Genomic DNA, 72,089 nt, shown 5'->3' on the forward strand with positions numbered 1-72,089 from the left:
CAGGGTGTCTTTAAGTCATGGGCCCTTTTTAACCAAAAAAGGTGCCCGAAAGCCAACTCTCTGCACTGGTTGTTGAGAGAACCACTGGCCAATGGAGCCAGGCTGGACGTCAGCAACCACACCACGCACGGCCTGATGGCGCCGCTGATCCAGTCTGGAACCTTGACCCTGCAGCAGCTGGTGGATGCAGCGGGGCCGGCACTAACCGACACCCAGGCCCTGGGTTCTCTGCTGGGGCTGCAGTCTCTCCGGGTGGCAAGGAGGATCCTGGAGCTCTGGTCCAAGAGGCTGACAAAAAAAGAAAAAGACCTCCTGATGGGTGACCAGACCAGGACCAGACCAGGACCAGCCCGGACGCTGCAGACCCCTACCCGGACATCATCCTGAGCCCAGGGCTGGGAGAAAAGGCCGGCCCCCTTCTGAGGGTCATCCACGCAGAAAAACTAACAATAACGAAAGCGGACAAAGAGACTCTGTACCGCAACTGCGTGAAGTGCATCCACCAGGCCGGACTGAGTGGCAGACCTCCCACTGTGTGGACCAAGAGATGGGGACAGGACGGACCCAGCCCACAGTGGAGGATTTTATACAAAGCCCCCCTCAAAAAATGGACAGGCGACCTCCAGTGGAGAATCTTGTACGGTGCCGTCGCTTCCAATGCTTTTATTTCTGTTATTAATCCAACTGTTCTTAGCGGGTGTCCATTTTGCGGAGTACGTGAGACAATTTACCATGTTTTTACTGAGTGCAAGAGACTCACCAGTCTCTTCTCTCTTTTAACATCGGTTTTTACACGTTTTAACGTTGTTTTTACTGAGAGGATTTTTATCTTGGGAGCTGGCTACAACAAAAATTTTAAAATCAAGTGGCAGCTCCTCAACTTCCTCTCAGCCCAAGCCAAACTGGCCATTTACACCAGCAGAAAGAGGAAGGTGGAGCAGGGGGTGGGGCAGGAAGCGGCGGCAGTGTGGAAGACGAACCTCCGGTCAAGACTCCGGCTTGAGTTCGGATTTTATCGACAGGTCTCCGATCTCGAGTCTTTTAAAGAGCGTTGGTGTTTTAAAAACACACTGTGTGAGGTTCTTAACGACCAGCTGTCCTTTTCACACTTTTTACTTGACTGATGTATTTTAAAAACAAAAGAAAACAGTTTTTTAATTTATTTTTTGTATTTATTTACATTTGAGACGTCTTGTGACTATTTACATATTGTTTAAATTTTTACAAAGTGTTTTTGTAAAAATCAAAAAAAAATCTCTCTCTCTCTCTCTCTCTCTCTCTCTCTCTCTCTCTCTCTCTCTCTCTCGTCGGCTGATACAACCGGCTCCCCGGGATTGAAACCCAGTATTTCAGCCAACTGTCTTTTAAATGTTAATGTTGTGCCTCTGGTGCTCGTAAGCCATATGCGATTCTCCGTATCAGCATAATGCATAGTAGGACCCTTGCCTGCTTTTGCATTAAACTCTGACACTACACTGTATATAGACTCATGATGCCCCGGGTTCAGTAAGATGACTGATGTCTGTTCAGTTCTAGATTCGTAGAGGCTCACACCAGCATCACATGCAGGGAAACTATGCCACATTTGCGGGTACTGTATCTCTATGAGCCAGGAGTTAAACTTCTCGGGCCAACCCAGCCATTTTACAAGGACCATTTTTTTACCCTTAGCCCCTTTTCTAGATAATATTTTTTTCTATTTTAAACACCTTGTTTTTACCGATAATCAGTTTTTGTAGCTCGTTCTCATAAAATGTCCCTTTCACAGTCTCTCCCGTGCAATCTGATAATTTAGAAACAGGCGGCTCTCTGGCTATGCGCTTCGCTATTGTAAAATGCTCATCAGTAAATGTTTGCTTATAGCCTTTCCTAAAGACTCCTCTGAGTTTTGATATTCTCACTGTGTCTCCCTGGTTAAATTTAAAGAGCACAGTCTTCTGAGGCTTACCCTTGTACAAGTGTTTGAAGACAAGTTTTTCATTGTCTTTATTTACAGCCGAGGGATGCATCTTTATCGATCTATGATATGTGTTGTTATAGGCATTAATCAGATCCTGAACCACATCCACATATCTGAGTGAATTAACAGAAGTCAAATATCTCCACATACGCGTCTTGAATGTTCTGTGAAAGCGCTCCACTACGCTGGCCTTAGTCTCATTCGATGTTGAAAAATGCGTAATTTTATACTGGGTCAATAGATGCTGAAACTGTTTATTATAAAACTCTGTGCCATCATCTGTTTGAAGTTTCACCGGGACACGCCCCTCACTCAGAATGTCTTTAATAGCCTTTGTAACAGAGGGACCAGACATCTAACCCATGCATATTTAGAAAATACATCGATGCACATTAATAAATATCGCACCTGGTCGTTTTCTGCTGCATATTCACCCATATCAACTAGATCGATCTGAAATTGCTTGTCCAAATACCACTGACCAAAACCCTATTCCTAGGAAAATGTACGGCCGCTCTGGCATGAAGTGTGTACACATCTTGCGCTAATAAAAATCTGTTAACCACTGCCAGTGAGGGAGTCACTCCAGTGCTTTCTCTGACGGCATTATGAAGTTTAGAGATGCTGCCTAGACCTCCTGGATGAGATGGATCATAATAAATCTGTTGTAGTGTACTCTCCATGTTAGCCTCCAATGTGTAAATGACAACACCTGTTACAACATATTTTATTCGGTAATCTTGTACAAAACATCCCCCCACACACAGTGGCCCCATTGTACAAAATACAAACTAAATGACACACCTCTAAAATAGTAAAAAAAAGGATCACTAGTTTTATTTTTTATTTTACACACCCCTTCCAGTATCTGCCCATCCTTTGTAGCTGTGCTAATCTGGTATCATCCTCACCGATCAGCTCCTCATACATTATTGTAATATCATCGTAGACACTATTAACTTTTTTCAGCTCGTGTACCACACTCTCTGCAACCCCATGGATGCGGTCAAGGCCTGCATGGACACCCACGGCATGCAGATAATGGTGTACGCCTGGTATAAACCGAGCGGTCCATAGTCGATCCTTCAGCCGCTCAAAGTGGTGTTCATAGTACCCCTCGGTGAGGGGCCACAAACATTCGTGGTGTTTCTGGCTGGGATGATCAACCTGACACCCAATGCATATCTCCTCCCTGAATTTGTTCAGAACTTTGTCCAACAAATATATAACACTAGTTTTAACCTCCTTTAGGAACACATCACATGCTGCAGCAGCTGGCCAATGTTCATCCACATCCTCATCATCCAGGTGCATGTCGATGAGGGGGCTTGATGCTGATGCATGGGTACTGCTCATCAGAGGTGGAGAAGGTGGGGGTGATGCCGAAGGGGTGGAGATCAATAGAGCTGGAGGAGGGGGTGATGCGTGTGAGCAGTATGGGGGTAGAGACGTGGTGTCAGCGAGGGGGTTTGACACCGAGCGGATCCTGATCCCTTGATATGGAGGAGGGGGAGTGCCACACCCGTATGTGGGGGGAGACATGGGGGCCATGTCTGCAGTTGAGGCAAGTGGGGTGTAGAGCAGCATGGGTGACTGAGGCGTAGAAGGATGAGTTGATGGTGGAGACATCGAGGGGGGTGACCAGTTGTCAGGTGATATGGGGTTATCAGTAACTGATTCAAAATCTGGAAAAAAACAATAAGGCTTTTAGTACAATGTAGAAAATAACACATTTTATAAAAATATGATGATGATAATGAATATAACCTACCTATCAATCACTGTTTGAGGTATCACAGGGTGCTGCCTTATTGGCTACACAAGGTAGCAGGTAAAACAAAAGGCGTAGTGCTCGATGTGCTGTCGAAAACAAGACGCTTTCTAACATCCTCATAAGCCGAGTGGACTCTGTCTCTTGTGATTGTTTCGTCAATGTTGCTAAACACCTTTTGCATAGCCTCCCAGTCACACCACTGGATAAAGAAAACAATTTTAAACCACAAATCAAAATCGTCTGTGCGCTGGTGCAGACGATGTCCTCCATATCCACGTGATGCAAACATACTCTCACGGTCTTCACAGGTACTCAGAAAAAATAAAATCATCTGCTTGTCTTAATTGCTTTGTTATCACGTGATGCATTTTAGGCCCTGTAACACTGGCCTACTGAGATGCATAAATCGGCTCTGAAGCAGCAGCATCTTGATCAAGGGCCACACCGACATCAGTACGAAACTGTTTCCAGTCTTTTACAGACATGTTCACATTCACACTCCAATCCGATACAACCACCACCTCAGAATCCACACATGCTCTTGCACTGATATGTGCGTCAAATGTCACTTTCCCATCCACATACCCCACTGTGTAAACATACCCATTGGACCCCCTCAGCCACTATCTCTAACAACCCTCTCTTCTCTGAAGTAAGGCCTCCCGTTCGTCGCTTCTTTTGCTGTGGAGCATCCACAGCAACAGCGTTAGGCATGCTATCTGTAGACATATCTATAGCACCGCTGACAGCAGGAGACTGATCCATATATTTGTGGAATGAACTGCTTGAGAGGTAGACAAGCTAGTTGGAGCACAGCCAAAAAAAGATCCGCAGCCAAAGTGGTTGAACTGAGAGAGTATGTGTTCCTCCAAAACTCCAGAGTCAAATTCAATGTGTATATATACATTCCCCTTCAAATAACACACACCCCTATATACGCCCCCTACACACAACCCTTGTCACGCCTCTACGGACACATGCACTCTCATGCATGCGTAAAAACGATCAGTTTTAAATTTACATTTTTTTTATTATCAGAGCTCTGTCTCTAAGTCCCTGTCTTTTATACACTGTGACGAACGAAATTTCCGAATGTAACTACGGTTCTATGAATCCTGGATGACCGCCAGAGGCAGTGTTTAACACTGGATATCTTCTGTCTCGCGCATGCGTAGGTCGAGTCTTTATATCAACAAAGTCACCTGTGACCTCGGATGACCCCCGTCGTCTATAAGTACCGGTGTCATCCTGAGATCAGTCCTACGAAATCTTCTCGCGAGCTCACGGGATTCCGAGTGGCCAAGAACTCTGGCGGTCATCCAGGATTCATAGAACCGTAGTTACTATCTTAACTTTCGTTCTATTTCATCCTTACTGACCGCCAGAGGCAGTGTTTAACACTGGATGACTTATATCAACAGAGTCACGAGGAAGCACAAGTACCTACCTCATATAGCTCAGGCAGTGGAACTTGGCCAAAAAACCCTCCCCAGTGGGTGAGGGGTGGCAACGTTGACTCTGTAGTGTTTGGTAAATGTGCTCAGAGATGGCCATGAGGCCGCAGCACATATATCCTCCACAGGCACACCTCTCAGGGCTGCCCATGATGTGGAGACACTCCTGGTAGAGTGGCCCTTCACTCCGGATGGGAGAGCACGGTTGCTCGCCTTGTATGCGTAGGCAATGGCCTCCACTATCCAGTGGGACAGGCGCTGTTTTGAAAGAGCACAGCCCTTCTTAGGCCCACCATAACAGACAAAGAGCTGCTCCGACCGCCGTATGCACACGGTGGCTTCCACATAAGCTCTGAGGGCCCGCACTAAGCACAGCAGCCTTGACCTCTCCTCTCCTGATGGGGGGTCAAACTGTGCAAGCTGGATAGGCTGGTTGATATGCAAGCGTGTCAGCACCTTTGGGAGAAACGCTGCATTAGGCCTCTTCTTAGGAAGAGGGACACCACTCTGTGGCTCCCCACTGTGTCATTGTTGATCAGATGGTGCTCTGGCATTCAGGATAGTTCTTCTGACTGGTTCTATGCAGCCAGTCAGCAGCCGGTCGGGCCCTCCAGCGGCCAGACCCATAGTTGGAGGCGGCTGGGATCGGGATGCCAAATCCGGCCTCCTAGTTGCGACAGGAGGTCCCTCCTGTCGGGGAGGCACCAGGGTGTCCTGCAGCAGAGTCTGTGCAGTAGGGAGAACCAAGTCCTGGCTGACCACAGGGGGGCCACTAGCAAGAGTCTGCGGCCCTGTTGAAGAACTCTGAGAAGCGTTGGCAAAATCAGAGGGAACGGTGGAAAGGCATAAAGAAGCCCTTCTTGCCACGTGTGAGCCAGGGCATCCTGACCCAGAGGACTGGTCCTCTCCGTCAGGGAGAACCAGTGGGGACAGTGGGTCGACGTCTCCAAGGCAAAGAGATCCACCTCTGCTCTGCCGAAGAGACCCCAGATGTTCTGTACCACATCTGGATGAAGCCGCCACTCCCCCGGTGGAGGCTTGTACGGGACATACGGGACAGGAAATCTGTATTGGTCATCAATAGTCAGCGGTCTCAGTCTGTCAGTCAGTTTTTGTTCAGGTTTTTTTCTTCTTCTTTTTCTACTGTCAGGCTTTGACAATGTGTAAACTTTATTTTTAATTGCTTGTACTCTTTTGTTAAAGAGATATCCTTATTATTGGGCTGCTTGTCACACAGTTATAAACGTCCTCTTTGTTTCAACCGACTGTTTTCCACACCAGAGGCTTATTAATCTTTACACAGGGTTTTTTATAGGGAATTTTGTCTCTTCCCTTTATCAGTCTCTCCTTTACGGTAACTTTGTCAGTAATGTCAGTATGATTGCAGTCATTCACGGCTGTGTACCAAATACAAGTTTCAAAACTGTATTATTATTTATTGTCTATTAGTTAGATATTGCTTTTCCTGCTCATTAGATTTCTGCACAAAAATTCTGAGTCTCTTGTCAGCGTAGTTTCCTGCCTTAGACAGAAACCACTCTTAACAAATTCCCTGTAATCTAGTTTAACATATGTAAATCTATGCCAGTCCTTGTTTACTTCTCTTGAGCTCAAGAGTTAGTTTATTAGGACCTACTTATCTCACTCCTACTAGAGTTCTTCACCCTTTTTTACAGAAATTGCTTTATCATTAGCACACAAAAAAATCTCTTGAGCTTGAGAGATTCACGGAGCGCTCCGAGTTTTAGCTTATCCACATAGCCAGGTGTCCGGCCAATACATTGCCGCACATGCCTTCGATACAGAGAGCTCTCTTTTTTCAGCTGGAGATCAAATTGAATCACTTTAACACATTTTTGTTTTGTTCTTTTTATCCGCTAACACCAATTGGCCTCTCTCCTCCTCAGCCAAAGAGTGTGGATTCCGTTGAGGGGACCCCAGACACCCACATTCTATCACACAAGCGAGAATCACGCTATACAAAAAATAAAGAATGAGATATAAAATCTCCTACCTGATATGTGGCCTCTAGCGTGATTGTCGGTTGGCTGAAGAAGTGGAGATGCCTCGGCCTCGACTCGAACACACGTTGGGCGCCATTATATAGAAGCGAAAATGAAGAGAAGAGACGGAGTTCTTGGAGTAGCAACCAGCGGGAAGTGTTTTAATGAGCACAAGGCAACATTCAACAAAGTCCAACGTATCAGTTATTACAGCTTACCCTTATAGTCTAATTCACCCCCCTTAAGTCACTTTCTACCAATCAGATCAGTTGGCCGAATCACATAAACAAAGCATTCTTGGCATCCCTTGCCTAATACCTAGCTTGGTCATGTTCTTTCGAGACCATTATATCAAAACATGTTGACAGGACGTTCTGTTCGTTAGCCGGGAAATATTTGGGAGTTCCCGGACGCCACGACCTATCACTCTCAGGCCGCTGGCACTCATACTTTCTAAGAAACATTTGTTTATTCAACTGGATTGAGAAATCAGAATCAGACCGTGGCTTTAGTTTAATTCTAAGTTATATGATGATTTTCTTCAACAGTACCCCCTTGATGGTTTATGTGGAACACAGCAGAGGTGTTGTCCGACCGGACAAGCACATGCTTTCCCCTCAAGTTTGGCAGAAAATGTTTGAGCGCTAGGTGCACAGCCCGTAGCTCTAGAACATTGACATGCTCCATGCGGTCTTGAGCAGACTACTGCCCTCGAGCAGTCCTGTTCTGCCACACTGCACCCCATCCTGAGAGGCAGGCATCTGTTGTGACCACCTCTCAGCGGAATGGGACCAAGCCCATGGGGACACCGTTTGCAAGATATGCTCTCTCCCTCCAAATGAAGGCTGTTCAGCCATCTCTGCAGGGGGCGCAGTGACAGCAAACCTAAGTCCTGAGGCAGCTGTCAGTTTACCCAATAGGCGGAGAAAAATAATGTAAGGCAACCGCCTGCCCCCCCGGAAGGAGGAGAGACTGTGGAGGATGTCGTCCACACGCTGGGTTGACGGACAGGCACTCATAGTGGCTGCATCCAGGGCCACACCACTGAAGGTTATGCTCTGGGAAGGGGTCAGGGAGCTCTTTTCCATGTTCACCTTGAGGCCCCACCGGGCCACGTGAGAGAGGAGGAGAGCAGTGTCCTGTGCTGCCTGAAGACGGGATGGTGCACAGATCAGCCAGCCGTACGGCAGTATTTTCATGCCCTGTGATTGCAGGGGGGAAAGGGCAGCAGCAATGCACCTTGTGAACACCCGTGGGGAGAGGGAGAGTCCGAATGGGAGCACCCTGAACTAGAAGTGACGGCCTTGAAAGGCGAAACGCAGAAACTGCCTGTGGTGAGGTACAATGGGAACGTGGAAATAGGCATCCTTCAGGTCGACAGACGTGAACCACTCTCCCTTGGAAACAGCCCAAAGGACGTCTGCTGTGCTCAGCATGTGCAATGGTAATACCTTCAGGAACTTGTTGAGTCCCCTCAGGTCGAGGACTGGGCGCAGTCCGCCGCCTATCTTTTTTACAAGAAAGTAAGTTGAGTAGAACCCCCCGGGTTGTGACAGGGGGTCCACCCTCTCAATTGCACCCTTGGCCAAGAGCGCGGCCAACTCCTGGTAAAGGGCTAGGGATTTTGCCAGGTCGGTGATGCTGGTCATTTTGACCCGGCTGGAGGCTGGGGGCTGGCTGAGAGAAAAAAACGACGGCCAGAGACGATGTCTCCGGGTTCGGAGGTTGTCCGAACCCGGAACTCCGGGTCCGTCGTTCGGAGGTTGTCTGGGGGGGACGTAAGTAGGGTTGTCTGGGTAGCGAGCCGGCCTCCCAGCGAGACGCTGGGGCCTGTGATGGCTACTGGTGTGAGCTGGGGGCTGAGCACAGCCTCGGGGGGCCGAAGTGGGACCCCTAGGTCTGCGGGGTGCGGGGTGTGGGCATGTCTCTGCGAAGGCCAGAGAACTGCTGCCTGGTCTGGCTAGCTTCAACAGTCCGCTAAAGCGCCTGTATAGCAGATGCCCCGAACAGCTCACCAGGTTCTACTGGGACAGTACGGAGGATCCTCCTACATGTCTCCGATAGGGGAGACTGCGCTAGCCAAACCTGGCGGCGAATCTGGACCAGGGTGGACATCAGACGTCCAAGTTCCCTTGACATGAGCGCAAACGCTCATGTCAAAATCACTGAGGCTGGTGGCGGAAGCTTTTCGACGCTTCCGCGTCCTAGGTTTGGCTACTCTCAGCTTCTGCAGAGAAGCTGAGAGGGCAAGCATGAGGTGGGAGAGGGAGTTGCCAATACGGCCCATGCACGCTGCTGTGTCATAAGCCCTGGATAGCAGGTCATCCGTGACCCGACATTGGGGTCGAGGGCACCTGGCATCGGACCTCAGGGTCTTCTCAGGGAGACTATGAGGGCCGCAATAGTCAGCTCACCGGCTGGCATACGGGCAAGGCCAAATTTTGCCGCGTCCTGCATGGCCGCCAGGGTTCGTCCATCCAATGTAAGACGGGACAGAGTCCCCGTGTCTCTCCAGCATGCATGCAGCTCCCTCAGATATTCTTCGGAGAGAGGAACAGAGAAGGTGGTGGGGGCAGGAACGCCCCTGAAGAAGGCACTCGCAGGCGGAGGTTCCGGCTGCTGTGTATCTAACTGCAGGCGTGCTAGTGCCATGCGAATGACAGACCCCATGGAGCTATCGACTGCCCCCTCTGAAAAACTCTGAGCTGAAGAACTGGAGCCAGGCCCCGAAGCATGGGAGGGCCGACCTTCACTGTACTAAGTAAAGAGATTGGCTGACGCTGCCAGTGAGATAACGTCCTCTTCTGGACCAAGCTCAGCCGTGGATGGATCTGGTGCTTCAGACCCCCCTGCACTAGGGTGGAGGGTCAGGAGAAGCGACTTCATTTGGGCAAGCTCAGCAGTCAGCAGATCCACTCTAGAAGACAGCCTGCTGGGCTTAGCCCTCTTGGAGGGAGCCCCTTCTGCCTCTGTGGCCCAGCGTTTGGAATGGGTAGGTTGGGCTGGATTCAGCTGTCCTTACAGGGGGAGGTCGCCCTCATCCATCAGGTGTTCCACCTCGGCGAGCCTAGCAGCCCTTACTACTCGAGGCATGATGCCACAGTTCATGCATGAGTTCTCCGAGAGGCCCTCTCTCAGATGCTCGAGGCCAAGGCAAGAGGGGCAGAGGTCATGGCCGTCCTCCGGCTGAAGAGGAGCCATACAGGTTCCTCCAATTCTCGAGGAACCCTTGTCCCACTAGTTGGTGTGGGCTGCTAAGTCAGTTTGAGCGGGAGCGCTCTGCTGACAAGAACAGGCAGGGGACAGTCAGTGAGAGGGGAGTAAGGACACTCTCCATTAGGACAGTCGTCGCAGATATTGGTGTCCCACCAGTTAGCCTGAGTGGGAGCACTCTGCTACTGGGAAAAACAGGCCCAAAAAATAGAAAAGAACAGTCCCAACAGTGAGAGGGGAGCGAGGACACTCTCTTCACTAGGATATTTGCTGCAGATATTGGTGTCCCACCAGTTAGCCTGAGCGAGAGCACTCTGCTAACTTTGATAGCCGTAATGTTTACAAAACCAATGGACACCATCCGAGTATTAGCTTAGTCTAGTTAGCACCAAGTTAGCCGGAGCCTGCCCCGTTTCTAGGCAGGGAAGTCGTTCGCACCTAACACAGTGGTCACTCCGTCGGCTGTCCCACCTGCAAGGATATACGTTCCTTTTTGAGGTGCTGGAACAAAACCTTCGATCTTTTATCTCACCCCGTAGCTAAATCATTAGGATTTCGGATTAATTGTCTTCTTGAAATTCTTTTACGGCTAAAGCCCTAGGCGTTCTCAATGGGATGCAACCCTAGCACCCTGTATGTAATAGTTATGTACTTCGTCTGTACTTTACTATTGCCTATTGTGAACATTCTCACCATTTTATGACTAACACTGCCAAGTCTTCACTCAGGGTACTTACCTTAAGCTCCTCTGCATGCTTCAGTCGTCACTTCTGGTCACACCACCAACGGACAGGGGAAGAGGGTTAAATTGTTTTAAAGGACCAGAATACGTTGTTTGGTTTCAGTCTCTTACTAAATGTAAGGCCGGATTTTTATTTAGGTTTTTCTCACAACAATCTCATACAACAATTTCAAGTCAATGAAACAGTTTCTGTGGTACAAGAAATAAACACTCCTTCTATACAGAGTTTTCCTCTTTATCAGTTCTCACTGATTTTGCTATGAGGAATAATCCAGTCACTTTCTAAGGGGGTAAGACCCCTAAGTCCAGTTGGGGGGAAAAAAGCCCAAACTCACAGATTCTCTGCTCCTTTTTATGCTGCTAAAAAGCTCCACCTCCTTCAGGCTAATGAGTAACTCACACACAAGTCCTCCCCTCTTTTAGAGCTAACACAGAATGTAACTGGTTTGATCCTGTTCACAAGAGGAAGCATACGTTTTAGAGTGACTATTCTAATAAAGACACATATACAGTTTATGTGGTTCATCACATCTATCAAAAAGTAAAGCAAGTTATAGGTTTAATCATTTCTATCAAAAAGTAAAAATGTTTATAGGTTCAATGGTCATATGTTGATTGAAAAGGTTTACAGGTTATAACAGTTATACTTTTATACTTTAATACTTTTCTACGATCTCTCAACAGCTTCTACTACCATGGTAGCTAGCCTGCGTAGCGAGAAGATGAAAAAGGACTGATCTCAGGATGACACCGGAATTTATAGACGACGGGGTCATCCGAGGTCACAGGTGACTTTGTTAATATAAAGACTCGACCTGTTCATGCGCGAGACAGAAGATATCCAGTGTTAAACACTGCTTCTGGTGGTCTGTAAGGATGAAATAGAACAGCTTTCTCACATGGTAGAGTGAAGGTTTGGACCAGTTTCAACCATCTTCTTGGTTGATTCATATGTGATTGTGTGGCTGTGTGGCTGTCTGCCCAGGTGTGCACCTCTTTGAAGTGAATGTGATATCTGTCTTCAAAAACCATCTGTGATTAGCAAGGTCATATGAAATTGAAGGCTAAATGCAAACAGGTGCACAGTCATGGAAAAGTACAAGCATTATGCAAATATCATTCTGTGTTTTTCCAACAACGCATCATAATGTAACTGAACGGAATCTTTGCTCTCCTGTCAATTTAAACACGGGTCTTTTTTTTACAATGTAGATGGGTGAACAGAAAGCATAAATGCTGTAAAAGTGTAATTAAAGTGCTGCTTTAGCCTTCAGACCTCCTCTCCTCTCTGCTCCCTTTGAAGAGAGAAGAAGAAAGAGCTCTGTACTGCTTCAGCCCCACCTCTTCTCTCTGTGTCTGGAGCGAGAGAGAGAAGAAGAAAAAGGACTCCTGCCGGCTTCACTTTCCTCCAACATTTATAACAAACTCACACATTTTGACAACTGCACACCTTTATCTGCTGTCACAGCCCGGCTCACAAACTGAGAGCAAACAGAGAGACAAGCGAGCTGGCTGCTAACAAAAGCATTTTATGAAGTTATTAACAAATGCTAAAGGTAAGTGTGAGTTGTCAGTTCTGAAGTGCATGTATGACGTGTGTGGCAGTTCTAAACCCAAAAAACAGTGTGATGCTGGTGGCTTAAAGTACTTTGTTAAAGCAGTACTAGTACTAAATGTATCTGTGCAATACAAGTATATGTGTTTAGTTTTACGTATGTGTTCATATTTTATTCAGATTGTTTGATTAGGAAAATATTTTGTATCAAAATCCTTTTAGCACGAAAGTAATCAAAATACTTAAATGCAAAAATAAGCAAAGTTCTTATGAAATGAGAAAAATCCTTATTTACAGAATTATGCTAAATTCTTACGAAATATGCAAAATGCTTATTAATAAGAAAACTAAATAAACTTATGAAATAAGAAAAACCCATAATTACAACATTCTTATTAATAAGCAAAGTCTTTAGTTACATAATATTGTAAATTCATGAAGTACAAACTAAGATAAATTTGAATGAAAAAGGTAATTTTGTGAATTCCAAAATCAAGTGAAACGGTCATGATTTAAGCAAAATCTTTGATTAGAATTTTTTTAAATCCTTAATTACAAAATTAACTCAATTTATGAAGAACAGAAATTAGCTAAGTTATTGTGAAATAAGCAAAATCCTTAATTATAAAAAAACAAGCTAAATCCATGACAAAGTTTTTATGAAATAAGCAAAATCCTTAACTATAACACAAATTGTAAATTCTTGATTGCAACATTATTTACTCATTTATTCATGAAGTACAAAATAAGAAAAATTCTTATGAAATAAGTAAAATCCTAAATTACAAAATTAACCAAAATGCATGTTTTAAGTAAAACCCTCTAATTATAAAAAACAAGCAAAATCTAAAATTACAATTGTCTTATGATGCAAGCAAAGTCCTTAATTATAAAAAAAAATAATCAAAATCCTTAATAACATTCTAATGAAATAGGAATTGCCTTAATTATGAAAAAAATAAGTAAAATCCTTAATTATAAAATGAAGTAAAATCATGAAGTACAACAATGAGCAAAATAGTAACATTTATGAAAGACAAATAAATGAAGTTTTAGGGGCTGATCACAGCGGGACGTTGTTCATATTTGTAGTATTATGAATATCTTTTAGCTAAATGTTGTCCTGCTGCCAAAATCTTGCTCACTACAATAAGTGAAGTCATGAATTCATTATATTTTTTAAAGGACAAACACCAACAGATTGTCAACATTGATTATCGTTCTACAGAATGTAGAAGACGTAAGTCAATGTTTCATGTTTATTCTAATATATCACATTAACATTGTTCCTGATAGTCTTTGGTTTCTGCTTGGACTCTGGTAAACCTGCTCTCAAGTCTAGTTTTAAATGAAACTTTATATCTGTGAGGTGTCTTTAAAGATTCACGTCTTCAGCAGGAACCAATGGGCTTGGAGCTGAGAGCCACAGACAGGAAGTCAGAAGGTATGGAGAGACCAACACATTGTTGAGAGTAAGAAAGACAGTCTATAATAATGTGATATCATATTCAGCCTTCTTGTTTCAAGGGAACATGCGTATCAAAGGGAGCTGATGGTGGTTGTGTGTTAGAAATCATCTGGATGTGAGATGAGCTCCTTGGAGGAGCTACTCTGCTCCCTGAGCTCCTTAGAGGAGCTACTCTGCTCCCTGAGCTCCTTCTTCTTCAGCTGCAGGAACACCCAGGTTCTAATGATCCAGCTCAGTGTTCTTCTGTCTGCATGGCATCCGCCCCCTGTTTGCCTGGAGAGACATGACAGCACAGTCCTGTCTTCAGTTCACTAAACACAGAGCGAGAGCTTCATTTCAGTCGCTGGTCTAAACAACAGACGTGTGTCAGTACCTTACAGTAGGAGTAAAGGGCAACGTTCACCACCAGCAGAGTCAGCGGCAGGACGACCGCTTTGATGATCAGAGGTGTTGGATCTGAACAAACACATGGACAGTCATCACATCACACGACATCATGAGTCCAACAGCTCCCATTGACCCTGAAACCTACAATCACTGACACGTATTACTCTCCATGTTTACTTCATGTTCACTGTTTGAACCACAGGCGTTATAGAAGAAGTGGACGTTGTCGTTGTGACGTCACTCATTGGTTTGTGGACTGTGGCCATTGCCATCTTGGTTTTTATAACCAGTAAACAGGAAGTGACCATATTTGGACTGGGGAGGAGTGACGTAGAAACGGCGTATACGTCTCTGGTAGAGACCTGTCAATCACTGTGTAGCCCCGCTCTAAAGCATACCCTGCTTTATGGTCTATTTGACTCTAAATGGACCATAATTTACTAAATGAACATCATGCCGTCACGTCAGAAGATGCTTCAGTTCTCAGAGAATCCTCAGTTATCCTGGTAACCAAACCTGCTCTGTCCTACAGTATATTGTTAGCTGTTGCCATTTATAGACTGTGTTTAGGTTTGGTTACTATATGACATGTGTAACACAATGACAGGAGTCACATTGTCATTCCAGAAACAACAACATGAATGGACTCTGTGGTCAGCTGATCATCTTCAGTCAGTTTGGACCAATCATCTTCAAACCTGCACGTAAACAGTCAGCTTACCTAAGACAGTGAGAGAGAGCAGACGGCTCTCAGAGGAGAAGGTATGATTAAAAATATAGAGGTGATAAACACAGCTGTAGCTTCCTTGGTGGGCGGGCCCTGCAGCAGGAAACAGGAAGTGGGCAGAGTGATTGACAGCTGGCTGGGTGTAGTTGTGTGCTGAGTTGGAGGAGGTGAATGTGAGCTGGAAGGAGCCTCCTGGGTACTGTGGCTGGATGGAGCAGAGGATGGTAAAGGTGGAGCGCCTGAGCGCCTGAGCCCCCTGCTGCTGGGCCTCAGAGACCCCGTACATTGAGGAGGACACAGTGATGATTGGCTGAAGCAGCAGGTCTGTAAACACAGAGAGATGATAAAAGTTCACATTTACCCTCTGTTGAACAAGATGGACCCTGAATGAGGACGTGATGTCACAGGTCAGACAGACAGACAGACAGACAGGTGTGTCCTGCCAGGTGGAGCTCAGCAGTCTATGGAGGCTTTGAAGCTTTCAGAAACAAGCCCACCTCTCTACATTTCAGTATGTCGTTGTCCTGGTTAAATGTACAGTTCAGTCCAATGGAAACCCACTGACTGTCACTGTGACAGAGGAAGGAACATACTGGAAAAATTGCTGTCAGAGATGATGTCATAGATGATGTCACTGATGGGCTTACCTGAGCATATGAGATCCACGATGGAGGAAGAGTAACCTGATGTTAAACAATCTCTCAGAGGAGATCCAGACTGATTACAGTGAGAGTTGATCATCCACACAGATCTCCATGAGGACTCCTCTCTCTGTCTAGTAGAAACAGCAGAGCCACAGTCCAGATCTCTACAGACAACAGCTGCTTTCTTCAGGGTCAAGTAAGAGTCATCTACTGGTCTCCAGTCTCCTTGATGTTTCACCTTCAGTGTTCCTGCACAGCGGTTGTCTCCTCCCACCAACCTGACAGGTTCTGAACAGAAACAAGAGAGTCGTCAGTAAAAGAACAAAGTGAGTTTCAGTCGAACAGAAATGAACCAGAACAAAGCTGCAGCTCCTCTTCTACCTGAGCAGGTGAGTCCAACAGCTTTGCCAGGTGAGCAGGTGTTTCTATCTGAGCCTGAGCTTCTACAGTCCAGGAGAGCAGACTCATGGCCTCCACACTGGAACTCTTTGGTCCACATTGGAGCCTCCACTTCTCCATAGAGCGCCCCCTGGAGGACTGAAGGAGCCCCACAGCCAAGCTCCCTACAGATCACCTCTGCATCCTGCTGATCAAAGTCATCTTCACACACTGAGGACCACAACTGGTTAGACTGGTTAGACTTCACCTCCAGTCTGCCTGAGCACAGACTAGTCCCATTCACCAGCCTGACAGAGTCTGGAGAGATGATGAGAGAAAAGACACTTCAGTGTTTGTGACAGATCTCCCTTTACTGTTCAACGAAGTTGATTTAGAGCTGCAGGATTATGATGAACATGTCATCAACAGGATCAGTGAAGGAAACACGTTTAAAAGACACAACTGCTGTCAAGTAGGCTTTAACGCTGTGAACTTTCCTCACATGCAGACAGAAGTGAAACATCAGGGCAAAAACATTGTGCAGCTTGACATCTATGAGGAGCAACATCAGAACATCAGAAGAGCTTTACTGAGAGCTAAATAGTATCAGTGTTCCACCTGGACAGCTTTGCTGCTGACAAAGAGATTCTCTCACTGCACATTTACATTGAGATCAAATCAAGGGAAACACCTGGCATGAATGAAGAGTTATGGGACTTACTGATGGAACACAAGTATCCACACCTCAGAAGATGTGCCTTGAACTTGATGAAGAAACATGTCTCCACTTCAGCAACACCAGGTGCTGAGCCAGTAGAGTTAAACATGCAGAAAAGTCACGTTTGAAAGCAGACAATGGAGAATCTAACGGTACACCGAATAAGGAAGAGACAGGTGAAGGCTCATGAAGGGATAGAGCACCTCAGAGAGTATTTTATACACAGATTCCCAGGATGTAGTCAGGGAGGGACTGGACCAAAACATAGGAATTAGATTGTCACATAGATGAAGCCCTGGTGTAAAAGTTAGGTATTAAAACAAGTTAGTTCCTAATAAAGTTGGATGAAATAACTCAGTAAGGAAATCAACCTGAAAGTAATTTAGTTTAAAAAAGAAAAAGTGGTTAACTGAGGGATTAAGATAATTTAGTCCTAATTAAAGTAGGATGTGAATACTTGAATAAGTAGTTGAAATAAACAGCTCTAAACAATATTGACAGCAAACAATGGGTTAAACTAAGTGAGAGTTAAAAAATAAAAAAACACTGATAGTGCCTTCAGTTTGAGCTTTGTTGTTTGATTGGTTACTCTAGATATCATTCAGCCTCACCTGCGGTAATTGGTTGTAGGTAAAGGAGAGACAGAGAGAGACAGAGAGAGAGAGAGAGAGAGAGAGAGAGAGAACAGGAGGAATGCAGAGACATGTGAGGGGAGGTAGCTTGGTGAATGTTTAGGTTAGATAAGGAAACTGTTAGCTGTGGACAGCACTGCTCATTTACTGCTTAATCTCAGTTGATTTAGCCGAGAGTTTTGTGAAAGGGTGTCTGTGAAGAGTAAAAGTTGCTGAGTCACTGGACCAGAGGACGCCATTGCTGACCAGAAAGGACTGTTGGTGTGTCCCTGAGGAGGACTTCACCGCCGTGGTCTTCACCTCCGCTGTCAACGTGTTTAATTTTTTGGACCACAAACTGTTTTCTCCAAGACTGACGCTGAACTGTGACTTTAGACTTTCTGTGTCTTTGCTCTGCTGAGGATAAGGATTCAGGAGGCATCACCGCACCCGAGCTCCACAGGCCTGCAACTTTCTTATTGTTGTGTGAGTGAGTGTGTGTGGGCCCATGTGTGTTTAAAGTTGAACTATTCTGTTATACACTGAGTTCTGCTGTAGTAAAGAAGTGAATAAAGGGAATAGGGGTTTTCACAATGACAGCTGAAGAAATTTAAGTTGTGTTGATGTAAGATAATTCAGTTTTGTATATTTGTCCAAACAATTTGTTTACTTATTAACTTTTGGTTTCATAATATTTCAGAAAGTACTATTTCTTATGTTAAAAGGTTTCTAATTTGTGTTATTGCTGTTTTGTTTCTTGTCCCCCAAAAGGGTAAATATGATTTGAACATTGTAAAAAGCAGTCAGTAAACCTTTATTTCCTTTTCATCCCAAAAAGTTGTCTGTGGTCAGTTATTTAAAATATAGTGTGGTCTCAGTGTTTAGCTCTATTGTTAAGTTTGACAGTTTAAGTTTATTAAGAGGGAAATATAAATAATCTAAATTTCACCCAAATCAGGTAAACCTTGGTGGTAGCTACCTTAGGATACCAAACACCCCATCATTCCAGTTTAAAGGGTAACTTAGGTCTACTCTCTATAGAGTGTTGGGGTGCTACATAGATGATGTCACTGATGGGCTTACCTGAGCAGATGAGATCCACGATGAAGGAAGAGGAACCTGATATTAAACACTCTCTCAGAGCAATTCCAGCCTGAACACAGTTAGAGAATATCTTCCACACAGATCTCTCTGAGGACTCCTCACTCCGTCTGATAGACACAGCAGAGCCACAGTCCAGATCTCTACAGAAAACAGCTGCTTCCTTCAGGGTCCAGTAATGAACATCTACTGGTCTCCAGTCTCCCAGTTTCACCTCCAGTGTTCCTGCACAGCGACTGTCTCCTCCCACCAACCTGACAGGTTCTGAACAGAAACAAGAGAGTCGTCAGTAAAAGAACAAAGTGAGTTTCAGTAGAACAGAAATGAACCAGATCAAAGCTGCAGCTCCTCTTCTACCTGAGCAGGTGAGTCCAACAGCTTTGCCAGGTGAGCAGGTGTTTCTATCTGAGCCTGAGCTTCTACAGTCCAGGAGAGCAGACTCATGGCCTCCACACTGGAACTCTTTGGTCCACATTGGAGCCTCCACTTCTCCATAGAGCGCCCCCTGGAGGACTGAAGGAGCCCCACAGCCAAGCTCCCTACAGACCACCTCTGCATCCTGCTGGTCAAAGTCATCTTCACACACTGAGGACCACCACTGGTTAGACTGGTTAGACTTCACCTCCAGTCTGCCTGAGCACAGACTAGTCCCATTCACCAGCCTGACAGAGTCTGGAGAGATGATAGAAGATGAAAGAGAGAGAGAAAAGACACCAGACACTAAATAACAAGATGTCATGAAACTCATTCAGAGACACAATTCAATAATACAATAAGTCAATAATATTTATAATAATAATAAGCAATAACCAGCTTGCTAACTTAGCTCAAAACACAAAGATCAAATGATCATAAAGTTAACATTTAGTCAGACTGGGAGGAGAATTCTTTTCATGTTTACTGAGATTCAAACAGCGTCTGTCTTGTCTGTAATGTGAGCGTGGTCTTACCAAAGTAGGGCACTTTGGAGCTGCATTACCAAACGGAGCACAGAAGCTAAGAGACGGATTAGTGCTACTGGGTTCATCATGTTGTGCTAACAAAGCGTTTTCCTCTACTTCCTTTATTATCATGTAGAATTCAGCAGCAAGCGTTGTGGTGGAAGATGTTCAACATGAAAGAAGGGAAGGATGTTGCCTTGAAGATTGTGAGTTGTGTTGGGACCAGGACTCTACAGAGAATGGTATTCTGGACTCACTTGGAGGAGAAGGGCTTTGAACACAGAGACGTACTGCTGCACATTGATGTAAGTTGCAGAGGAACATTGTTGTTGACATTCAGTGAGACTTTCTGAATCTTTCATTACATGCAGAAGATGCACAACTAGAGGACTACCAGTGGCTTTTAGATTCAGTGTTTGTGACAGATCTCCCTTTACTGTTCAACGAAGCTTATTTAGAGCTGCAGGATTATGATGAACTCATCAACAGGATCAGTGAAGGAAACACGTTTAAAAGACACAACTGCTGTCAAGTAGGCTTTAACGCTGTGAACTTTCCTCACATGCAGACAGAAGTGAAACATCAGGGCCAAGACATTGTGCAGCTTGACATCTATGAGGAGCAACATGAGAACATCAGAAGAGCTTTACTGAGAGCTAAATAGTATCAGTGTTCCACCTGGACAGCTTTGCTGCTGACAAAGAGATTCTCTCACTGCACATTTACATTGAGATCAAATCAAGGGAAACACCTGGCATGAATGAAGGGTTATGGGACTTACTGATGGAACACAAGTATCCACACCTCAGAAGATGTGCCTTGAACTTGATGAAGAAACATGTCTCCACTTCAGCAACACCAGGTGCTGAGCCAGTAGAATTAAACATGCAAAAAAGTCACATTTGGAAGCAGACAATGGAGAATCTAATGGTACACCGAATAAGGAATAGACAGATGAAGGCTCATGAAGGGATAGAGCCACCTCAGAGAGTGTTTTATACACAGATTCCCAGGATGTAGTCAGGGAGGGACTGGACCAAAACATAGAAAGTAGATTGGCACATAGATGATGTCACTGATGGGCTTACCTGAGCAGTTGAGATCCACGATGACGAAAGAGGAATCTGATGTTAAACACTCTCTAAGAGCAGATCCAGAGTGAAGACAACGAGAGTCGATCCTCCATACAGATCTCACTGAGGACTCCTTTCTCCGTCGGAAAGAAACAGCAGAGCCACAGTCCAGATCACTACAGGCAACATCTGCTTCATTCAGGCCCCAGACATAGTCATATACTGTTCTCCAGTCTCCCAGTTTCCCCTCCAGTGTTCCTGCACAGCGACTGTCTCCTCCCACCAACCTGACAGGTTCTGAACAGAAACAAGAGCGTCGTCAGTAAAAGAACAAAGTGAGTTTCAGTCGAACAGAAATGAACCAGATCAAAGCTGCAGCTCCTCTTTTACCTGAGCAGGTGAGTCCAACAGCTTTGCCAGGTGAGCAGGTGTTTCTATTTGAGCCTGAGCTTCTACAGTCCAGAAGAGCAGACTCATGGCCTCCACACTGGAACTCTTTGGTCCACATTGGAGCCTCCACTTCTTCATAGAGCGCTCCCTGGAGGACTGAAGGAGCCCCACAGCCAAGCTCCCTACAGACCACCTCTGCATCCTGCTGGTCAAAGTCATCTTCACACACTGAGGACCACCACTGGTTAGACTGGTTAGACTTCACCTCCAGTCTGCCTGAGCAGAGACTAGTCCCATTCACCAGCCTGACAGAGTCTGAAGAGATGATAGAAGATGAAAGAGAGAGAGAGAGAGAGAGAGAGAGAGAGAGAGAGAAGAGACACTAGACACTAGACACTAAATAACATTCTGACTTATTTTCCTGAGAAGAGCTGTGACCCAGAATGTAAATGTGTTCATAAAATGATCCCTAAAATGTAAAAGCGATGGGGGCTGGACTCTCTCCTTAAGGAGTGTCCAGGGTGAAGGACGGTGTGGAGATACTGACGAGCCCCCAGCTGAGCTGAGCTGCTCAAACTTGTGTACAGTGTGAGGAATTTTAAGTTTTAAAGCATTCCTAGTGCTGGATATTATACCTGTAAGAGCTCGCATCCAGTTTACGACTCTGGTGCTAGCCTACAGGGCAGTGAAAGGAACAGCTCCTTCCTATTTCCAGGCCATGGTCAAGCCCTACACCCCCGCCGGACCACTTTGCTCTGCTGCCTCGGGCCGATTGGTTGCCCCGTCGCTCAGAGGTCCTGGCGGCCGATCAACCCGGTCACGGCTGTTTTCTGTCCTGGTCCAACAGTGGTGGAATGAACTTCTCACTGACGTCAGGACAGCAGAGTCGCTGCCCATCTTTCGGCGCAGGCTGAAAACCCACCGCTTCAGGAAGTGCTACCCTGAGCCTGCCACTCAGCACTTATTGTATTCATACTAGCTTGTTGCACTTATTGTATTCGTATTACTTATAGCACTAACTGTTTTTCTTGTTTCTGCGCTGTACTTTGGCTCTGAGTTATGCTCTGCTTCATGCTCTTAGATGCTTGTTTGGAAAAGGAAATGTACTTATGACTTCTGGTGACTAGTAGTTCTTTTGATTACCAATGTTGAATGCACTTATTGTAAGTCTCTTTGGATAAATAATAATAAATAACTGTAATGTAATGTAATGTGTCACAGTGTGTTTACTTAGGAAGTGTTAAACCAAGGAGTGTGGTCATTGAATGTATATTGAGTGTCTGTGAGGGGGGTTTGAGGAATGTCAGAAGGTGTAAGTCTGCGGGGGAAGAGGGTAGTTCACTGAGGTGTCTGCCCAGGACAATGGATCAGGATCCAAGGAGGAGCTCATTGGACTGCAGCCAATCGTGGAGCTGATCGATAGGCTGAGGAATGTAACTTTGGGGGGACAAAGGAGCTGTTTGTCCCCCGGGAGAATCAGACTTCCTTCGTACCATGGGGCAGATACATCAATCTGTCCTGTGGTGTGAACGAGGTCTCATATTTCTTGAAATATTTTACTATCGATAGTGTAATTTGGTTTGTGATTGTTTTGGCTTCTGTTAACAATATTAAATACTTTTGATTTTGACCTGGACCTGCTGACTCCTGCCCTGCTTGCTGATGGAACAAAGAGTGCAAAAGGGGGGGGCTGCTGCTTCTTCTCCTAAGTGGCCTTCTTCTCCTGTATGGCCTTCTTCCCCTCTGTTTGAGAAATTTCTGAACATTACACCAGTAGGTCATTGGTGCCTGTTATGGTGGAAACCAAATAACCTGCTGGTGGAAACCAGTGAATAAGAAAGCTGTGAAGCTGAAGGAGGAATCCTTTCAGGCTGGTTGGTGGTTGGCCCAGAGGACTCCTGAAGCAGCAGACATGGAGGTTTCATATATAAAGATATCTTGGTGCATTCAGCACCTGATTTACTGAGGCAGCAGCTCATCAGACAAGTCTGCTGCCATTCTAGCCGGTGGTGTGTGTGTCAACCTGGATACATTACTGTCATAGATGATGTCACTGATGGGCTTACCTGAGCAGGTGAGATCCACGATGGAGTAAGAGTAGTCTGATGTTAAACAATCTCTCAGAGCAGATCCAGACTGAACACAGTAAAAGTTGATCCTCCACACAGATCTCTCTGAGGACTCCTCTCTCCGTCTGATAGAAACAGCAGAGCCACAGTCCAGATCTCTACAGACAACATCTGCTACCTTCAGGCTCCAGTCAAAGTCATCTACTGGTCTCCAGTCTCTTTGACGTTTCACCTCCAGTGTTCCTGCACAGTGACTGTCTCCTCCCACCAACCTGACATGTTCTGAACAGAAACAAGAGAGTCGTCAGTAAAGAAATACATTTAATTAATAAAATATCAAACTAAAACTTGACTGCTGATTCTGCTTCAATGGTTCTTTATTTCTCTTTTCTTTCTCTATTTACCTGTTGATGGGTGATTTCCTTCAGCCTGGAGTCCTGGAGAATCAGACACATATTTGCTGTTTTAAGTAAATGTAAAAAAACCGATACAAATATTTGTTTTTAAATGTATTTGCAATTTTCATCAAAACTTATTTGGATGTTACATTTATATTTAGACATTTGAACATGCATTTAAAAACAAGAATGTTTATTAGACGTCGCCTTCTTTTTCAGCCAATCACAGAGGAGTAGATTAAAGGGTAATATTGTCCAAAGTTAAAAAGACAGCAGCACACATCCAAACACTTACAACCTTAAGAGCGATTTATGCTTGCTGCATCCGTGAGGGGTCTCCAGTGTTTCCCCACCAAAGGCTGGAACACGATGTTGCTAACTACTACTTATTATAACAACATATTATTTTGATTATTAGCAGGCAGTAAATGGAGGGGACAGGAAGCAGAAGTGGGTCACAGACACTGTGGATGGGCCGGGCCACTAGCTTCCCGCCCATAGCACAGGTTCTACACAAAACCTTTGTCTCTCAGTGTGGTTGTGTTACTTCTATGTGCTCTGTATGTAATCTGTCTGTTCCTCACCACAAAGTCTCAAATGAATCCACTGACAACAACATGAACAAAATGACTGTTGTCTTGTTTCTTTGGCACGTTTTTGATGGGAAAGACTATCATGACTCGCTGGGTGCATCTACCCACAATGCCTTGTGGGAAGACCTGCCCCCTACTCTGCCTCCGATTGGCTCCACCCTTCCAGGCGTTACAGGTGTCTGCTATATGCTAACGTTAGCCTAGCTAAGGCAGAAGGAGAGTGAGCTTATATTTTTGTTCCAGTAGTCCAAAGGTAGGCAACCCGGTCCGAAGATACCAGAGGGCTGAGCACCAACGCAGCAGAGACACAGACCAGAAATGTAAGTTTTATATAAGTTTTGTTGATTACATCATTCATTTCACCTCTGAGAATCATTAGGAGAGAAATCAACTGTGTAGTTGAGAATATTGGCAGTGTGACTGGTCGTTTATCCAGATATTTAGTAAGCTTATATCAATTTCACTCAAATAATCAGTAAATATCAATCAATTTCCCTCAGAGGATTAATAAATAAAAATCAAGTTCACCCAGATATTGAGTAAATCAAAATGACTTTAGCTCAGATCCTTAGTAAATATAAATCAGTTTTGCTTTGATTTGGACATACTTATTATTGTTTAAATTTTGTGAATTTATTCAATATTTTTTAATCAAATTTGTAGAACTTAAAATCCATTCAATTATAAGAGGTGCCACTTTGTTTCCATCATTTTTTTATTGTATGTATATATATATATATATATATATATATATATATATATATATATATATATATATATACAGTTGTGGTCAAAAGTTTACATACACTTGTAAAGAACATAATGTCATGGCTCTCTTGAGTTTCCAGTTATTTCTACAACTCAGATTTTTCTCTGATAGAGTGATTGGAACAGATACTTCTTTGTCACAAAAAACATTCATGAAGTTTGGTTCTTTCATGACTTTATTATGGGTTAACAGAAAAAGTGACAAAATCTGCTGGGTCAAAAATATACATACAGCAACATGAATTAGCAATTTTGGTGACTTAGAAAGTTGTGTCAATGAAATGAGCTTCATAGCATGGCCTCTTAACTTCTTGTGAGTGATTATGAGTGACTACAGCTGGTGTCTTCTCTGAGGCCATTTAAATAGGGCTCATTGGATACAAACGCCCACAAACGCTACAATGGGAAAGTCAAAGGAGCTCAGCATGGATCTGAAAAAGCGAATCATTGACTTGAACAAGTCAGGAAAGTCACTTGGAGCCATTTCAAAGCAGCTGCAGGTCCCAAGAGCAACAGTGCAAACAATTGTTTGTAAGTATAAAGTGCATGGCACTGTTTTGTCACTGCCACGATCAGGAAGAAAACGCAAGCTATCACCTGCTGCTGAGAGAAAATTGGTCAGGAGGGTGAAGAGTCAACCGAGAACCACCAAAAAGCAGATCTGCCAAGAATTAGAAGCTGCTGGAACACAAGTGTCAGTGTCCACAGACAAGCGTGTTTTGCATCTCCATGGACTGAGAGGCTGCCGTGCAAGAAGGAAGCCCTTGCTCCAAAAGCGGCACCTTAAGGCTCGACTGAAGTTTGCTGCTGATCACGTGGATAAAGATAAGACCTTCTGGAGGAAAGTTCTGTGGTCAGACGAAACAAAAATCGAGCTGTTTGGCCACAATGCCCAGCAATATGTTTGGAGGAGAAAAGGTGAGGCCTTTAACCCCAAGAACACCATGCCTACCGTCAAGCACGGTGGTGGTAGTATTATGCTGTGGGGCTGTTTTGCTGCCAATGGAACTGGTGCTTTACAGAGAGTAAATGGGATAATGAAGGAGGATTACCTTCAAATTCTTCAAGATAACCTAAAATCATCAGCCTGAAGGTTGGGTCTTGGGCGCAGTTGGGTGTTCCAACAGGACAATGACCCCAAACACACATCAAAAGTGGTAATGGAATGGCTAAATCAGGCTAGAATTAGGGTTTTAGAATGGCCTTCCCAAAGTCCTGACTTAAAATCCCATTGAGAACATGTGGACAATGCTGAAGAAACAAGTCCATGTCAGAAAGCCATCAAATTTAACTGAACTGCACCAATTCTGTCAAGAGGAGTGGTCAAAGATTCAAGGAGAAGCTTGCCAGAAGCTTGTGGATGGCTACCAAAAGCGCCTAATTGAAGTGAAAATGGCCAAGGGACATGTAACCAAATATTAGCACTGCTGTATGTATATTTTTGACCCAGCAGATTTGATCACTTTTTCTGTTAACCCATAATAAAGTCATGAAAGAACCAAACTTCATGAATGTTTTTTGTGACAAAGTATCTGTTCCAATCACTCTATCAGAGAAAAATCAGAGTTGTAGAAATAATGGGGAAACTCAAGAGAGCCATGACATTATGTTCTTTACAAGTGTATGTAAACTTTTGACCACAACTGTGTATGTATATATATATATATATATATATATATATATATATATATATATATATATATATATGTATATATATGTGTATGTATATATATATATATATATATATAGATCTATATATATATATATATATATATAGATCTATATATATATATAGATCTATATATATATATATATATATAGATCTATATATATATATATATAGATCTATATATATATATATATATAGATCTATATATATATAGATCTATATATATATATATATATATATATAGATTACTTCGGGGTCTTGTTTGCGAGTGAGGGAACAATGGAACGTGAGATTGGCTGGAGAATCGGAGCAGCTGGGGCGGTATTGCAGTCGCTCTACTGCACCGAAACCGCAAGGCAAAGCTCTCTATCTACCGGGCAATCTTCGTTCCTACCCTCACCTATGGCCATGTGGACTGGGTCATGACCGAAAGAATTAGATCGCGTTAACTAATGCTTCATAGTTTGTAGTTATTATAAAGTGTTACCATTAATTATTTTTCCTGAGGAATAATATATATATTATTTTACTTTTTTTAATTTGATCGCAACAACCTTTACTGGTTTCTTGTATATGTGTGTGTGTGTATGTGTTTCAGCATGTGTGTGCGTGTGTGTTTGTGTGTGTGTGTTTGTATTTATGTGTGTGTGTGTGTGTGTGTTTGTGTGTGTGTGTGCGCGCGTCTGTGTTTCAGCATGTGTGTGCATGTGTTTGTGTGTGTGTGTGTGTGCGTGCATGTGTGTATGTATATATATGTGTGTGTGTGTGTGTGTGTGTGTGTTTCAGCATGTGTGTGTGCGTGTGTGTTTGTGTGTGTGTGGGTGTGTTTGTATATATGTGTGTTTGGGTGTGTGTGTGTGTGTGTGTGTGTGTGTGTGTGTGCGCGCGTGAGTGTGAGTGTTTCAGCATGTGTGTGTGTGTACGTGTTTGTGTGTGTATGTGTACGTGTTTGTGTGTGTGTGTGTGTGTGTGTGTGTGTGTGTGTGTGTGTGTGTGTGTGTGTGTGTGCGTGTGTGTGTGTGTGTGTGTTCTCTGATGTAAAGATACAACAGAAATATTTAAATAAAACACATCGTCTCTAAATCAGAGTCCTACCTGAGCTCCACACCATCAGCAGCAGCCTCAACAGGTGATCCATGACGTCCAGGTAGACCATCTCTCTACCCGTCTGTCTCTCTGCCCGTCTGTGTCTCTGCCCGTCTGTATCTCTGCCCGTCTGTGTCTCTGTCCGTCTGTGTCTCTGATAGTCTCATGTGTTGTCCTCAGTTCATATCTGCCTACAGGACGAGGTGGAGCTTTACTGATACTTGTCTTTAGTGATACAGATCATATTCACACCTCTCTTAAATGCGTTTGTGTGAAACTGATTTTATCTAATTTCACAAGAAGCTGCTGACTGATTGTAGATGATAGGAATGTTTCCATGACAACCAGGACAGGCTGAGATGTTCCTCTCAGATTAATGCTGTCAGTGTTTTCTCATCATTTCTGATAGATGAGTTAACATCAGCAGTTACAGCTACTAACTTCTACTACTATTAATCAGGAACTCTAAAATACTTCAATGTATTAGCTGTTGATATGGTCATATTTGGTTATAATTATTCATTTGAAAATGAATCAAAGTTTCAAATTGATAGTTTAGTATTTAATGTTAATTGCATTATATAATTTTGATAATAAATAATTACTTTTAGCAGACATTTGAATTCCTTTTCGAACTATTGAACCAACATCATTTTGGTGCCCCATTATTATTGAAATCTAATGTTTTTTATATTAGTTCTATTGATAATATGTATTATATTTGTCATTTCCTAACAACCAGACCAGCTCAAACTTCAACATAATGGTGCCCCGTGTGAGGCGTAGTATTATCATAATAGTGCAATAGTGATTTCATAACTGTGCAATATTCATTGGTCAATGCCAACATTTTAGTTTCCATTTCTAAACTTTAAAAAGTGTTTAAATTCAATAGAATGCGCAGGATGAGGCAGAACTAAACATAACGGTGTTGTCCGCATATAAATTATATTTTGTATTAAAAGGTAGAATTGTCTAAAATGTAAATGTAAGATTCAAAATCAATCCCTCTCAATGATCTCTTATGACCCACTAGAAGTGTGTGGTGGTGTCTGTTTCAGAGACTCTGCCCTCTGCCTGTGTTTTCTCTGGTCTTCTTATTTTGCTGTGTTCATGTGTGTCCTCCAGCCAATGACAGCATGCAGGCACCTTGTCAAAGTACTGACCCACATTCAGAGTGAACAGTGAAGGTTTGAATTCGAGCACTGACTACAACAAGCAGCTATTACTACAACACATATGCACAAAATAATCACAGAATCTGCTGCTTAAAATATAAGAGTTTACTTCCTGAACATTACTGATTGAAACCAATAATATAAATCAACACACATCTACTATACAACTACAAGCAGACTACCTAAAAACCACAAACAATCACGTGTGTGTGTGTGTGTGTGTGTGTGTGTGTGTGTGTGTGTGTGTGTGTGTGTGTGTGTGTGTGGAAGAAGAGGGGGGAGACAAAAGAGAGAGAGGGGAAACAAGATGGCGGACGTATTGATATAAAGTAGTCATGTCATGAAATACTCCATAATGTGTGTGTGTGTGTGTGTGTGTGTGTGTGTGTGTGTGTGTGTGTGTGTGGAAGAAAAGGGGGGAGACAAAAGAGAGAGAGGGGAAACAAGGTGGCGGACGTATTCATATAAAGTAGTCACGTCATTAGTCACGTCATGAAATACTCCATAATGTGTGTGTGTGTGTGTGTGTGTGTGTGTGTGTGTGTGTGTGTGTGTGTGTGTGTGTGTGTGTGTGTGTGTGTGTGTGCGCGCGTGTGTGTGTTAGTTTGAATAAAAAGGAAAGAAGAGGAAGAAGGCACTAATACAAGGAAAATGCTCACTGCAGCAGTAATGAACAGTAACTGTAACTTTATCACACTGAAGCCCGACTGGTGAACTCAGGTTCGTCACAGTTAAAAGGTGAGATCCTGACAGAGGCTTGTATACTGAGTCTCTGTTTAGGTGCCGGGGCCGTATGAGGATTCTGGTTTCATAAGTGCGATGTCTCTCAGTCGACGATAGGCTGCAAGGTGCTGCCTTTGATTTCCAGTTGGCGGGCGTAGCTATTCATGGTGCTGGTCACCTCAGCCAGTTGTAGTTTGTATTGTTTCAGTTAAGCTTGTATACTGAGGTGGTGTTTTCTGCTGGAATGCCGTTTCTTGTATTTGCTTCTCAGACGTTGTATCGCTGCTGTATCGACAGGGGTCAGTTGAAGCCTATATTGGGGGTGCACCTGAGGCCTGGTATAATTGATCTGTTTTTTATGGTCTGGGTGCTGCTTCATGATTCACTCTTTTTGTCCCTTTGAGAACCCTTCAGATAGTCCTAGTGCTGGATCTAGAGGGAGTGTTGCTACTGCACTAGGATCGTTGCACAAATGCTCCAGCACTCGTGAAAATGTCAAAGCAGTCCACCATCCGTATTAGTCTCTGCCACAGTACTTGTGGAAACTCTTCTTGTTTGTTTCAGATTTGTGAATTTTGTGATCTACCAAAGTTTTGGATTCATTTCCAGCTCGTCCTGCCACTGCTCCAAGCCTCTCCTTATTTTATAAGTTCTCTCCAACCAGAAGTGTTGTCTTAGTTCTCCTCTTATTCTCACAGTGTTCCAGCTGAAACACCTCATCCTCACTGCTGTCTCCCTCATTCATCTGTGTCAGTTTATTTTACTTTACTATATGTACAATGTTCATAATATTACAATTTTAAATTCCTTGAAGACGCTCTGCTAATCTCCACAGTATACCTGCTAGAAATACTAATGATGCTGTCGTAATTATTACACCACACACAGTATGACCAACTTACATCTGTTGTCTCAAATCATCCAACTCCTGAGAGTTCTCAATTCTGTCTACAATATTGCTCTTATTAATACAGTCACTTACTTTCTATTAGCAGTATTTACATGCAGTTATTTACACTAAAGAGCGCACTCTCTTAGTGAGGCATCTTGTTGTCCCAAACTGGGCTCCTTAGCGAGGTACACAGTGGTGTAACAGAATACTCACGGCTCGGATCGTATTGTGGATCAGAGTATTGGATCACTGATCGTATTAGCACTAAAGAAAAAGGGATCTATACTCCTCTGGCCAGTGTCACAGCCCCGAAGGCTCCTAGCGATTTTAGCGCATGTTAGAAAAATTCTACTCGACACCAAGTGTGAAATCAATAATCAGGAGATTTATTCTTGCAAGAAGGAGCAGAGTCACAGCACATACAGTGATGTGTCTCGTAGCTGCTCAGAGCTCTGTCTTTTATTCACTGTGACAAACAGCTTTCTCACATAGTAGAGTGAAGGTTTGGACCAGTTTCAACCAGTTTCAACCATCTTCTTGGTTGATTCATATGTGATTGTGTGGCTGTGTGGGTGTCTGCCCAGGTGTGCACCTCTTTGAAGTGAATGTGATATCTGTCTTCAAAAACCATCTGTGATTAGCAAAGTCATATGAAATTGAAGGCTAAATGCAAACAGGTGCACAGTCATGGAAAAGTACAAGCATTATGCAAATATCATTCTGTGTTTTTCCACTATTTCTCTCCTGTTTATACTTGAGTATAACACATAATAATGAAAATACATAATAAGTAGGTAATACTAGTTTGGCCTCAGGTCATTCCCAGAACCCATTGTTGTTTATTTTGCAGTTTTGTTTGATCCAATAAGCACGCTCTTGCTGTGGTGCATTGGCTTGCATGTCTTTTAAGATGTCATGATCTAAGTGCTGTACTTCAGAAGGAAGTTGGTCATGTGGTTTCTGTGCAGCTTTCTTAGCTTCCTCATCTGCTCTGCGGTTCCCTGCTGAAATGGGGTCAGTTCCTGTTGTGTGTGCTGTGCATTTACAGACTGCTGCTTTCCTAGGCAACTGTACTGCATCTAGCAAGTGTAAGATCAAATCTCTGTGTGTGAAAGGTTTGTTAGTGGATGTCACCATGCCTCTGTTTCTCAACTGTTGAGCAAACACATGTATGCATGAATATGCATAGTTACTGTCTGTGTAGATATTCACAACCTTATTTCGACCTAATGTACATGCCTCTGTCAGAGCAATGAGTTCTGCTGCGTGTGCAGATAAGTGTGATAGTGAAGGTTCAGCTTTCAAAACTTCATTACTTGTTACTACTGCATATCCTGTTGCATTTGTACCATCTAAATTCTTTGTACATGAGCCATCAACAAACATAGTCACATCTGCATCTTTAAATGGAACATCTGTCAAGTCTGTTCTTGGTAAAACACGACTTTCAGTTGCAGCTACACAGTGATGTGGCGTCCCTTCCTCAGCTGTTGGTAACACTGTGGATGGCTTCAGTGTTGTACACCTTTCAATAGTCAAATGAGGTTGTGAGAGCAACACTGCCATGCATGAGAGATGTCTTGCAGGTGACATGTAAGTTATCTTATTTTGCAGAAGTAGAATTGAAACTGTGTGTGGTACTTTTAGCGTTAAAGGTTTAATTAAATAATGCCATCGATGCTGTGATGACGGCTTGTAGACAGACAAGCATTGCTCTAGCAACAGAATCTGGTTGAGAGGAATAGAAAGCTATAGGTCTGTGTTTTCCTCCATGTTCTTGGGTTAACACAGATGTCATAAAACCTCCCCTGCAATCAACTGTCTGTGTGAATGGTTCTTTGTAGTTTGGTAAACCTAACACAGATGAGCTAGTTAGCATTTTCTTCACCAGTACAACAGCTTCCTCTGCTTCAGGAGTTCAGCTTAGTTTGTCATGTGCTGCCATAGGCTAATCATAAATCAAGTTACCATCTCAACATAATTTGGAACCCAGCTTCTGCAGAAATTAGTCATTCCTAAAAATGACATCATTGTCTCTTTGTTTGAGGTTTTGGTGCTTTCAAAACGGCTTCTTTTCTTTTCTCATCTAGTGATCGGCCATTTTTAGATAGATCATAGCCTAGCTATTTCACTGTTTCTTTCCACAGTTGCAGTTGGTTTTTGCTTACTTTACGTCCCTGCTCACAGAGGAATTTTAGTAGTGCAGGATCATCTTCTTTGCATTTCTCTTGAGTTTTGGAACATACCAAAATGTCATCTACCTAAAGTAAGATTTGACTTCCTTGTGGAGGTTCAAATGTAGCTAGATTAGCTGCCATTACTTGAGAGAATACAGATGGACTTTCACAATACCCCTGAGGAATCCTAGCGTAAGTATATTTCTTCCCATCGAAGTGAAAAGCAAACCAGAACTGACAGTCTTCATGTACTGGTATAGAGAAAAAGACGTTTGCTAGATCTATCACAGAGAAATCTTCACACTCAGGATTCATTTCATTGAGTAAAGTATGGGGGTCTGGCACTAGGGGGGCTCTAGGTACCACTGCTTTATTTACTGCTTCTAAATCTTGAGCCATCTTCCAGCCGGTGGATGGTTGCTGCTTTTTGAACTGGGAATAGAGGTGTATTGCATGGTGAGTCTGGACACTCTAACTACCCCTGATTTTAATAATGCTTCAAATATTGGTTTTATTCCCTCAGCCGCTTCTGGATTTATTGGATATTGTCTCTGGAAGGGCCTCAAACTGCTTTTAGAGTTAGCGTTATGGGCTCCATCTTGTTTTTAAACCTGTTTTTGGATCTGTGATCATAAATGGTAAAGACAAATACTCTGTCTGTACTTGTCCGTTTGCTGATCTTACCATTATAGTTGTTGATTGTTTCATTCGTTTTTTTATCTTGGAATATTAGGATAACAGATTTGCATGCTCCGGAATCACACAAGAAAGTCACTTCACATCCTTTTACTTCATCAACAAAATATACTTCTGCATTTAGTTTTCCTCTTTTCTTTTGTTGTTTGCTCTGGAACACCTTTGCTGTGTATATATTATATGCTTTTGTTTCTAGGGCACATGTTTGCCAGCCGACTTGTTGCTTCTTAATAAACTGGCTAATTCCTGGCTGCAATCCATTTAGGAATGCGTTTTTAAACTGCTGAGCATACGGACCGTCATCCGCATATGGATTTGAAACTGGGATGCCACTATGTGCATCAAACACTATTTCCAGTCTAGAGAACTAGTTGACAATTGGTTCTCCCGGATTTTGGATGCGTTCAGCAATTTTGGTCCAATCAGCTCTTTCCCTGAAATGATTTCCAACTCTGGTTGAAAGTGCCGTGACACAGACTTGGTCATTATTTTCTGTTAGTACAGTGGAGGTGGAAGTGGATTCGGACGAGGCTCTGGTCGTGGTCTCTGTAAGACTACAGTGTTGTCTGTTCTCTCCAAAAAATTCACATATACAAGTACAAGTTACTTGTTCCTTCATTTTCACGTCTTTTCTCACTTTCTTCTTTTGCCTGTTCCCTGTTTTTCTCTATCCACACCGTTTTTGCACTTTTGTGCCTCATTTAACCACATTTATATTTGTTGATTTTACTAAATCATATATATATATATATATATATGTATTTTATTTTATTTATTTCTTAGTTTATTTTGATCAGTTATGTGTCTCGTAGCTGCTCAGAGCTCTGACTCTAAGTCGCTGTCTTTTATTCACTGTGACAAACAGCTTTCTCACATGGTAGAGTGAAGGTTTGGACCAGTTTCAACCAGTTTCAACCATCTTCTTGGTTGATTCATATGTGATTGTGTGGCTGTGTGGCTGTCTGCCCAGGTGTGCACCTCTTTGAAGTGAATGTGATATCTGTCTTCAAAAACCATCTGTGATTAGCAAGGTCATATGAAATTGAAGGCTAAATGCAAACAGGTGCACAGTCATGGAAAAGTACAAGCATTATGCAAATATCATTCTGTGTTTTTCCAACAACGCATCATAATGTAACTGAACGGAATCTTTGCTCTCCTGTCAATTTAAACACGGGTCTTTTTTTTACAATGTAGATGGGTGAACAGAAAGCATAAATGCTGTAAAAGTGTAATTAAAGTGCTGCTTTAGCCTTCAGACCTCCTCTCCTCTCTGCTCCCTTTGAAGAGAGAAGAAGAAAGAGCTCTGTACTGCTTCAGCCCCACCTCTTCTCTCTGTGTCTGGAGCGAGAGAGAGAAGAAGAAAAAGGACTCCTGCCGGCTTCACTTTCCTCCAACATTTATAACAAACTCACACATTTTGACAACTGCACACCTTTATCTGCTGTCACAGCCCGGCTCACAAACTGAGAGCAAACAGAGAGACCAGCGAGCTGGCTGCTAACAAAAGCATTTTATGACCTTATTAATAACCAATGAAACAGATGCTAAAGGTAGGTATGAGTTGTCAGTTCTGAAGTGCATGTGTGACGTGTGTGGCAGTGTATCCTATAAAGCCAAAGAACAGTGTGATGCTGGTGGCTTAAAGGAGGTCCTCTCCCAGAGAGCGAGGCTGCCAAATGAAGACGTTTTTAAGGCAGAGCCGGCTCAGGTGAGGCTCATCCTGCTGACGAGCCTCCAATCAGCACCTGCAGCAGATAATCAAACACAACAGGGACACCTAGTGTCTGGAGGAGGAGGGTCGTCACACTACGCACGCCACTATTCTAATATCATCTGTCTTCACCGCTTTCTAATACGACCTTTCCTCATAACCCCTCTAGATGTTCTACACTAAAGGTTGCTCGTGGTTTACCTTGCATAGAGGCATGTACTGCTGTCCACATGAATCCTCCCAGCAATACAAGGAACACTCTGATTTGCCTCACCTGGGTGGAGTCCTGCACCCAGACACCATCAGAATCAGCTGAAATAAAAGCTCTGCTTACCTTTGAATTTAGTGGCCACTGATGTTCTGAGATGCAGACTGGTCCAGCCAGGCTCCGGTCCCAGCAGAAGTTCTTCAAAACCTCCTGGAAAAGAAGTTCAGGCCGGGCCAGTTGATGAATTCTAAACTACTGATCCCCAACTCTCTTAAACTGTCTCTTCACCAAAATGAACCCTAGCCCTCAGGTTTAGAGTCATGTAGACCCAGACTACTACAGACTACTTCCTAGGATCCACTGAGCTCCTCTCTCCTCTTCTCTCTCTCCTTCTGTATGAATTCATGCTCCATTAATTCACATGACTCACTTTGCTTCTTCTCTGGAGTCTTGGTGCTTTCTCTCCTCACAGGTTTCCATGGATCGTGGTCTTATCTGGACTCTGGTCCTGCTGACACCCACTGCTACTATCAGTATTATTATTATTATCACATTTCTATTTATATTACCAATACCTTTACTGGTTTTATTATTAGTTATTCTACTATATCCACTGCTGCTGTTATTATTAGTAGTCATAATCTCTCCATCATCATTACACTCACTACTCTCATGATATGAATATGTTCTGTCATATGCATTGAATGAGTTGTAACTCTGTTGTGTTGTTCATTGTGTCCACATGACATCTCTCACACTTCTGTCCATCCTGATAGAGGATCCTCCTCTGGTGCTCTCTCTAAGCTCTCTTCCTCTTTTCTCTGTTAAAGGCTTTTCGGGGAGTTCTTCCTGTTCTGATGTGAGGGTCAAAGGTCAGAGGATGTCACGTGTACAGATTGTAAAGCCCTCTGAGGCAAATTTGTGATTTGTGATATAGGCAATGCAAAATAAATGAAATTGAATTGAGAATGTATAGTTTCCTCAGACTCTGTTTGTCCAAAACCAAAATATATTTTATTTATTCATCATGTTCAGACACAAGCAGCAAATGATCACATTTGAAATGATGAAACAATGCAATATTTGGATTTTCTTTCTTGAAAAATGACTTTATTATTATCAGTAATATCATCAAGAAGTGTCCGATTCATATTCTGTCAATGCGCTAATCAATTATTTGAAATTCTACCACCTAAAAATGAAACGATTGGACAGATGAAGTGACCTTTGGTGACCTTGATGTAGCTTCAGATGTTTGGTGTGTTTCCAGAAGTACATCAAGGATTCTGTAACGACTTTCATTGGATTCTTGTTTCTTAGTGAACACAGATACACACATTAATGTGCAGAAGGATTTCATCACAAGCAGCCGTCACATTTGAAGAGAATGAACCGTGAAGTGTCCTCCACAAAGTGACTGATTTGATGTGTGATGAACCTTCACTCATGATCAGTGAGCAGAGAGCAGCTGAGGCTGATGGATGCTGTTAATACTTAGATGTTATGATGTTTCAGTAAAACAGTCAGTGTTGTGCAGTCATGTCTCTTTGACCTCTCCAGCAGTTTGCTTAGGAGCACTCTGTGCTTTTTATACACGTCTTGAAGTAAAAGTATCTCTGCATTTTGTTTTTATTTAAATAATGTTGCAGTTAGTGTACTGTGCATAACTTCTTCAACAGCACTTTAGAATTATTGATGGAATCATGAAGCCATTCTAAAACTGCATCACACATAAAGGCCTGAAATCACACTACTGTGGTCATTTTACTGAGATCCAGCGGACAGACAACAAGGGCTGCATCCAACTCCTCGTCAGCTAAATCCATTCCTGTTAATGCAAGAAAGCAAACTCAGTAAGGTAAGTTACTTTACTGTTCTCTTTGATTAAGCAACATTTTGACCTCTAGTATCCTCTAACTTACAATCACAAGAGGAAAGACAAAGTCTGCCCTCTTCTTGCTCAGCACTCAATTCCAAGCTAGTGTACGCACCAATCAAATTTGCATTTGTCATTCATGATATCTTATTTACTGATATTCTCTACATAGATCCATATCGATCACACAATATTAAGATCTATTTTCTATCTATCACAGTTTTGAGCTTGTTGAGCTCCAGGTTCTTCTGACCACACCAGAGGACCAGCAGTTCAACCTCCCGTCTGTACGTAGACTCATCACCGTCCCTGATGAGGCCGATGACCGTTGTGTCGTCTGAGAACTTCAGGAGTTTGTGATCCACTGACAGGTGGAGGACGGCACAGTGAGCTGGGAGAGTTTGGGTTGGAGTATTTCTGGGATGATGGTGTTGAATGCTGAGCTGAAGTCCACAAACAGAACCCTTGTCCCTGGGGAGCCGAGGTGTTGCAGCATGTGGTGCAGTCCCATGTTGACTGCATCATCCAGCGACCTGTTTGCACGGTAGGCAAACTGCAGGGGGTCCAGCAGAGGCCCTGTGATGCCCTTCAGGTGGGTCAACACCAGTCTCTCAAAGGATTTCATGACCACAGACGTCAGGGCGACGGGCCTGTAGTCATTTAATCCTGTGATGGAGGATTTCTTGAGGACTGGGATGATTGTGGAGCATTTGAAGCATGAGGGGACTTCACACAGCTCCAGTGATCGGTTGAAGATCTGCGTGAAGATGGGGGCCAGCTGGTCAGCACAGACTTTCAGGCAGGAGGGGGACACTCCGTCTGGGCTCGGAGCCTTCCTGATCTGTGAAAGAGCCGACTCACATCCTCTTCACTGATCCTCAGTGCTGGTGGGGGGTCGTTTGGGAGAGGTGAGGAGGAGGCAGGGGGTGTAGGTGCTTGTTGGATGTCAGAGCAGTTGGGGGGTGAGAGTGGACTTATCAAACCTGCAGTAGAACACATTCATGTCGTCAGCCAGTTGGTGATTCAACTCCTTAGTCAATGCACCGTATGTATTGAACTATTGATGATGATGATGATGATGATGATGATGATGATGATATCTATAACTTATTCTATGATTAGTTGTGAGTCTTTATTTTATATTAAATGTGAAAGTCCATAGTCGTCAACAAGCTGAACTCGAGGGCGGCAGTTTAAAAAGTCAAATCATTCTTTCTCTGACCACTTCTCCTTGACCTCGATGGAAAACGTCATGAGGTCAGATGAGAAGAAGGATTCATGAGGACAGGCTACCAGTCACAAAGGTTTATATGATACATATTTAGTGACATGATTCAGTGATGGAGAGAGAGTGATGAAGAGGTAGGAACATATACGTTTATACTTCTTCTATCTCCTTTTAGGAAATAATATATTTATTTATGTTGTTTATGAGTATGTGTTTATTGACAGTTTGATATATTTACTGTTAATTTTATTTTGTATTCTTGTTTTGTTTTACTTAGTTGTTACATGTTCAAAATAAAAAGTAAAATTAAGTTAAAAGGCAAATCACACAGCTACAGTGCAGCGCAAGATATGAATAAAAAGTATCAAATTCATGTTTCCAGTGTCAAACAGAGAAGTCTTAGAGAACTGAGAGTTGGAGCAGAGCTGCAGATTGTTTCACATTTGTGGAGCATAAAAAGTGAATGCTGCTTCTACTGGTTTAGTTTGGACCTGAACCAGATCCTCAAAGTGATCCATCGTTTACATTAATATTCCAAAACAGCTGAAATAATAGTTTGATCACCTTTCTGTGTTAGATGTCAAATATGTGAGGACACACACACACACACGCACACACACACACACACACACACACACATACACACACACACACACACACACACACACACACTCACCTCTGTTGTCTGGTTAATGATCAGGACACTTTCACTACTTTTCTTTACTTTATGACAGAAAGATGGAGGTGGATTATGATTCAGATGCTCTGTGGCAGCTTTTAAATGTACAGAAAACTGGTGGAAGTTTGGAACGGTCGCAGCCAAAGGACTTCTCTTGAAGAGCTGGAAAGAAAGAAGCTGGACTGTAGAGCATTGGTTATGATAGAACTGGCTCTGGAGGGGTCTGGATCAGGACTCCAACAAGACTTTCTTGTATTTGACCTCTGAAAAGTGAAAGGCAGGTGTGTAAGTTTGACTCTACTGAATATCTTTGGCTTTTGGACTCTTGGTCGGACAAACGGAGACATTTGAAGATGTCACCTTGGACTCAATCTCAACAATGTGTGCTGCACTAAATACCACTCGTGTTTTATAGACTCAATGATTACTTTAAAAACATATGGATTCATCAACTATTCATATTATGCTTAGTTGCAGCTGTAATGTCTCCTCTGAATGACTCTCTGCTGATGTTGAAACATTTAGCGGAAATAATAAGAGGATGCTGACGTCATTAATCTGATAGGAACATCTCAGCCTGGCCTGGTTGTCATGGAAACACTCATAATCTGCAATCAGTCAGCAGCTTCTTGTGAAATTAAAGATCATCAATGTCACAGAAACACAGTTCAGAAAGGTTTGCCAAAGTCACAGAGTGCAAATATCATTTTAAATGGACCGATTTAATAAAGGCAAAGACAGCAAGAAAGAGACTCAAAACAACCACAAAAGTTAAAAAGCAACCCCAAAGAGACATAAACTGACTATAAAGAGACTCAAAACAACAACAAACTGTAACAAAATGACTACAAAGAGACATAATGCAGCTACAGAGAGACTCCAAACAACCACAAAAGCTTTTAAACAACCACAACGAGACGTAAAACAACCACAAAGGAACTCAAAACTACTACAAAGATATGTAAACTGACTACAAAAAGATGTGAAACAACAACAAAGAGACGTAAAATGACTACGAATAAATGTAAACCTACTATTAAGAAACTCAAACAACCACAAAAGTTTTAAAATGACCACAAAGAGACTCAACACAACAAAAGTTAAAAGAAAACCACAAACATGTAAAACGACTACATAGAGACTCAAACAACAACAAAAGTTTTAAAAGAACTATGAAGAGAATCTAACGTATTCCTATATTTCTATTTCTCTTGCTCTATAGATTTATAGTTCTATGGTTCTATACTACTGCCATGAGCCCACATGCTGTACAGGACAATAACTAAACAGATTTGTGTCAGACCAAAGTGAGAACCAAGACACCAGTGTGAAAAAGTGTCTGCTCCACTGCTCACACTGGAAACATGGTGGACAGAAGAAGCTGATCATGTGACAGAGACTCTTCTCTGTAAAACTAAAGACAGATAAGCCATCAGTAAAGCTCCACCTCTTCCTGTACGCAGATATACACCGAGGACAGCACACAGACACACAGACGGGCAGAGACACAGACGGGCAGAGACACACACGGGCAGAGACACAGACGGGCAGAGACACAGACGGGCAGAGACACAGACGGGCAGAGAGATAGACAGGCAGAGAGACAGACGGGCAGAGACACAGACGGGCAGAGACATAGACGGGCAGAGACACAGACGGGCAGAGAGACGGTCTACCAGGACGTCATGGATCACCTGTTGATGCTGATGCTGTGGGTGTGGAGCTCAGGTAGGACTCAGATTTAGAGATGATGTGTTTTATTTAAATATTTCTGTTGTATCTTTAAATCAGAGAACACACACACACACACACATACACACACACACACACACACACACACACACACGTACACATTCACACACACAAGCACAAACACACACACACACACACACACACACTCACATACATACACATAAACACGCGCTCAAATACACACACATAAACACATACAATGATCTTTGTGTGCAGTGTTTTATATTGTTGGTTGCGGAGTCCACCATAGATTCAGGGTACATCCCAAGTCTCTCCTCGCTCCTCGCTTGAATCGGAAGTTGTTCTGCTCCGTCATATTGACGGCCGTCCCAAAGCTCTTATTCCTGCTCTGAGGATCGAGGAGAGATCTCTGAGCCATGGGCAAGGACGCACAAGAACAGCCTTCCAGGAAGTGTTTTAAGGGCCGACACGCCCCCTCATTGTTCATCAGTGATGTGATTGGACACTGCAGCTGATCGGACTGATGTGATTTTTCTAAATATCACTGGAGTTTCATGTCAGAGTTAAGATTAAACTCAAGCTTTATCTTTGATATGTTTTCTGATTCATCTGGTTGAAATATATGTTCAATGTAGTCTGAACAACAAAAGGACCACAAACAACTTTCTTCATTCATTAGAAAGATTTGTCTTTCCATGATCTGATATTTCCCTCAATAACTTTTATTATGGAAACAATTAAAGTCAGAGAGCTTTTTACTTCATTTATCATCATTTCATTCAGTCACATGAGGCTGATCATTCCTGAGTGTTTGATGAGTTTTATCATATAACCTGAAACATGGAGCCTGATGAATTAATTCCAGTATTCAAGATAAACCATAATCATATTCTGGGTTATTTAAAAATGACGTCACAATCTGAAATTCAAAACGTACAGGCAAATAATTAATAAATATGACAAACGCATTCCACCAGTAGAAATCGATCCTGTGCTTATAAACAGGACACAGTTGTTAAACAGGCAACAGGCTACAGAGAAAACACCTCTATAGTGATGATTACAGTGTGTCTTAATTAGTTATTAGTATTATTAGTTACTATTACTAAGTACAGTTATCATGTGAACAGACACAAACTATCAAAAGTCTCTCCAGCTGTTAAACCTGACTGACAGCTGATCCATCTGTAATCACCGTCATCAGAAACAGATGTCGCTTCATGTGACGCAATTGATGAAAGGACGTCTCATATCTCTTAAAACATATTTCCTTGTTTCCTCTCTCCTCGCATGGTTTCCTTGCGTCTCTCCATGCATCCCTGGTGGGAGGAACTAAGATGCAAGAAAAGGACGCAAGTGAGGGAAACGGGGATGCAATTAAGAAACTTGGGATGTACTGTTTCCTGTTCACTCTCCTACAGACGTATCAGAGCCACAGAGTAACTGTTAATGCTGACTCAACATTTCCTGCTGCTGCTTCACATTAAAACACCTCAACAAGACAATCACATTGGGGGCTTTTATTGTGAAGCATTCACAGGAAACACAATGTATTCATCATTGAGCGCTGAAAATTCTCAGCTAATGACTGCTTCTGTCTGAAAGCTTCTCACACTGAAGTATACTCAAGCAACACAATGCTTGTTGCGATTGTATGTAATGGTGGGTGTGTTGGAAGTGTTTGGATGTGTGTGTAGCAGTTGTGTACTCTCTCTCTCTCTGCTGTTGTGTTTGGAATCAGGCACTTGATATCGGGTTTGGCTCCAACCAGCCGTTTATTCATACGATAGCATGTAATGTAGTCACATCTGGTAACACAAAGAATGACTTCAGGGTTTCTCACAGCCCACCTCGTGGTCACAAGCTCCGGAACACTGCCAAAGTAACGAAATAAATGCTTAAACTACCCGTTTGTTCGCATGTTATTAATGCTAACTAAAGTTAGCAGTAAAAAGCATTTGCGAGAAATTATAAATCGAAACACAATTCTACAAACAAAATTTAACTTGTACAGATATCACGACGGAGCTCGTCACAGATCAACCTACCACAGAGACAGCCTGCTGCAGACCGGTCACGGAAAGCGGGGCGCACCACTCAAGTCTAGAGGGCGCTCATGTGACACACAATATGGGAGGCTAATGATAATAAGTAGTAAATTATATTTACAGAAATAGGAGAAAATAATACGAACATTGTCTGAATAAATAACTTAAATAATGACCAGTGATGGCAAGTGGAATCATTAACTCTGTTACATGTGCTGCTGTTTTTTTTAACTTTGGACATTTCTCTGTTTTTAGCCCCTCCCCTCAGGCTGCTCTGACTTCTGAGGGGAGGGGCTAAATGACAATTAACACATTATTGTCGCAACAAATATTACCCTTTAATCTACTCTTCTGTGATTGGCTGAAAAGAAAGGAGACGTCTGATAAACATTCTTGTTTTTAAATGCAGGTTAGGGTTAGGGTTGAATATAAATGTAACAACATCCAAATAAGTTTTGATGAAAATTGCAAATTCATTTAAAAACAAATATTTGTGTATTTTTTTTTACATTTACTTAAATCAACAAATATGTGTCTATTTCTCCAGGACTCCAGGCTGAAGGAAATCACACATCAACAGGTGAATAGAGAAAGAATAGAGAAATAAAGAACCACTGAAGCAGAATCAGCAGTCATTTTTTAGTTTGATATTTTATTAATTCAATTTATTTCTTTACTGACGACTCTCTCTTGTTTCTGTTCAGAACATGTCAGGTTGGTGGGAGGAGACAGTCGCTGTGCAGGAACACTGGAGGTGAAACATCAAGGAGACTGGAGACCAGTAGATTACTCTGACTTGACCCTGAAGGCAGCAGCTGATGTCTGTAGCGATCTGGACTGTGGCTCTGCTGTTTCTATCAAACAGAGAAATGAGTCCTCAAAGAGGTCTGTGTGGAGGATCGACACTGACTGTGTTCGTTCTGGATTTACTCATAAGGATGATTGTTTTAGATCAGATTCCTCTTCCTTCATCGTGGATCTCACCTGCTCAGGTAAGCCCATCAGTGACATCATCTATGACAGTAATGTATGCAGGTTGACACACACATGCACCAGCTAGAATGGCAGCAGACTTCTCTGATGAGCTGCTGCCTCAGTAAATCAGGTGCTGAATGCACCAAGATATCTTTATATATGAAACCTCCATGTCTGCTGCTTCAGGAGTCCTCTGGGCCAACCACCAACCAGCCTGAAAGGACTCCTCCTTCAGCTTCACAGCTTTCTTATTCATTGGTTTCCACCAGCAGGTTCTTTGGTTTTCACCATAACAGGCACCAATGACCTATTGGACACAACTTTGAGCAGCTCAGCTCAGCCGGGGGCTCGTCAGTATCTCCACACCGTCCTTCACCCTGGACACTCCATAAGGAGAGAGTCCAGCCCCCATCTCTTTTACATTTTAGGGATCATATTATGAACACATTTACATTCTGGGTCACAGATCTTCTCAGGAAAGTAAGTCAGAATGTTATTTAGTGTCTGGTGTTTCTTCTCTCTCTTTCTCTCTCTCTCTCTTTCATCATCTATCATCTCTCCAGACTCTGTCAGGCTGGTGAATGGGACTAGTCTGTGCTCAGGCAGACTGGAGGTGACGTCTAACCAGTGGTGGTCCTCAGTGTGTGAAAATGACTTTGACCAGCAGGATGCAGAGGTGGTCTGTAGGGAGCTTGGCTGTGGGGCTCCTTCAGTCCTCCAGGGGGTGCTCTATGGAGAAGTGGAGGCTCCAATGTGGACCAAAGAGTTCCAGTGTGGAGGCCATGAGTCTGCTCTCCTGGACTGTAGAAGCTCAGGCTCAGATAGAAACACCTGCTCACCTGGCAAAGCTGTTGGACTCACCTGCTCAGGTAGAAGAGGAGCTGCAGCTTTGATCTGGTTCATTTCTGTTCTACTGAAACTCACTTTGTTCTTTTACTGACGACTCTCTTGTTTCTGTTCAGAACCTGTCAGGTTGGTGGGAGGAGACAGTCGCTGTGCAGGAACACTGGAGGTGAAACATCAAGGAGACTGGAGACCAGTAGATGACTCTCACTGGACCCTGAAGAAAGCAGCTGTTGTCTGTAGAGATCTGGACTGTGGTTCTGCTGTTTCTATCAGACGGAGAGAGGAGTCCTCAGAGAGATCTGTGTGGAGAATCAACTCTCTCTGTCATCACTCTGGATCTGCTCTGAGAGAGTGTTTAACATCAGATTCCTCTTCCGTCATCGTGGATCTCAACTGCTCAGGTAAGCCCATCAGTGACATCATCTATGTGCCAATCTAATTCCTATGTTGTGGTCCAGTCCCTCCCTGACTACATCCTGGGAATCTGTGTATAAAACACTCTCTGAGGTGGCTCTATCCCTTCATGAGCCTTCACCTCTCTCTTCCTTATTCGGTGTACCATTAGATTCTCCATTGTCTGCTTTCAAATGTGACTTTTCTGCATGTTTAACTCTACTGGCTCAGCACCTGGTGTTGCTGAAGTGGAGACATGTTTCTTCATCAAGGTCAAGGCACATCTTCTGAGGTGTGGATACTTGTGTTCCATCAGTAAGTCCCATAACCCTTCATTCATGCCAGGTGTTTCCCTTGATTTGATCTCAATGTAAATGTGCAGTGAGAGAATCTCTTTGTCAGCAGCAAAGCTGTCCAGGTGGAACACTGATACTATTTAGCTCTCAGTAAAGCTCTTCTGATGTTCTCATGTTGCTCCTCATAGATGTCAAGCTGCACAATGTCTTTGTACTGATGTTTCACTTCTGTCTGCATGTGAGGAAAGTTCACAGTGTTAAAGCCTACTTGACAGCAGTTGTGTCTTTTAAACGTGTTTCCTTCACTGATCCTGTTGATGACATGTTCATCATAATCCTGCAGCTCTAAATCAGCTTGGTTGAACAGTAAAGGGAGATCTGTCACAAACACTGAATCCAAAAGCCACTGGTAGTCCTCTAGCTGTGCATCTTCTGCATGTAATGAAAGATTCAGAAAGTCTCACTGAATGTCAACAACAATGTTCCTCTGCTCAGCCATCTTACATCAGTGTGCAGCAGTAGGTCTCTGTGTTCAAAGCCCTTCTCCTCCAAGTGAGTCCAGAATACCATTCTCTGTAGAGTCCTGGTCCCAACACAACTCACAATCTTCAAGGCAACATCCCTCTCTTCTTTCATGTTGAACATCTTCCACCACAACGCTTGCTGCTGAATTCTACATGATAATAAAGGAAGTAGAGGAAAACTCTCTCTCTGTTAGCACAACATGATGAACCCAGTAGCACTAATCCGTCTCTTAGCTTCTGTGCTCCGTTTGGTAATGCAGCTCCAAAGTGCCCTACTTTGGTAAGACCACGCTCACATTGCAGACAAGACAGACGCTGTTTGAATCTCAGTAAACATGAAAAGAATTCTCCTCCCAGTCTGACTAAATATGTTAACTTCATGATCTTTTGATATTTGTGTTTTGAGCTAACTTAGCTAGCTGGTTATTGCTTATTATTATTATAAATATTATTGACTTATTGTATTATTGAATTGTGTCTCTGAATTGTTGTTTCATGACATCTTGTTATTTAGTGTCTGGTGTCTTTTCTCTCTCTCTCTCTTTCATCTTCTATCATCTCTCCAGACTCTGTCAGGCTGGTGAATGGGACTAGTCTGTGCTCAGGCAGACTGGAGGTGAAGTCTAACCAGTCTAACCAGTCTAACCAGTGGTGGTCCTCAGTGTGTGAAGATGACTTTGACCAGCAGGATGCAGAGGTGGTCTGTAGGGAGCTTGGCTGTGGGGCTCCTTCAGTCCTCCAGGGGGTGCTCTATGGAGAAGTGGAGGCTCCAATGTGGACCAAAGAGTTCCAGTGTGGAGGCAATGAGTCTGCTCTCCTGGACTGTAGAAGCTCAGGCTCAGATAGAAACACCTGCTCACCTGGCAAAGCTGTTGGACTCACCTGCTCAGGTAGAAGAGGAGCTGCAGCTTTGATCTGGTTCATTTCTGTTCTACTGAAACTCACTTTGTTCTTTTACTGACGACTCTCTTGTTTCTGTTCAGAACCTGTCAGGTTGGTGGGAGGAGACAGTCGCTGTGCAGGAACACTGGAGGTGAAACATCAAGGAGACTGGAGGCCAGTAGATGGCTATTACTGGAGCCTGAAGGAAGCAGCTGTTGCTTGTAGAGATCTGGACTGTGGCTCTGCTGTTTCTATCAGACGGAGAAAGGAGTTCTCAGAGAGATCTGTGTGGTTTATCTACTCCCTCAGTGTTCACTATGGATCTGCTCTGACAGATTGTTTAATATCATATTCCTCTTCCTTCATTGTGGATCTCATCTGCTCAGGTAAGCCCATCAGTGACATCATTTATGACATCATCTCTGACAGCAATGTTTCCAGTATGTTCCTTCCTCTGTCACAGTGACAGTTGTGGTTGAAAATATTCCTATACCTGCTTTGTGTGAGTCTTTTACTGCTGAAATAAGTAATACAGAAAACAAGGTTGTCTTTTAAGTATTTATTCTCCCGGCAGAGAAGGTTCAATCATCACAACAGAATGCGTACAGTCTCAGTGAGGAAGAACCAAGAAAAAAGTGAACGCACTTTCTTTATACAGAATGAGCAAAGGTGTTATTTTGGTGAGCAACCCAAACAAGCGGCCCAAAGGCCTTGGCGGTGGAACGTTCTCATACAACATACAAGTTATCTATGTGAACAGGCAAGGGAGAATTCTACTCTTGCACAACAGAGACACGGTGAAGTTCAACAAAGTTCAGAACAAAATTACTCATGCATAAATACAATATACTGAGTAGAAATATATACTAAGTAAAACACTACCATTACACAGTCAATGGGTTTCCATTGGACTGAGCTGTAAATTTAACCAGGACAACAACATCCTGAAGTGTAAAGAGGTGGTCTTAGTTCTGGAAGCTTCAAAGCCTCCATAGACTGCTGAGCTCTACCTGGCAGGACACACCTGTCTGTCTGTCTGTCGGTCTGACCTGTGACATCACGTCCTCATTCAGGGTCCATCTTGTTCAACAGAGGGTAAACTATTATCATCTCTCTGTGTTTACAGACCTGCTGCTTCAGCCAATCATCACTGTGTCTTCCTCAATGTACGGGGTCTCCAAGGCCCAGCAGCAGGGGGCTCGGGCGCTCAGGCGCTCCACCTTCACCATCCTCTGCTCCATCCAGCCACAGTACCCAGGAGGCTCCTTCCATCTCACCTTCACCTCCTCCAACTCAGCACACAACTACACCCAGCCAGCTGTCAATCACTCTGCCCACTTCCTGTTTCCTGCTGCAGGGCCCGCCCACCAAGGAAGCTACAGCTGTGTTTATCACCTCTATGTTTTTAATCATACCTTCTCCTCTGAGAGCCATCTGCTCTCTCTCACTGTCTTGGGTAAGCTGACTGTTTACATTCAGGTTTGAAGATGATTGGTCCAAACTGACTGAAGTTGATCAGCTGACCACAGAGTCCATGCATGTTGTTGTTTCTGGAATGACAATGTGACTCCTGTCATTGTGTTACACATGTCATATAGTAACCAAACCTAAACACAGTCTATAAATGGCAATAGCTAACAATATACTGTAGGACAGAGCAGGTTTGGTTACCAGGATAACTATGATTCTTTGAGAACTGAAGCACCTTCTGACGTGACCAATCACAAAAGCTCCACTGCCACCACATCAGTCATAACACCCCTTAGCCCCCAACTCGCCATTTTCAAGTGTAGTTTCTCCACCTATCAGAAGCAAGAATGGCGGTGTGCTCCGATACCTCACTCAGAGAACCAGGGTTATCCTGGAAACCAAACGTTGAGACAGTCGTTAACAATATCAATTATGCTTTCAATTGACTCTTCACTAAGTCCCGCCCCTCAAACGCTGACTTGCCAATCATAGCGTAGTATGGTCCAGGAGCTCTGGTGATGAAAACAGGATGTAGGTGATGACATCATTCTAACATGAAACCAAGACTAACCAGATTCTCCTAGTGTCCATCAGGGGGCGACTCCTCTGGTTGTATAGAAGTCTAGTCTAAATTGACTCTACTTCTCTCTTGATTTATTCCCTCAGTAAACATTGTAAACATGAGTTTATGGTCTCAATCTCTAGTTTCAAGTCTTCTTCAATACAGCATGATGTTCATTTAGTAAATGATGGTCCATTTAGAGTCAAATAGATCATAAAGCAGGGTATGCTTTAGGGCGGGGCTACACAGTGATTGACAGGTCTCTACCAGAGACGTATACGGCGTCTCTATGTCACTCCTCCCCAGTCCAAATATGGTCACTTCCTGTTCACTGGTTGCAAAAAACAAGATGGCGACGGCCACAGTCCACAAACCAATGAGTGACGTCACGACGACTACGTCCACTTCTTCTCTAACGTCTGTGGTTCAAACAGTGAACATGAAGTAAACATGGAGAGTAATACGTGTCAGTGGTTGTAGATTTCAGGGTTAATGGGAGCTGTTGGACTCATGATGTTGTGTGATGTGATGACTGTCCATGTGTTTGTTCAGATCCAACACCTCTGATCATCAAAGCGATTGTCCTGCCGCTGACTCTGCTGGTGGTGAACATTGCCCTTTACTCCTACTGTAAGGTACTGACACACGTCTGTTGTTTAGACCAGCGACTGAAATTAAGCTCTCGCTCTGTGTTTAGTGAACTGAAGACAGGACTGTGCTGTCATGTCTCTCCAGGCCAACAGGGGGCAGATGCCGTGCAGACAGAAGAACACTGAGCTGGATCATTAGAACCTGGGTGTTCCTGCAGCTGAAGAAGAAGGAGCTCAGGGAGCAGAGTAGCTCCTCCAAGGAGCTCATCTCACATCCAGATGATTTCTAACACACAACCACCATCAGCTCCCTTTGATACGCATGTTCCCTTGAAACAAGAAGGCTGAATATGATATCACATTATTATAGACTGTCTTTCTTACTCTCAACAATGTGTTGGTCTCTCCATACCTTGTGACTTCCTGTCTGTGGCTCTCAGCTCCAAGCCCATTGGTTCCTTCTGAAGACGTGAATCTTTAAAAACACCTCACAGATATAAAGTTTCGTTTAAAACTAGACTTGAGAGCAGGTTTACCAGAGTCCAAGCAGAAACTAAAGACTATCAGGAACAATGTCAATGTGATATATTAGAATAAACATGAAACATTGACTTATATCTTCTACATTCTGTAGAACGATACTCAATGTTGACAATCTGTTGGTGTTTGTCCTTTAAAACATATAATGAACTTCATGACTTCACTTATTGTAGTGAGCAAGATTTTGGCAGCAGGACAACATTTAGCTAAAGGATAATCATAATACTACAAATAGGAACAACGTCCCGCTGTGATCAGCCCCTAAAACCTCATTTATTTGTCTTTGACAAATGTTACTATTTTGCTCATTGTTGTACTTCATGATTTTACTTCATTTTGTAATTAAGGATTTTACTTATTTTTTTATTATTAAGGCTTTTCCTATTTCGTAAGAATGTTGTTATTAAGGATTTTGGTTATTTTTTAGAATTAAGGACTTTGCTTGCATCATAAGACAAATGTAATAATTGATTTTGCTTGTTTTTTTATAATTAGAGGGTTTTACTTAAAACATACATTTTTGTTAATTTTGTAATTTAGGATGTTTCTTATTTCATAAGCATTTTGCTTGTTTTGTACTTCATGAATAATGTTGCAATCAAGAAATTTACAATTTTTGTTATAGTTAAGGATTTTGCTTATTTCATCAGAACATCGTCATTATGGATTTAGCTTGTTTTTTATAATTAAGGATTTTGCTTATTTCACAATAATTTAGCTAATTTTTGTTCTTCGTAAATTGAGTTAATTTTGTAATTAAGGAATTAAAAAATGTTATAATAAAGGATTTTTCTTAAATCATGAGCTTTTTGCTTGATTTTGTAATTAACGAAATTACCTTTTTCATTCAAATGTGCCTATTTTTGTACTTCATGAATTTACAATATTATGTAACTAAGGATTTTGCTTATTAATAAGAATGTTGTAATTATGGGTTTTTCTTATTTCATAAGTTTATTTAATTCTGTAAAGGATTTTTCTCATTTCATAAGAACTTTGCTTATTTTTGTATTTAAGTATTTTGATTACTTTTGTGCTAAAAGGATTTTGATGCAAAATATCCTCCTAATCAAACAATCGGAATAAAATATGAACACATACGTAAAACTAAACACACATACTTGTATTGCACAGATACATTTAGTACAAAACCAAACCTGAGCGTCATTAGAAGGAAACCCTAGGCCTATTTTTAGGCCTCCGCTCGAAAAAAGCATACCCATACTAGAATGAGTGTAGCGTTGCAACTGTAAGGGCTATTTTAATACTTTTGGGATTAAAATAACCCTAACACTTGTGAGATGTGTTGATATGTGTAAATATCAGTATACTGTATATGTTACTGGAAAAAAAAGCGTAAAAAAAAAGCAATTTCAGGATATTTTCTTTTAGAAATCATGTAGATCCAAGCTTTCAAGCTCTCCCAGATCATAGAACTATATGTTGAGGGTCTCTATACACATTTTTACTTAGATAAAGTGAAGCATTCATAAGCTAGAGAGGATCCAGTACAGAGATGTCAGGCGAGGATTCCAATGTTTACACATTTACACATGTAGCACAATGTGTGTTATTTTAACTTTATCATGTACCAAACTATATATTTAACTTGTATACATCACTAATGGTGTTCAATACATCTAAATAGAGCAGTTTGGGCTTCATTTGAAGGACAGAATCCTTTCTAAGCCCTTTCTAGTCCCTGTGTTCATTTCAGATCCAGCTCTGTGTCTCTGTCCAGGGCTGCAGCTCAGCCCCCCTTTCTCCGATTTTCGCCATTGAGCCCTCCTTCGAACCGTAGAAGCCAATAGAATTGCAGGGAATTGAAAGTTAGATGATTGACAGCACTATTAGCCAATGGGAATGAAAAACGTCCCATCTGATGTCAGATCTGAAATCCAATTTGCTGAGACTTACATCCCTCCCAACAAGGCAAGGAGTGTCGGAGACTTCCGTAAATAATGGATTCTCACAGAGCGGATGCAGCTGGAACACAGAGACGTGGAAGTACGGAAATATATAATTTTTTCGCTGAGATTCGACCAAAAGTGAGTACAATATTTAATAAAGCTGTGTGACTTTTCTGTGTTTGATGCTGAACAGCTCTGCGATGGTTTACCGGCGAGAGAAATGGAATATATTGCCGTAATCTGTGTCAAGCGGACATGCTTTTTCATGCTGCTCTTTCTGAGCTAGCACGTAGCTAACGGTCAGTAACAGCTGTTTTCTCTGGTCAGTTCTTGAGTTATTGAGTTATGATTTATGATATTTTGTTATTTGGAAACTTGGCTTATGGGAGTTGTGTTTGTCTCATGTAGAAGACAAACACAACTCCAGAACTATAGCATCGTTATGTTCGTTCTTCGTGGGTTCTTTGGCAGTCAATTTGTACACTAAACTGTGCACATTTTTTGGACTTTTGTGTCCAAATGGGGGACCCTCGGGCTTAAAAGGTGCACATCTGTGTTCAAATATGTGCAGATGATCAGTTTTCATGTGGCCGACACACAGAGAGATGAAATGATGAAGATCACTGTGATAAATGTATCTCTATCATCTATGTTCAAAGAAAGCTAAACACTTTAATAAACTATGAAACTCTGCGAATGAGCTGAATCTAACAGGTTTTAAGTCATAACCAAAGCCTTGATGTTTTCTTCTCTGCAAATGTAAAAAGATTATATTTCCTGCTTAGTATGAGACACTGAGATATGAATGTGACTTTGACTAAAAGAGATTAAGTCAAAATTATGTGATAAGTATTTTTTTATTAGGGCCCGAGCACCGACAACGTCGGGCCGCAAGGTCCCTATTGAAACTGTAGGAATTATTATTATTAGGGCCCGAGCACCGACGAAGTCGGGCGAAGGCCCTATTGTAATTAGGGCCCGAGCACCGACGTAGTCGGAGCGGAGGACCTATTGTTATTCTAATGTTTTTTATTATTAGGGCCCGAGCACCGACGTCGTCGGAGCGGAGGACCTATTGTTATTCTAATGTTTTTTATTATTATTATTATTATTATTATTATTATCGTACCAGTTTCATCGCAAAAAGGAGGTGCTTGGGATACTGGGAATCTTTTGAAATTTGGCACAAAATTCAATCGTGGTGAAAATTCCAGTATTATTGGGGTGTCCAGCTGCGGCATGACATTTTGGCTCGATAGCGCCCCCTACAGAGTAGCCCCAACTTTGGGTTTCACCTAGCTGTATGAAATTTGGTGGGTATGTGAAACGTGATGGGAAGCACAAAAAAGTCAAAATGAGGTATATCCTAAACCAAACAGGAAGTCGGCCATTTTGAATTTTATGACATTTTTTGACCGTTTCAAGGCGCCGTACTTTAACGAACTCCTCCTAGAGATTAAACCCGATTACCTTCAGATTTGGTCAGTATGCTCTTGAGACCTTGGCAGTGAAACGATACTCAAAGATCAAAAAGTTATCGAACTATGTGTCCGTGGCGTGGCGGCAAAAAAACACCATTCGCCATGAAACAGGAAGTTGTTGTAACTCGGCTGTACATTGCCTAATCTGCTCCAAATTTCTCATATGTCATAACATCCTGACCCTGAACACATGTATATGACAATTTAGAATCATAGTAATAGCGCCACCTAGTGGCAACAGGAAGTCATAGGTTGTGTACTTTGACACCCTACTGCTCACAGATTAATCGGATCCCTCTCAAATTTTGTCACAAAAGCCTTAAGACCTTGATAATGCTTCATTGTGAAAATTGTAGGAAGTTGTCGAAGCGTGGCGACGTGGCGGCTCTGCGAATTTCGATCCTTCGCCATGAACAAATAAACTGATGTAACTCGACTCCGCATCATCAGATCTTTACCAGATTTCACATGTTTGATTAAACTCCAGGCCTGAAGACATCTGCAAGCCAATTTTGAATCATAGTCATAGCGCCACCTACTGGCAACAGTAAGTTAAAGTCTTTATACTTTGGCTTGTTTCTCTTAGTTGGAAAATCAGATCAACATCAAATTTGTTCCACACAAATGTAAGAAGTTCATAATGCCAGTTCTCTAAGCTTTTGATGTTTCGTTGAACACCTTTGCCGTGGTAACGCAGTCTTCGCCGTGAAAAACGATGGTCATTTGGAGAGGTTAAAAAAGCTCGAAACACAAGCAAACTTGACACACAGATCACAAGGCCAAAATGTAGTTATATAATATGATTTTATTCAATCAGAGTGTTAAATCGGCTCAATAGCACCCCCTACAAAATTTCGACGAAGCAGCCCTCGCAGTACGTTTCACATAGATTAACAAAATTTGGTAGGCACATGTATCACATGTGGACTTAAATAAAAGTCTCTTGGGGCCATGCCCTAAACCCAACCGGAAGTCAGCCATTTTGAATTTAGTCTGAATTTCTAGTGTCGTTTTTGCAATTTCCAGGCGCTCTACTTTAACGAACTCCTCCCAGGGAATTAATTAGATCAACTTAGAATTTGGTCAGAACAATCTAAAGACCTTTGTGATTAAAAGTTACCCAAAGCTTGTTGTTTTGTGAAATGCCGTTGCCGTGGCGACGCATTCCTCGCCATGAAAAACAAAGGTGTTTTTGAGGGGCTACAAATACTCAAAACAAAATCAAACTTGTCACACACATTTAAAATCCTGAATGTAGTTATCTGATGTGATTTTCAGAGTGGCAACTCGGCTCGATAGCGCCCCCTACAATATTTTGACGATGCAGCCCTCGCAGTACGTTTCACCTAGATGTATAACATTTGGTAAGCAGGTGTATCACATGTGGATTTAAAAAAAAGTCTTAGGGGTCCATGCTCTAAACCCAACCGGAAGTCAGCCATTTCTAATTTTGTATGAATTTCTCGTGTATTTTTCCCATTTCCAGGTGCTGTACTACGAACTAGTCCTAGGTAATTAATCAGATCAGCTTAGAATTTGGTCAGAACAATCTAAAGACCTTTGTGATTAAAAGTTTAGAATTCATCAAACGTGGACTTGGTGTAGCGGCCATTTTACATGGTTCGCCATCATCCATCAAGCTGTTGTAACTCAACTGTACTTTGTCAAAACTGTCCCAAAGTTGACATGCTTGATTACTGTCATGATTTTAGGACATCTGCATGCCAATATTAACTCATAGTCATAGCACCACCTACTGGCAACCACGGACGTAAGCAGGATTCTATAATTACAGCAGCCCGAACACTGAACTTAATAAGGGTTTGTGGACACACCATGAGAAAAAGACTTCTCTGATCTAAATATGTGCAAACTAAAATGCTTGGAGAGCAAAAGTTAGACAACAGTGGTTCTCAAACCATGTCAGTGGGCATTAGTATAAATGATCAGTCCAGAGCTTTTACTCGAGAACCAGAATAAATGTTGCAATGAATGCTTCACACTACAATCTAAAGTTACAGAAGAGCTTAAAATTAAAACAGTGTTAAATTAAAGTGTTCAAGTAAAAGCAAATTACACTACTGTTCTGTTAACTTTCATGTGAGTCCAAATACAATCAGCAGGACACTGCACCCAGTAAACTGACAAGTCTGTTATGTTACAAACACTGAAGCGCATTCATGCACATTCATTTTCTTAATGATCTTAACAGGCTTACATTTATGATTGCATTGGAGTAAACTCAAAACATTTGAGGAATAATGCCTGGCAACATGATCTTGCTACGCTGCTGGTCGACGCAGAAATATCATCTAACTCGTGCACGCAGTGTATGATGGTCACAGAAATGCATGACCGCGTCAACCAGAGTCCTGCCGGTATCCTCGACGTGCGCGTAGTTGCGAGGGCCCGATCAATGCTGCTTGCAGCTTTAATTTCCCTTGAGTTGCTTTGTTTTCTTATGGCTCAGTAGCATACATACATTTGTTAACAGAGTGGTAATGGTCACTTTTGTCCCGTCAGATCAGCTACAGTGGACCTCTATAAAGCAGCCATGTTGCTAAGTGGTGTTGGTGATGCTCTGGGATACAGGAACCAGCTCTGGGAGTACAATGAGTCGGGACCAGCTATTCATCAGGTCAGTGCAGGACCAATATGAAAGGAGGGGCTGAGGTAAAACTAAAGCACTACTGAAGGTGTTTTTACCCTAAAATGTCTGCCTTGCAGGAGCTCAAAGAGCTTGGTGGTCTGAAGAACATCAAGGCCGAGCTCCCTGACCGGCCGGGGAGCGACGACACAGTTCTGCATCTGGCAACGGCTGAAGGACTGGCCACTGGTGTGGTTCAAAGGACATTGAAACCATTTGCTCTATCCAGTTTCTGCCCCTCTTTTGCTATTTTCATTTCAAACAAGCAATTTATTGGATTGATTTGATAATCAGTGTTCTGTTGAGCCCTCACTGGGACACACATCACACCCTCCTCATAACTAAAGGTCAAATCTAATTTCCAGCCTTGCCTTGATTTGCTGCTCTATTACAGCTCTGCACAAGTGAAATGAAAATGGTAGAAATTCAACTTGACCTTTGCTGTGATAAGGCAAACGGCCATTCTTGTTAACAGGCCCCTTACATCTTGAAAAAGTTAATAAGGACATTTGCAGTTTGAACAAGTTGACTCTGCGTTGTCTCCCTCGTAGGAAAGGCGGGGGAGGAACTCATGCATGAGGTGGCTGCTCGATATGTGGAGGGTATGAAAGACATGGATGGGACGAAACCAGGGCCTTCAAGCATTTTGGGTGACACAAGGTTAATTTTATAATCGTATCACATTTATTTGTAGTCATGGCAGAGATCGGACTTACTCTCATTTGCCCTTAAAGGAGTCTCCCAGCTGAAGCCTGGAGAGGAAGGAGGCTACAGAGTGCCCTATAATCCAGAGGGGATGGGCTGTGGAGCGGCCATGTGCATTGGTCTCAGGTAAGACAGTTGTCCCATCACGTACACAGTACTTAAGTCTCTAGTACCCATTTTTTAGGTGTTCTTGTTTACAAAAAACTATCTACAACTGTGATTATTGTGGCCAAAAGAATTAACGATAAAAATATTATTGGAATATCCTGAAATATAATCATAATAATGCTATCAGTGAAATTCATATTTTACTTTGTTTATTGAGCATTTTGTCTATTTTTTTGGCGAAGGAGATGCACTAAATAATATGAGTGTAGGGAAGTGGAGAGAGTCTGTAACCATAACTGTTTTTATCAAATTAATTAAGAGGCGCTCGATTATTTACACGATATTATCATGTGTATTATTAATATGATAATATTTCCATTTCTAAATGTCAGAATATATATTGCAACATGTGGAACAATAGTAAACAGCTCAGATTCGACATGCAATACTATGACTTGTTTTGACATGCTACACTGTGACTTGTTTCGACATGCAATACTATGACTTGTTTCGACATGCTACACTGTGACTTGTTTCGACATGCAATACTATGACTTGTTTTGACATGCTACACTGTGACTTGTTTTGACATGCTACACTATGACTTGTTTCGACATGCTACACTATGACTTGTTTCGACATGCTACACTGTGACTTGTTTCGACATGCAATACTATGACTTGTTTCGACATGCTACACTATGACTTGTTTCGACATGCTACACTGTGACTTGTTTTGACATGCTACACTATGACTTGTTTCGACATGCTACACTATGACTTGTTTCGACATGCTACGCTGTGACTTGTTTCGACATGCAATACTATGACTTGTTTTGACATGCTACACTGTGACTTGTTTTGATATGCTACACTATGACTTGTTTCGACATGCTACACTATGACTTGTTTCGACATGCTACACTGTGACTTGTTTCAACATGCTACACTGTGACAGTGTTGATAAATAAATCCTCCCAATTATTGATCTGTTTTTAAAGTGAGAAAGAGTTGCCCTTCTTATGTTACTGACATGACTTTCAAAGTTAAGTTCAGAGTCTAAAATAACTCTTGACTCATTGTGTCTGAAATACCATGAGTAAGTGTGAATACATTTCCTCACTCTGGTTTTTGGGATCTACAATCATCTGATGATTATTTTCAATCGACTGATCTTCTGATTATTTTATCAATTAATTAAGAGTAGGGAAAAATGTCCATCCCAGTTTCCCAGATCCTAAAAACAAGCTAAACTTTAGGTTCGAGAATCTGAGAGTGTTTGACATTGTTGCTCAAAACGTGATTCAAACAATTAATCAGTCAACAAAATAGTTGTGATTAATATAATGTAGATCAACTAAGCAATGATTCCACTAATTGTTTAAGCTCTAAATTTATCACATTTGGTTGTAAAGAGGAATTAATCCAGATTTGGACGGTAGTCATCAGCTTTTAAATTGTTAAATTGAAATTGTAGAAAGAGAAAGAAATATTCAGGCAGGTTCTGTAAAAAGTTAGGATGATGAAGCAAAATTAAATGTCAGTGGAGTAGCATTACTAAAAATGCATAGTGCAACTTGGTTTGGTCACCCAAGGACAAAGAAAACGTGACATTGAACATTTCACAAACACATTTACAGGTGAGGCACGCAGCTGCTGCTCTTATCCAAAGTCATTTATAATGAATAGAACAGTGGAATAGGTGTACCGTCTTTGATCACTAAGCAGAAAATAACAAAAACAGAGTTCCAGGGTGAAAACATTAGCCAGAACCAGCAAAAAACAACAACAATGTGGAGTCAATTAAAGCATGAAAAGAAGTAATTACTGTAAACAGAATTCTTTAATCCAAACAGAATACCAACACAGAAAACATATTTATCTCCTATATGATGGACCTCATTAGGTTTATGGTGAAACCTTCAGCTACATATATCATAAATAAACACAATAAATGCTAATAAGGACGTAAATACTTTTTCCCCATCAGGTATCCAAAGCCTGACCAGCTGTTGTCGTTGGTGGCTGTTGCTGTGGAGACAGGCAGGATGACCCATCCTCACCCCACTGGTTTCCTGGGAGCCGTAGCATCGGCCCTTTTCACGGCATACGCGGTCCAGCGCAGGCCAATAACGACTTGGGGTCTAGGCCTATTGAACGAGGCCTGTCCAATAGCAAAGAGCTTTGTTCAGGGTCGAGGCTTCGCTGTGGAGGAGGCCGAGAGAGACTGGGACTACTTCTGTGACAAGTGACAGTGGTATGAGCTGCTGAAATCAGGCTTTGTTATGCTGTATTCAGATTCAGATTTCCTATATCAGCAAACTTCTATTAACCTATTACAGTCTCAATGTTAATAAAAGGACGACATAAGATTTGAACTAAATTGTCACTGGTTTGGTTTAGTTCAACCGCACTGAGCTCATTTCTATTATAAAATATTGCTCCTGAAGACAATATAAAATTGTGTGTGTGTGTGTGTGTGTGTGTGAGTGTGAGTGTGTGTACACAGTTATAATTACCGTTGATAAAAAAGCTAAACAGCTGTTCCACCAATAAAAACGACATGTCAGGATGTCTATGAATGTCTATGCACTGCTGGGGGCGGGTTCAGACTGGGAGGAGCTGATGAGCAGAGCAGGCTTTCATGGAGGTCAGAGATTCGAACAGGAAAATGTCTTTTTTGGCAGCCTTCTGGTTTAGCTTGATAATCACAGCATGGCTACTGATGAAGACATTATTTCACATCCTTTTGAATTATGAAGACATGTGTTTTCTCATCTACAGTCATGCCACTTTCTCTCAGACAGGCCATATAGACTGATGGTCTAAACTCTAATTGGTCCTAATCTGGCATTGTCAATGTAGAGGCGGCACAAATTAAGTGTAAAGGAAACGTCTTAGTTTGTGGTAACTCGTTGGACCACTGTTGTTGGAGCCATAATGTGTTTTTGTTGTTTTATTTTGTCTTTGAGGGAAACATTTGGTGGGTTTACACATAGCAGTTCTGACACTGAACACAGGGTGGTGCATTGAGTTAAAAGTGCATATAGGTAAGTGCCTGGTGAGGAGAATCAGGTGTGTGGACGGGAAGCTAACAGTTTTTGACTGTGTCAATGTGACGTGTCAGCAAGCATGTCAGCGTGGGTTCTCCAGGTGTTATATTATACTGTCATGCAGTATCCTGTGGTGTTCTGCTATGGTGTCAATGTACAAGCTGAATAAACGGATCATACGGATCGAAAGAAAGACAGCGCTCTGGACAGTGAAATGTTTGTGGGATGAACACGCGTCTGAGCAAGTTCTACCGTTCGCCCCCCAGTGGCTTTAAAGATAAAATGGATATTTGTTAAAGTCAATACAACTGTATTGCAATATAATTCAGATGGATGGAGTGGAAACAAAGCACAGGATAATGAATTGAGTGACCAATACAATCCAATGTTTATTAAAAAGAGTAATGTCAGTAATATACAAGAGCTACAAACACAATATTGGTCCCTATAACACACACACACACACACACACACTTTAACTCTTTGTTATTAGGTTTCTATATATTGATCATTTTTGTTTTTGTCTTTTATATATATATTTTGTCAGTTAGGAATTGGAGCTCAAGAATTTCACGACAGGTATAACCAGTATTTAACTTTGATAAAAATGTATATATGAAACTTCAGGGGGGTCATGTAGGAGCTCCCTTTTTAACAAATACCCATCATGACATGTGCACATAAATGTAATATAGAGACCAGGGACCTGATGTATAACCAATGCCCACACACAAAAATACATGCACATGCCATTTCCCATACATAAACTGGTATGTATTAAGGAAGAATGTGTGTTTTAAATGATAGCTGCGGGTGAAATAAGTTGGACATGAAATATGAGGCGGGAGATGTAACCTTGTAGTAAAACGTTTATTTAAGTTGTTTGCCAATTTCAATGATCAACTATCTTTGCAGTCAATAAAGCCTTCTATAACATTTCAATCAAAGGCACATTTATGAACCTAATTTTAAGTTATTTATGAGGCATGAATTTGATCATTCTTTGTATTGACGTTTCAGGCAGTATTTGTCCGTTAATTATCTTTTGATTTTATCCTGAATTTTTATCCTGAACCTGCAATTTGTCTGTTTTAATATGAGAGCTATAAATTTGACCTCAATAATCCGTCTGACGTTTAATAATGATGATCACCGCGATGATGGTTTAAAGCATAGAGTGGCCCGTGGGTCAATGGCGGCCCTCATAAACAGTTTTTGTGGCCCTGAACGTGACATGAAATGCCATCATATTCTAATAATAACAATGGGAAAGTGGCTGCATGTGTCCATTACAATGCACACAACATCGTGGTTTGTAATTCTCCCATACAAGGTGAACAGAGGACTGTTGCCTGTTTTACACATACACAGCAGCTGGCGCTAAATTATGGATTTAACCTGTTTGTTTATCGGGTTATCGTTGCAGCTGGGTGGCTTGTTGTGTCATAAAAATGTCATACAATAGTTTGCCAGAAAATTGCATACAAAAAATCACAGTACAGTATATCATAAAGAATTGTCATAAAATGAATCAATTATGTCATAAGAAAGTTACAGAAAAGTATGGCATAACATTTTATAAAATTGTATAGAATGTTTAAAAAAGTCATTTTATAGTATGCCATAAAAATGTCGGTATCGGGAATGAAAAAGTCGGATTGGTGCATTTCATAATAAACATGTCATAAAAATTCACAGCATAGTTTGTCGTAAAAAAATATCATAAAAAACTCATAGTATAATATGTCATCCTATAGTATGTCACATTCTTCTTTAAAAAGTCATAGTATCACATGTTGAAAAAAGTCATAAAAAAGTAATAGTATATTGTGTTTTTAAAAAGTCATAGTATAGCATGTCAAAAAAAATTCATAGTATTCAAAGTCTGTATAGTATGTCGAAAAAACATAAATAATTCGTACTACAGTATCTCAAAAAATCATGAAAAAGTCATAGTATGTTGATCAAAGTTTTTAAAAAGTCTTAGTATAGCATGTCAAAAACAGTTTAAAAAAGTCATAGTATAGTATGTTGAAAAATCATAAAACAGTATGTCAAAGAATTCATGAAGTCATAGTTCAGTATGTTGATCAAAGTTTTAAAAAAGTGATATTATAGTATGTCAAAAATAGTTTTAAAAAGTAATTGTATAGCATGTTGAAGAAACGTCATACAAAAGTCATAGTATAGCATGTCGAAAACATTTATAAAAGGTCATACTATAGGATGTAAAAAAAATTCATAGTATAGCATGTCGAAAAAAGTCAGTGTGAAATGTTGAAGTGATAGTACAGTATGTCAAAGAATTCTTGAAGTCATTGTATAGCATGTCGAAAAATAGTCATAGTCATTGCATAACTTATCAAAAGAAAGTCTTTAAGAAGTCACAGTATAGTAGGTTGTAAAAGTTGCTAAAAAGGTCATAGTATGGTTTGTCTTAAAAGTCATACAAATTCATTGAAAGATTTGAAAGATTTATAGATGATTTATTTTCATTATGCAACACAGGGTGCACAACAAAATGAAAAGAAAACCATGACGCAATAAAACAAAAAACAGTAGTTTATTCTGATGCAATTTTCTAACTTAAGGAGGAACACAGACAGCAGCAAAAATAATTGAAAATAATAAATAATTCTCTTCTGGAATATGTCCAACATCTTAACATTAAAAAGTTGACATCAGGGAATATCCATCAACTATAACGACTGTATATTAGCATCATTGATGTTCATACGAAGGCCGTCTCCTCTCATCCCATCCAGCACTTTATCCTGCTCTCTGCCCGTCGACTTCAGCTTGATCCCGGATGCCACGCTGGAGCCTGGTCTCCGTAAAGACAGGGGCTGCACTATGACTCTTTAGACTTTTTAGAACGTGTTATACAATAACTATTTTATGACTTCCCACACTATGACTTTTGATGAAAAGAAAGCTACAACTCTTTATCCATACTATACAATGAGTTTTTAAAGACTCTTTATGACATAATGATTTTTTTTTTTTTAAAACAGTATACTCTGAGTGTTTTATGACATTATACTGAGACTTTTAAATGGAAAAGTCAGTTTTGTCAAAAATAAGTCAGCAAAGGATGTGACTCTTTTTTTTTTTAAAGTCATAGTAGCATGTCGAAAAAGTAATAAAAAGTCATAGTATAGCATGTCGAAAGAAGTCATAGTATAGTATAGCACGTTGAAAAAAGTTATAAAAATTATAACTTTATTTTTCTTGATGAAAACCGCCTAACGACCATTGCGCATGCGTGTTGCTGTCATGTACGGGTTTTCGCGTCTGAGTCGAGGCTGAAAGCGATGCGGAGCGTGGTGGCCGGACATCTTGTGGACAGAAAGTCTAACTGCGTGGGACCGAAGTTGGACATTATCGATTTGTCGACCTGAAGTTTCCCAAGTTAGGTAAGTGTGTTTTTTACTAGACAACCAATGTGATCAGTAATGTGCACTGACCTATTTCAACCTACAGATTAATTCAATGAGTTCAACTAGCTAACGTAAACATGGCCTGTTTCGTACAGCACTAGCTCCTATTGGCCTGATTCGTCACTTCCGTTGTTTCGCACTTTCCGGTCTTTTCGCGGTTATTTTCTTCGGCGATCGCCATCCATAACGTAAGTAATATTAATTCATGCATATCAAAGAATCTACATGTCAAATTTCATGAATATATATATGGACGTTTACATGTCTAAATACTATAGGAAAGTGACTTTGATGAGAGAAAGCAGAAAGAACACTCTGGCGACGCTCTTTACTCTGAAAAGTGTCTCTGTATTTTTACCATACTGCTAATATGAGTTAGCATATGAGTGTAGTTTGTAGCTAGCTTTACACTACTTTGTCTAGCCAATGAAAATATAGCATTGATGTGTGACATAATCTGTAGTCGAGGGGAGGGAGGCAGAAATGTTGTGTCTGAAAAAATAGTTGTGGCCGCGGGAAAAACAACAAAGAATCACAGCGCAGGCAGCTGTTTGTTTATTTTTAGCTCTGAAATATAACAGCAGACATATGTAAAATAAAGTGTTTTTCTTGTTTATCATAAGCCAGGCTACATAAAGTATATTCATGGACAATGATCTAATTAATGATGCAAATAATTTTGGTGTGTGTGTGTTTGAGGGAGAGAGAGAGAGAGAGAGAGAGAGAGAGAGAGAGAGAGACTGCTGAGAGCCACTGCTGGCTTTCAATAAATGTACAGTACATTTATTGAAAGCCAGCAGTGGCATACAGTGCTAGGTTATATATAAGGTTAACCAAAATGTAATGTTTTTGACACACACTTCTCTCTTGTGGTTTATGTTCCTGCCTGAAAAGATAGAGAACAGAGAGAAGGAAGAGAAGAGAGGCAAAGGGAGACATAAAGAAGCAGAAAAAGAGTAGAAAGCAGACTTAAAGAAGCAGCAAAGAACAGAAAGAAGACATCAAGAAGCAGAAAAGAGTAGAAAGGAGACACCAGGAAGCAAAAAGGAGACATCAGGGAGCAGAAAGGAGACATCAGGGAGCAGAAAAGAGTAGAAAGGATACATCAGGAAGCAGTAGAAAAGACAGGAAGAAGCTGTTAAAGTAAGAAAGGTAGGTACCGTGTGTCTGTGTGAGAGTTTTTTCCATTACAGGAGGATCAAGAAAAGAAAAGATGGATATAGAAATTGTAAATCTGCAATGGTTTAAGGTAAATATATTTATGTCTATGCATGTGTTAAATATGCATGGTAATCTGACAATTTATAGAATTATTCAATTTATTGAGACAAATAATGTGGCTTTAAAACTATTTTTGAATTTAATTTCTTACTGTGCCAAAATGAATGTGTATTTGCAGATGCCAAACATTAGGCAAGTCAGGAAGAGGGAGAGGAAGACGAGGAAGTGGACCCAGGAGGCCATGGCACAGGCCCTACAGGAGGTGAAAGCAGGCAGGCTCACTCTACGGCAGGCAGCCCAGCAGTTTGGGGTCCTGAAGTCCAGCCTGAGTGACCGAGTCAGTGGAAGGGTGTCCTCTGACTGTGTCTATGGTCAGAGGACTCTCCTCACCCCTGAAGATGAGGATTCCCTGGTGGAGTACTGTTTGTATTCTGCCAGTCATGGGTTTCCACTGACGAAGCCTCAGGTCCTGGCCCACGCTCTGGCCATATACAACCTCCGCCACCAGGAAGCACCGAGAACCGTGCTTGGCCAGACGTGGTGGATTAACTTTAGGCAGCGGCAACACCATCGCCTGACTGCCCGGACCCCAGACATAATTGACCGTGGGAGGGCATCCTGCGCCAAGAGGGGGCCAATTGAGGAGTATTTCGGGCTCCTCACCACCACCCTGGAGGAGCACGGGTTGAGGGAGAAACCCCGTCAGATATACAATTGCGACGAGACGGGGTTTCAGCTGGACTCTACGAGAAGAAAGGTGATCGTGCCCCAGGGGACGAAACATGCTTACAGGCAGGCCCGGGGAACCAGAGAACACATCACCGTCCTGGCCTGCCTCAATGCGGCTAGGGAGGATGTCCCCCCTTTCATCATCTACAAGGGGGGATATCCAGGGGGCCCCTATAATAAGGAAGGGGTTCCCGATGCCCTCTACGGGAAGTCGCCAGCAGGGTACATGGACAGTGAGCTGTTTAGGAAGTGGTTTGTCAGGCACTTCCTGAAGTTCGCCGCGCAGGAGCGCCCGCTGCTGCTCATTATGGATGGGCACCAATCCCACCTGGATCCAGAGCTGGTCCGGGCGGCACAGAGGGAGGGGGTCATTCTCCTGTGCCTGCCACCACATGCGTCTCACATCCTTCAACCTCTGAATGTGAGTTTCTTCGGACCCTTGAAGGCAGATTTCTCTGGTGTTACAGGAGATCTGTCGGCAGTGAGCCACTCCTTCTTGGTTTCTAAGAAGGAGTTTTCAAGGGTCCTAAGAGACTCCTACCAGAGGGTGAAGGATCGGAGACTGGTGGTGGTTGGTTTCAGGAGGTGTGGCCTCTACCCTCTGGACCCAATGGCCATCGACTGGTCATGGGTCATGCCATCTGGGCCGCGGCGTGGGGCCTCCTCACCACCTCCGCCAACCCCATCGGCATCTTCCTGGGCTGTGCCTGATGTTGCCCTCCCCTCCCAGCATCCCCTTTCCCTAGCCCAACCAGCCCCTATCCCCAATCCCCAGAACCAACCTCCACCTGCCCCTCCTCCTCCCAATCCTTACATCACCCATCCCCTGGTAACATCAGGCCGGATAACAGTAGACCTGGCCCACCTCCTGGCCGAAATAAATTACAACCGCAACACCGGCAAGGTCAGGAGGAACATCACCAAGGCCAGGTTACTGACAGCTCAGGAGATGTCTGATGTCATCGTGGAGGCGGAGGACCGTGCTGCAAGGCGGGAGGCCCAAGCTCTGGCCAGAAGAGACAGAGAGCAGCAGGAAGTGGCTGCCGGGCCGGTGTCTCCGGCCCGGCAGCCACTTCCTCTACCCTGTCTGGCGGCTCTCGCCCCAGCCACAGAAGACCGGTGTCCCTCGGGGCTGCTTCAGCCACCAGCTCCGGACTTTCCATCGCCGGCCCCTCATCCCGCTCTGCCCCCTCTTGTGCCTCCCACGGTCCCCGGCTGCCTGCCAGCAGGACCACATCACCACCGAGCCTGCCTGCTGAGGGACACCACCTTCCCCCGTCTCCTGGTTAGCGCATATCTATTATGCATTTGAATTCACATATAAATCAGAATGTATTAACTATTGTGACGCATAAACATTATTATGAGTATGTATTTTAGTGTTGTAATAATAAAATATGATTATTATTTCAGAGCCTTCAACATCGGCTGCAGGACATGGCCTCTATGGGTCCCAAACTCCTTCCTCTCTCTCCCACCGTAAATGCTCTAAATAATCTGAAAATAGAAACAAGCAATATTATAACATGATGGTGACATTAGCCACGATGAAGAGTAAACAAAACATGGTTATGCTTTTTCTGTTATTTATACAGCCTCCCAACCTGCACAGACCAGACCATCATCCAGCTCCTCGTCTGCTGGACCCACGACATCCACCGGTAGTGTACTTAATGTAAACTTTCATTGTATGCCAACCCATGAAATGATAGTTGTCTTTAATTCAAAGTTAAAAAAAGTTAAATTCTATTAATAGGTCACACTCCTGAAGAGATGGAGCAGACAGTTTGGGAGTGTGGCCGGTGCCGGGAACCTGACCCCCCTGAGAGCTTGGAGGGATTGGTGTCGTGGGTCCAGTGTGACAGCTGCCACACATGGTATCACACCATGTGTGTGGGCTGGGACGAGGAGCTGGATGATGAAGACGATTATTTTAAATGCCATTTGTGTCCAGATTTTTGATTACATTTTTTTTTTAAAGTTGTTGGTCGGTGTATGTTTGAACTTGACAGGCCAGGGTAGAAAATACTGCATCATCTACTTTTTGCATGCAAAAGGCAGGATTTTGGTTTGCATGTGTAAAATCTACTCTACAAAATGATACGTTAGCACAACTTATAACACCCAGACAGGACACATTAACATAAAACACAATATATGCTGCATAGAAAAAGCACCAGGTAATCAATGTGATGTGCTGGCTTACCTAACTAATTAAGATATTTTATGTTAACAGGTATAAAATCTTTTTATAGTTTTTTTTTATTCTTTTCACGGGGGAGTCTGTAACGCTACCCTAAGGGCAGTAGCTAAAACTAGTGATTCAATGGATGGCTGTGTGTCTAACATTGTGCCACTTAAGCTCTGGACTGCTTTGCTGTGAAAGGACAGCAGGTTTGTTTGCAGCCTGTAATTGCACTACCCAGTTTGACTACTTTGGGAAGCTTTGTCTTGCTTTTGCTTTTGACACTTGATGTCATGATGTTCGGCTTCTGACTGTCTTCAGTTCAGTTTAAGGATCAAACTCTTCAGTGTAATCTAGGCTTTTATAAGTTTTGTTTGTATATAGGTTTAATAGTTTAGCAGCCTTCTATTTTCAACAGTTATCACGTAACGGTTGTTGCTGTAGATTGTTCATAGTTGTTCCATCTTTCCATAAACAGAAAGTAGCGTATTGTGAATCACAGCGGAGCGGACAATGGGGCTCTCGGTTACCAGTGAGGAGCTCCACTACTAACAGCTACTGACAGTTCCCAAATTGTTGAGCTAATCTGTAATTCAGCCTTAAAAGTAATAATAATAGTACATGGGAACTGCAGTAAAAAGGCTGAAACATGTGCTCACAATTTTTAAAATAAATATTTGCATCACCTTTTCAATCATTTGCACAAGTTATTTGTCTTTCACTTTAACAATGTGGCTTTTCAATCATGAATACTTGTGTTTTTGTTGTAATCAAACTCTTACTCTGCACTGTGTGTTATGATAGTAATTGTTATGTGTGCATAATTGTTAAATTCCATGCATCAGCTGGTGTTTTGCCAGTGATTGACATGAAAAGAGTTTAACAAAACAACCAGCAGGTGGTGGTATACACTCAAACGGGAATTAAGGAGCTTTCATTGCACAATTTGGAGTTGTTGAAGCGTGATATCTTATTGTGAAGGACAGAACTACGTTCCCGGAGGTGTTGACAGCATTGATGGTAATTTTGGCGACACTGCAACAAGCGAATATCCCCGAAAAACCAGCAGCACCCAATGTTTACAACGACATAGAAGTTTGGACGGATTAGGCCAATATCGGCGCACGGCTAATTCACCGGCGTTAGCGTCCTTTTAACTACTCTGGTAAAGGCAAAGCTAACTTTAATGATTACAACAATATTTAGTTCGAAAGCTACGAAGTTAAACTTTAGTTTAACACCATTAAATCATCTGAAAACATTACACGATCATTTTTATCAATATTTTAAGTGAATTTTTACTGGAACGTTAGCTAAAACTGTCCGGTTTGGGATACACATCCGTTAGCTACCACATGTAGCTTTGTTAGCTACGTTAATAACTGTAGAATGCTTGAACTGAATTGTATTTAACAAAGGCCAGTCTTTCCCAGTGCTGTGGAATCCTGTTTACCCGGCTAAACACGGTCCAGTATGGCGGTAACGTTCACGCACAAGCCAGTTATAACATTTTACACAGTCTCTTTACGGCGGTAATATATGTAACGTTATGTATGTGTATAACATGGGGACATGAGATGGGTAATATCATTCCGTTTGGGCGGCAGCGGAGGTAACGTTAGTAACATGTTGAATCAACGTCTGTTCAAATGGGGGAGTCCGCGGCACTTGGCGGCGGCGCCGACTCTGTTGTGTTATACGTCACTTTGTTCAGAGTAAAAAAGCCGGCATGTGAAGCATTCTTTAACGTCAGTATAGCGGGGGTTGTGACTGATTGCGCGTGTGAACTGGTAAAGCTTTGTTGATTCTCGCGCGAGCCTTCGCAGCGCGAGCCTCCGCAGATCTCGTGTGAGCTCCGAGCAAGAAGGGAGGCGTTTATACTGTATGTGCTGTGCTGTGTGTTATTCTCTGAAACACCAGAGTACGTACAAATATAATGAACTGTGAGGAATCAAAAAGGCAACGAGTGTAGCTCATAGATACGCCCATAGACTGTAGGTGTAACCGGGGCAAAAAGCCATAAACCAACCTCCACTATAGAGGATGAATTGTAATTACACTGTAAAAAAAATTCTGTGTAATATACGGTAAAATACTGGCAGCTGTGGTTGCCAGAACTTCACCGTAAAAAATAAAGTGAGAATGTATAATACATCACGGTATGTTTTTTTGCAACCGTAGATTTCACAGTTGAGAACTGTTTTTTGTTTACGGTAAATTACTATAAAAAAACAGAGATTTCATAAACCTGTTTACGGTAATATGCAACTTAACGGTAAATTACTGGCAGCTGTGGTTGCCAGAACTTCACCGTAAAAAATAAAGTGAGTATGTATAATACATCACGGTATATTTTTTTTGCAACCATAGATTTCACAGTTGAGAACTGTTTTTTGTTTACAGTAAATTACTATAAAAAAACAAAGATTTCATAAACCTGTTTACGGTAATATGCAACTTAACGGTAAATTACTGGCAGCTGTGGTTGCCAGAATTTCACCGTAAAAAATAAAGTATACCATAAACCTGTTTACGGTAATTTGCTTTAGAAATAACAGTCATGTTATAAACATGTTTACGGTAAATAACTTTATAAACAGCAACTATACCTTGAAGCTAATTACCGTTTTTCGCAGTAAAAAACACAGTACAACTGTACGATCTATTACGGCACTTTATTGAAAAGTGCAACTTAACGGTAAATTACCGGCAGCTGTGGTTGCCAGAACTTTACCGTAAAAAATAGTGACACTGTGTAAGACATCACGGTACAAAAATAAGGTACGACGTAAAACGTATTACAATTAGTTGGCATAGATTTCAGTCAACTTTTGATTATTGTAAATTACAAAGGAAATATCAAATAAAGCATATTGTAAATCAAGGTACAGACCATCATTGATAAACCTTAAGAAACTAACATTCTCTGTGAAAAACAGGTTGAACTGATACAATATCTTGTAAAATATACTCACAAAGCAGTGTTGAGATCTTGAAGAAACAGCATGTGTCCATATATGAAGGATATCCATGAATACACATGAAAAGATTAGCCACTTGCCCTGAGTTGATCAAGAGTAATGAGTCACTGAGTCCAGACTTGACTGAAGAGGGCTTTCAACATGGTATAGTCTCACATGGACATGAAGTTCAGGAAGCTGGAACTTGAAGTGTGTATTTTCACCAGTTCTGCTTGAGGACTCGTATGTTGACCATCAGGTATTCACTGTGGACTGGAATGATCCTCTCTGCACCCAAAAACAGAAACAAAGGCAAAGTTAGATTGATGCAGTGCTTCAGCATGATGCCTACAGAAAAACATTCACTGCCTTCTGCTGTTAAACTGAGCTCCAATGACCTAGAAGAAACCAGCACTTTGGAAAATAATTTTGTAAGTCACCTTTATAGTTAATAAAAAATAATAACTATCAGGTGGAATGGTAAACAATTACACATTTCAGCACTAAGGCATCATCAGCATGTGTTTAATTTCTGTCGACAGGCAGCCTAAATACACAGATGCCTCCAAGCAATACACTGTGTGCACAATTATTAGGCAAGTTGTATTTTTGAGGATTCATTTTGTTATTGAACTACAGTGCTCTCGGTCAATCCAAAATGTTAATAAACCTCAAACCTGAATATTTAAGAAAGTAAAAGTGAGGTTTTGGCTTTCTTAGGAGAATATCTATGTGTGCACAATTATTGGGCAACTATTAGTGTGCACAATTATTATGCAACTAAATGAAAATTGTTCCCATCTCACTTGTTTATTTCCATCTGTTAAAGTGAGAATAATAAACAAACAACTAAAAATTTACAAATAAACGTTTTTGATATTTAAAAAAAATAAAAATAAATCTGTGACCAATATAGCCCCCCCCTTCTTTTCAATAACAGTAATAAGCCTTCCATTCGTGGATTCTGTCACTTTCTTGATCTGTTGACGATCAACCACAGCCTCCCAGACACTGTGGACTGTTTTCCTTCACCGTAAATCTCCAGTTTAAGAAGGGCCCACAAGTTCTCAATAGGGTTTAGGTCAGGTGAGGAAGGGGGCCATGTCATTATTCTTTCATCTTTAAGACCTTTACTGGCTAGCCACGCAGTGGAGTACTTGGATGCATGCAGAGGAGCATTGTCCTGCATAACAGTCATGGTCTTCTTGAAAGATGCAGACCTTTTCTTGTACCACTGCTTGAAGAAAGTGTCTTCTAAAAACTGGCAGTAGGTTTGGGAGTTGATTTTGAGTCCATCTTCAACCTGAAAAGGTCCAACTAGCTCATCTTTAATAATACTAGCCCATACCAGTACCCCACCTCCACCTTGCTGGCGTCTGAGTCGAAGTGGAGCTCTGTGCCCGTTACTGATCCAGCCACGGGTCCATCCATCTGGACCATCAAGAGTCACTCTCATCTCATCAGTCCATAAAACCTTTGAAAAATCTGTCTTCCGATATTTCTTGGCGCAGTCTTGATGTGTCTTGTTCAGTGGTGGTCGGGTTTCAGCCTTCCTTACCTTGGCCATGTCTCTGAGCACTGAACACCTTGTACTTCTGGGCACTCCAGGTAGGGTGCAGTTCTGGAATATGACTACTGGAAGATAACGGGTTCCTGGTAGCTTCACGTTTGATTCTTCTCAAATCTTTGGCAGTTAATTTGCATATTTTTTCTCAACAC

General features: G+C 42.2%; 2 protein-coding genes, 1 long non-coding RNA gene and 1 pseudogene across 3 annotated transcripts; 3 read left to right on the plus strand and 1 right to left on the minus strand.

Annotated features, from left to right (window-relative positions):
* Positions 1-14,388: 14,388 nt before the first annotated feature.
* LOC137868126 (scavenger receptor cysteine-rich type 1 protein M130-like) lies at positions 14,389-23,663 on the minus strand. Its single transcript, XM_068704670.1, has 7 exons — positions 23,613-23,663; positions 23,387-23,479; positions 22,777-22,786; positions 19,093-19,407; positions 18,718-18,999; positions 14,663-14,678; positions 14,389-14,470 (listed from the first exon to the last, which is right to left on the minus strand). The coding sequence occupies exons 1-7, from the start codon at positions 23,661-23,663 to the stop codon at positions 14,389-14,391; spliced, it is 849 nt and encodes a 282-aa protein (XP_068560771.1).
* A 16,958-nt stretch (positions 23,664-40,621) lies between these two features.
* LOC137868129 (uncharacterized) lies at positions 40,622-43,777 on the plus strand. The gene is made up of 3 exons (XR_011102204.1): positions 40,622-40,821; positions 43,402-43,434; positions 43,559-43,777. It is a non-coding gene; the product is annotated as an uncharacterized lncRNA (long non-coding RNA).
* Positions 43,778-45,000: 1,223 nt separating this feature from the next.
* Positions 45,001-50,328, plus strand: LOC137868132 (uncharacterized). The gene is made up of 6 exons (XM_068704673.1): positions 45,001-45,076; positions 46,455-46,778; positions 46,872-47,156; positions 47,897-48,226; positions 49,355-49,437; positions 49,538-50,328. Exons 2-6 carry the CDS (start codon positions 46,661-46,663, stop codon positions 49,589-49,591), a joined length of 870 nt encoding a protein of 289 aa, XP_068560774.1. The 5' UTR covers positions 45,001-45,076; positions 46,455-46,660; the 3' UTR covers positions 49,592-50,328.
* Positions 50,329-55,827: 5,499 nt separating this feature from the next.
* Positions 55,828-62,700, plus strand: LOC137868127 (ADP-ribosylhydrolase ARH1-like; annotated as a pseudogene).
* The last annotated feature ends 9,389 nt before the right edge of the window (positions 62,701-72,089 follow it).

Source organism: Cebidichthys violaceus, unplaced genomic scaffold (genome assembly GCF_023349555.1).
Source record: "Cebidichthys violaceus isolate CVI_PGR_0920_01 unplaced genomic scaffold, fCebVio1.0.p SCAF_98, whole genome shotgun sequence".
NCBI lineage: Eukaryota > Metazoa > Chordata > Actinopteri > Perciformes > Stichaeidae > Cebidichthys > Cebidichthys violaceus.

What these genes read in the sequence shown, in the direction of transcription:
- LOC137868126 (XM_068704670.1), bottom strand. Translation starts at nt 23,663, where the DNA reads ATGTGTCTGATTCTCCAGGACTCCAGGCTGAAGGAAATCACCCATCAA. An exon ending in AGGAAATCACCCATCAACAG is followed by an intron (nt 23,480 to 23,612) that starts GTAAATAGAGAA and finishes GAACATGTCAGG; the next exon opens with TTGGTGGGAGGAGACAGTCA. An exon ending in TGTTGGACTCACCTGCTCAG is followed by an intron (nt 19,000 to 19,092) that starts GTAGAAGAGGAG and finishes GTTTCTGTTCAG; the next exon opens with AACCTGTCAGGTTGGTGGGA.
- LOC137868132 (XM_068704673.1), top strand. Translation starts at nt 46,661, where the DNA reads ATGTGGACCAAAGAGTTCCAGTGTGGAGGCAATGAGTCTGCTCTCCTG. An exon ending in TGTTGGACTCACCTGCTCAG is followed by an intron (nt 46,779 to 46,871) that starts GTAGAAGAGGAG and finishes GTTTCTGTTCAG; the next exon opens with AACCTGTCAGGTTGGTGGGA. An exon ending in TGTGGATCTCATCTGCTCAG is followed by an intron (nt 47,157 to 47,896) that starts GTAAGCCCATCA and finishes CTGTGTTTACAG; the next exon opens with ACCTGCTGCTTCAGCCAATC.